The 72,089-nt window shown below is 37.9% G+C and overlaps 2 long non-coding RNA genes across 2 annotated transcripts; one reads left to right on the forward strand and one right to left on the reverse strand.

The window, feature by feature from the left end:
• Positions 1-1,164: 1,164 nt before the first annotated feature.
• LOC122211068 lies at positions 1,165-10,570 on the forward strand. Its single transcript, XR_006198465.1, has 3 exons — positions 1,165-1,386; positions 1,513-1,857; positions 10,365-10,570. It is a non-coding gene; the product is annotated as an uncharacterized LOC122211068 (long non-coding RNA).
• Positions 3,853-60,073, reverse strand: LOC122211067. The gene is made up of 3 exons (XR_006198464.1): positions 59,987-60,073; positions 7,321-7,421; positions 3,853-4,046 (listed from the first exon to the last, which is right to left on the reverse strand). It is a non-coding gene; the product is annotated as an uncharacterized LOC122211067 (long non-coding RNA).
• Between the last annotated feature and the right edge of the window lie 12,016 nt (positions 60,074-72,089).

Here is a 72,089-nt window from a genome sequence, read left to right on the forward strand (position 1 = left end):
CCATGGTGTGTGTGTGTGTGTGTGTGTGTGTGTGTGTGTATTACACCCCACATCTTCTTTATCCATTCATCAGTCAATGGGCATTTGGGCTCTTTCCATACTTTGGCGATCATCAATAGTGCTGCTATAAACACTGGGGTGTATGTGTCCCTTTGAATCAGCACTCCTGCATCCTTTGGATAAATACCTAGTAGTGCAATTGCTGGGTCATAGGGTAGTTCTATTTTTAATTTTTTTGAGGAACTTCCATACTACTTTCCAGAGTGATTGTACCAGTTTGCATTCCCACCAGCATTGAAAAAGGGTTCCTCTTTCTCCACATTCTCTCCAATAACTGTTGTTGCCTGAAGTTGTTAATTTTAGACATTCTGACAGGTGTGAAGTGGTATCTCATTGTGGTTTTCATTTGTATTTCCCTGATAATGAGTGACATTGAGCATCTTTTCATGTGTCTGTTAGCCATCCAGATGTCTTCTTTGGAAAAGTGTTCAGTCATGTCATTTGCCCATTTAGTCACTGGATTTGGTTTTTGGGTGTTGGGTTTGATAAGTTCTTTACAGATTTTGGATACTAACCCTTTATCTGAAATCACACACATTTTTAATAACAATGTTTGGGTGATCAATATTTTTAACTGAAAGTAACATTGGCTTAAGTTGGACAACCTTGGTTCAAATACTATTTTTTTCCAATTATTTTCTCTATGGCCTTGAGCAGGCCATTTACCACTCTAAGTCTTAGTGTTTCAGTGTTAAAGTAGGATTAGGCATCCTTGCCTTATAGACTTGTTCTGAGGATTATGGCAAATATTATCTCATCCATAAATTCCCTGCAAGGTGACCAGTATATACCAGGTACTCAGTTGTCAATGTCATTTGGCAATCTTGTATTACAAGCCTACTGTATGTCAAGTGCCATGCCAGGCTCTGGAGAGGAAAATTCCATGAGGTGTAAATTTAAAAAAAGAAAAGAAAAAGGCTAATGAGGATGAAGGGAGGTGATTGAGAGTGGGAGGAGCCAGACAGTTACAAATGAGCTTCAAAATGTTAATGCAATAAAAGTACATGTGATGATAATAGGGTCACAACACTTCTATTATGAGCTAAGTGATAATAGAGGGTAAAGTGGGCTCAGGACTCAGGACACAGTTTATAAAGGAAGTAATGCTTTAACTGAGTCTTAAAAGATGCATTGCATTTGGTAAGCAGAAAAATGATGAAGCTACTGCTTGGCAGATAAGCAGTGAGCAGGTGAATAGGAACCGGCCTTCGGGAAATGGCGAGCAGTTTAGCATGGCTGAACACGATATCCAAGAGATTCAGCAGAGCCCAGATTTGGATGGAGGGCTTTTAATGCTACGTGAAAGAGCTTGATTTTTTCTTATAAGTAAGTTTATTGGGTTGAATGGCCCTTAAAAGATTATATCCATGTCTTAATTCTCAGAACATACAATTGTTTGGAAAAAAAGGTCTTTGCAGATGTAATTAAAGATGTGTTCTTTGCTCTGTTTAGGTGTATGCACCATACAGCACATGACCAACCCCACGCCAATATCTGTTCCCAGGGGTCCTTTGGCTGCAGCATAAGAATGGTTCATGCAGACTATCTCTGCTTCAGCTGCAGGGTGAGATCTGACGAAGCCATTGCGTTCTGGAGGGTCCTTGGAACCTGGGAGGGCTCCCCAAGCACCATTTCCTGATCTTATTAACTACTCTGTAAAGTTACATGCTGACCAACATAAGATTCAGATGAAGAACCAAATAGCTGTGGTTGCAACCACTCAGACCTCTCCTTTCTCCATGTTGAGTGTGGGTAGGAAGATATTTCAACCAGAAAATTTCTGATTCTACCACTAAGGTCAGTAAAAGCAACAACGACAAAAAGCATTATTATCTTTAGGAACCATGGCTGAGGAGTTGAACTACTACTTATTGATTCAAATACTATATGTATGAATTTTTTATATGTATGTACATATGTATGCATTCAAGTTAGTCTAATAAAAGCCTGTGAACTCAGTAACACGATCTGCATTATATAAAAGAGGAAACCGAGACTCAAAGAGTTTGAGTCAACATGCAAAGCTAACCACATTGTTAGGAATAGAACAAGATTCGGTCCAACAACATTCATATTCTCAAGCCTGCGTTTTTCTTTTTTTTTTAATTTTTTTAATGTTTATTTTATTTTTGACAGAGAGAGACAGAGCATGAGCAGGGGAGGGTCAGAGAGAGAGGGGGACACAGAATCTGAAGCAGGCTCCAGGCTCTGAGCTGTCAGCACAGAGCCCGACGCGGGGCTCGAACTCACAGACCGTGAGATATGACCTGAGCCGAAGTTGGACACTCAACCGACTGAGCCACCCAGGTGCCCCAAGCCTGCGTTTTTCGCATACAAAGGCCTTAGGGAACTCAACTATAATCAATCAAAGATCGTTCATATCAAAATGGCTGTGCACCATACTTCCCTTGAGCCTATCCGTATTTGAATTGTGCCAGTGACGTTTGCAGACACCTTGGCCTATAACAGACTGTGGTGATGACGTAATTTCAAGGCAGTTAAGATAACTGGGGTATGAACAAAGGCTGTGCACTGACCCTTGTAGAGCAGTGGTTTCTGTTTGTTTGTTTGTTCTGTTGTGTTTTGTTTTATTATGGACACTGAGTTATGGGCACTATAAGGAATATGACATGTTTCTGGCACAGCTTCTCTGTCCCTTTTCATACGCGGCTCTTAGACTCTAAGTCACACTGAGTAGCAGCACCAAGCAGCACTACTGTAACCCTAAAACAACTCATTCATAATAAATGAAGTTGCTCAACATCTTCCAAGTATAAAAGTAAACGAGAAAAATCTTGGACATACCTACATTAGGCACATTTATGCATTATTGACAAATAAAATTCATTTGGGAGCAACATGAATTCACTGATGAACATTATGTTTTCCACCAAGCATTTTTTTTAGTTTTAGGTGCTCCGAAAGAGGCCATTTTCCCGGAGTGTTAATGTTGAAAGCTAGGGCAATGACACCACAATAATGCCCATCATTGTGATGTATAATATAGATGTTATTGCACATAATAGAAAGCATTCTTTGGGAGTAATGCATTTTTGTTGCCTACATGCTGACACTGAGCAGATATAAATGTGCTTTAATGTGTTTCCTTTTAAAGGGCTAGTGTAGACGCACCCTCGAGTGTGTGTTTTGTATAAGGTTTGGTGAGCAGCTCGCTTTTAGTAGCTGCTTTCTATATTCACTTTCGTACTCTTGATAGCTCTAATTATAAACTGCACAGTTTTCTATTCCTTCCTTGCTGTTCTTTGTCATTGCACTGCTCATAGACATTTAAACAGTGGAAGCTGTTTATAGTTCATTAAACACTTTAAGCTGTTGTTCTAAAGTTTTATACTTTTTTTTTTGTATTTTCCAAGTCATTTCCCTCTGCTGTCATATGAAACCATGCAACACAATTCAGTAGAAGACATCAGTTATGCACATTTTGTGGATAACCAGCAGGGTTAACAGCCATAACTGAATCAGAGAGTTTGGCGATCTATTTTATATTGCATTTCGTACGGCATTTGGCAATGGAATGTTTAGGTCTTTTTTTGAAAAAAAAAATCATTATACTCTCTAATTCTTCTTAAAGTAGTAATTTTCCTTCTTAAATAAAAACACTATCCAAAAGAGAGTATTAGCTCATATTTTGATAGGACACAGCATAGAAAATGTGATTATTGGAAACTAAGTATTTTCCTATAATATCATAGTAGGAGGAGATGGGATAATTACTCCAATAAATGACCCACTAGGATGGTAATACAATTGGAAGAAAGAGATTTATTGGCATTAAGATTACCATGGAATGTGCAGGAGACCATAGTGGTATCAGGAGAAGGGTCTCTCTGATTTCTCTTGGACTGGTCACTCTGTGACTGTCACTTGACATTCTTCTAGAACAAGTCATGCATCAACCACTGTGTTGAAAGCCTACATAGACCAGGCTAATTTAGATTCCTTCCTCCAAGCATTATAAAATCTTTCTGCGAAAAATGAAAGTGAGAGGTTAGGGATTTATTCTTTGTGTTCAAATCAGATGAAACATTGTTCTCCATAATGTTAATTTATCGAGCAAAGCCTCGTTTACATCATCACACTGAGCAAGCTGAAGACACATGATTCTGTGTTAGAGACAAAAACAACTTACCAAGAACCAGGTTGAAAATATTAGAGCAAAATAGGAGGAATGGTGTGGAGAAAAGGAGGTAGTAGGTTAACACTGAATGATTGATTTGAGATTCTGGCAGGTGCTTCTTCTCTAGGAGGAAGCTAGCTGACTTTGTGTGAGGAGGGGCGGGTTCTAAAATCTATGAGGTGCTTGGGTGGCTCAGTTGGTCAAGTGCCCGACTCTTGATTTCGGCTCAAGTCATGATCCCAGGGTCATAGGATCAAGCCCTGTGTTGGGCTCCATGCTGAGCATGGAGCCTGCTTGAGATTCTCTCTCTCTTGCCCTCTGCCCTTCCTCTGTGCTTGTCCTCTCTCTGTCTCTCAAAAAAAAAAAAAAAAATTCAATGCAACTATGCAGATGACCTGCAGTAAGCAGGCCCCTTTCAACATCTGCTCTTACAATTGCTTGGAAATCGAGTCTATTTCCTCCCCACTTGCCACTTATGCAATATTCTTCCTTATTGACTTTTTTTCACATTTTCCCTCTTTATTATGAGTTCAAAATTATTACAGACTCAATCAATAAATAGCCTTACAATAGAAAATTTTAGGTACATGTAAGACAAAACAGCAAATCTCATTTAATAAATTGGACTTTTGTGAACCGTAAGATTTTTTGATTGGATATACATAGCAGGTAACAAATAATAAACTCCTTGTGAGTACTGCTTCCCTTGATTTTAATTCATGTTAATATGCATTTAATTACACAATTTACTGGCATTATGTGTATGCTGTAGGCTCATGGCTCAAAGCCAAAAATATCATTATATTAAAAATCAACAGAAACTATAAAATGCTACATAAGTGTATGTTGTTGTGATTCTTAAAACTAGTAAACTTATTTTAACATTTATTAGAAAGTTAATATCAGGGATACCTATGAAAAAATGAATTGAAAAGAGGGGCAGCTGGGAGGCTCAGTCGGTTAAGCCACCAGTTCTTGGTTTCAGCCCAGGCCATGATCTCACAGGGGTAGGATCAAGCACAGGGAAGGGCTTTACGCTGGGCTCGGAGTCTGGTTGGGATTCTCTCTCTCCCTGTTTCTCTGCCCCTCCCCCACTCATACGCACTTGTACTCTCTCCCTCTCTCTCTTAAATAAATAAACTTAAAAAAAAAAGAAAAAAATGAATTGAAAAGGAACAATGATAAGAAACACAGAAGACTTGTTTTAATGGTTAAGCAAGAATCATTGGTGAAATATTTGCCAGAGCCTCTCTAGCTGCTCACTGTGAATCTGAATTGCCCTCCAAGTTAGTCCTGTACCTGCCCTTGCCCGTGGCCCCCAGGTCCGAGTCCTGATCCCAGGTGTGTTCCTGGCATCTGCCTATAACTCACCTTGCTAGGGCAGGGTAGCCTACCCTACCGTTTACTTTCATTTTATGTTTATTCTTTACTTTCTCTCTTCCTCTGCTGGAATGTAATCTCCTTGTAGGCAGGCATTTTGTTTATTTACTTACTGATATATTTAATACAAGACCCTAAAAGTGTGCCCAAAGGATATGAGGTCAGCAAATATATGTTGGGGAAATCAATGAATGCTACAATATTCACCAGGTTTTAAAAGGGTAGACAGTTGTCCATGGAAAAGGCATCCCAGAAGAAGGAGTGTTTAAGAAAAGCTCTGAAGAACAGAAAACAAGATGACTCTGTGGCATACTTTCTCTGAGAGGAAGAGACCAAAAGTAGAGAGACAGTAGCAGAAAGGAGAGACCTCTGGCCTGGAAGTCCAGTCAGCGGTGATCTTGGATGTCCAATGAAAGAGCTCATTCAAGAAGTATTTGTGGGACATATTGTTAAGCCCTAGGCTAGCTAATATCCAGAATAGAAAGATTATTAGATTGTGACACTAGGTTTCTGGAGGCTCACAACTAATCCTCACCAGCCCTTCCAAATGTTACTACCCCATTTCTGATACATCATAAAGTTTTCACCTAAATTATCGCAATGGCCTCCTACTTAGTGGTGGGGTTTCCATTCTTGCCATGCCCATTCCCCACCTCAACCCCCATGTTCTATTTTCAAAACAACAGCCAGCAATGTCAGTGAATTTCACTCCCTGGCTCAGAATCTTCTCATGTCTTCTCATCTCCATTAGAATGAAAACCAAAGGCCTTCCAGGGGTTCACACGCTCATTGTCACCAGACCCCAGTCCCTCCCTGACCTCCTCTCCTGTTTCTTCCTCCCATTTAGTCCCAACCATATTGACTTTTTTTGCACTTCCTGAAATGTACCAGTTCTGCTTGAACCTCAAGGTTTCCCCCCTTGCTTTTCCCTCTGATTAAAATGCCCTTTCTCTAAATAGTCATATAGCTCCTTCCCTCCTTATTTAGTTTTCTGTTCAACTGTCACTTTATCAGGGAAATCTTCCCTATCACTCACCATAAAATAGCATAGACCACTTCACTCTGTCTTTGCTCCACTTTGTCACTTTTGATCACTGCTATGCTAATGCAAATAACATAGCTGCTCAATAAACACTCGTTGAATGAATGAAGGAGCTTGAACGGGGGAGTTCAAGCCAAAGTTGAAAATTACACAGATAGATTAAAAGAAGAATATGGCCTAGGAAGAGACTCAGTTATTTAAGAGAATATTTTGAGTGAGAACGGACAAAGATAAGGATTATTCAACAGATGGTGTTGTGAAAGCTAAAAAGTAGTTTGGAAAAATAATATGGAAATCCTCTTTACACAGTGTATCATTTAAGGTTCTGGGCATCATGTAATGGAAACCATTCTGGATTTTACTGGGAGCATATTGGTGATCATAATCGATAGGAGGCAGTGGTATCAGTGGAGATTGAGAACTGGTCTTTTTAAACGCAGGGGAACACAAAATCTCACTGAGCATGTGACACTTGGTCAAAACTGTTCACTCCAGTCCTTTGTTCCTGACCTTGAATGTTTGATAATAATACGTAAAGTGCAATCTTTTCACAAGGAGAAAATACTATCGATGAATTTACATTAAAATGAGAAATGTGAATATTTGGGGATATTGAGATGTATGGGGAATTTTTATTTAGATTTTTATAATTAGTTTTTAAGTTTTCTACCATAAACATATATTTTATAAAGCATCATACCTTTTATAAAAGGAAATCTCTGCCCCCCCTTGAAACAAATTGCTGTTTATTATTAATATGTTGTAAGATGTGGTTCATTACCATTTTCTCCTTGAGGAGTCCTGGAAGAAAATGCAGTCTGACTTTAGTACCCCACAAAAATTTATAGTTTGTTTGGTCAGTTCTATCTCAAAGATAGTGTCTATATGCCTTTGTGTATGTCAGCTATTGAGTCTTGGGTTCCAATGTAACAGCAAAAATCTGGAAACAACATAGATATTCAAAACTAGAAGACTGATTAAACCAGCCACGTGCCCATGTGATGACGCATGTATGTATGTTTGTGTCTACATAAAAAGGGATCCTGAGACTGTACAACAAGTTGCTGTAAGCATCTCCCCATGGAGCGTATGGGCAGTGATGACAGAGGGAAAGCTTTTATTAGTTGAATATTTTACAGTGAGCCTGCATTTTATTTTAATTACAAATGTTATACATGGAAATAAAATCAGATACCATACGCAAAGATATGAAGAAATGCAAAGATATTCACAGCGTTTTAAATTTAAAAGTTTCAAAACAGCATGTATTGTAAAACATCATTTACAAACATTAAATGAAGCCTACGTGAAAATAGCTCAAATTGGGAACAACAGTTATCTCTGATTCGCATGTTTCTAAAGGAGTTTTATCTTATTTCTTTTACTTCTATGTGTTTAATAAATATATTTCAATGACCATGTCTTTCTGAAGTAATAAAATCATCTTTTCTAAATGAATAGAATTACAATAAAAATGTAATATTGTGTCAAAAAATATAAAAATTAATATGTATATATACCTGGGAAATTTGATTATATAAAGAGCTCATAAAATAGGATAACTACTCAATGATCTCAATAGATAAATACTCAAAGACCACAAAAAGACAATCTCTTTTGAGGACAAGTAGCTAGGGATAACATACGGAAATAAATATTCATTATTAATCAACAAAATGCAAATTAAAATGAAGTAACTCTTTATAGATTAAATTAGCTAAAAATGTAAATTATCACACCCAGTACTTCTGAAGGAAGAGTGAAGCTCATGCCTTTCTAGCTGCACTCATTCATTGAATGGGTATTTGTGCAGAGCCCACGCTCCGGAGACAGAATACTTTGGTGCACATCACATCCCACCGCCCTCTTGTTGTGCACCTTGGGCATATGGTTGAATCTCTCCTCAGCTGTAAAATGGGGATAATAATAGCACTTCCTGATTTGTCCTCATAGGAGGATTTATACCCATAAATCTCTTAGAAGAGTAAACATTTAATAAACTATTCATTATTGACTATATTTATCAACCAGGATTTCAACAGGAAATGGATAACACATACAAATTATCATAACTCAAGGAGGATCTATTTTCAAAAGGACTATTCACAAAAGTGTGTTTGTACATTATAGGGAAAGCCCAAGGAATAGCTGAGGGCCCTGGGGCTAAGAGTAGTGGGATGGTATCACCCGCGGTCCCGAGAGATGGTGCGTGGGAGGAGGAATTGCTGAAATGTACAAAAGGAGTACTGGAGAGAAGTGACCTTCCATCAAGAAACCCCATCGGTCTGAGGCAACCTCTTAAGTAGAGAGCCAAGGGAATACGTGCCCTTCTTTCACTCTCTCTCTCTCCTTCTCTCGCTAAGACTCCCCAGTTACTGGGGAGCCAGTTGATGCAGTTCACTAGGTCCAGCCTCCTGGCACTGAGAGCAGGGTGCAAACGGAAGAAGAAGAGTGGATCTGGTATACGTATGGCGTGGACTATAGCCTAGGTCCTTTTTGAGGGAGAGGCAAAAAAGCAGATTATGCACATAGTGCTCTAATTCCCCGCCAGACCTTTCTACCTTCTCAAAGACTCTTTGGGGAAGCAAGTACATTATTTCCTCCCTTGCAGAATACCCCCACCAGTTTCCTTCAATCCTAGGGGAAAGTGGAGTGCAGGCTTTGGAGATCCAGTCTCTGCGAAGCATCATATATCCAAATAGAGTATCTTCTTAGGTACTAGTCTCATGAATAATGCTACAAGTTAGGCATCATTAGGCTGGGACTGGCACATTTTTTTAGCAAGTAGATGAGGGCAGTCCACAGAGCATCAGAGGAAAAATTTGATGCTATTCTAAACCCCACATAAGATAGAAATGACTATCATAGGGGCTAAGACCTCATTATCAAGGACAAATCAATCCATGGCTCATCCACAGTTATTGACCAATGACCAGTCATGGTTATCAACCAATGGTAACTTCTACCACCTTGAAATATAATCTCGTCAGAAGCATTTTTTAAGATTTCAGTCTTCAAAACTACAAACAAGAAATACAGAAAGTGTTTTTAAAAAGTGGTAAATTAGGGGCACCTGGGTAGCTCAGCTGATTGAGCATCCAACTCGATCTCAGTTCAGGTCCTGATCTCACAGTTTGTGAGTTCAAGCCCTGTGTCAGCTCCGTGCTGACAGCATGGAGCCTGCTTGGGATTCTCGCTTTCCCTGCCTCTCTCTTTGCCTCTCCTCAGCTCTCACTCTCTCTCTCTTTTTCTCAAAACAAATAAATATTTTTTAACGTGGTAAATTAGGTAGATCAGTGAATATTCAATTAAATAATACGTATTTAGGAAAAAGATGAATGCAAATATATAGCTGCCCCATGACGATAATAACTGAACAAATTCACAAAATAACTAGAATTCACCATTTCACGTACAGGGAGCTTTTTTTTTGTTTGCTTTGCTTTGTCTTGTTTTTGTTTATGAATCTTTTTAGTGCTCAGGAATAAAGAGATTTAAAAATCCGATGAGGAACAGGGACATTAAACTAATGATGGATCTTTTCTAAACCATTATGTAAAAGCACACATACCCCCTCCATCTAAGCTCTCAGATTTACAATATAACAGTGATGACAACGAAAATGACGATTCTTCAATGTCTTCATTTTCATCCCAGGATGCTTTGGGTGACCATTCTTCTCACGTCACTTCCTTTCTCCCATCATCTGTTTTGAGCAGCTCCTCTTCCTCCTCTTCTCTCCAGGTTTTCATTCAGATTGGCTTCAGGAAATGAAAGGAGAGGAGTGGGCTTATAGGATGTGTCCCTCACCCCTGCGCCTTGGCATGTTCCTTCTCACTGGGAAACTGTGATACAGAAAAAGCAGAGGACGCTCACCAACATAGTGATGATGGGAATGCTTTGCCCTCTGAGTGCAGTAAAAGGAGAGGAAATATAGATCGCTTGATAATACACATAACAATTTCAAGAATAAAGACATGCCATAATCACCCTGAGTCCCAGTTCTTTTCTCTGGACTTCCCCAGAAATCATTTCTTTTTGTCTTTAATTCCAGATTACCAACAATCTAGAATAACAAAGACAAAAAAATTAACTTTTATCCTACCAATATGCAGGAAAATATGACTGGCCCCAGCTTTATAAATAATGCCTTTATTTAGATTTACTGTTGCAACTTATATTTCTAAATAATCATCATTATGCGGTTATATTTATTGAAGTAGATTATCAAAATGCATAACACAGTTTTTCCATTAACTCTTTCACATTAATGAGTTGCTATTTAGTAAATTACTATTTCCCAGCACTAAAAGGAAGAAAGCCAGTGGCCTGAATGATTTTCCAAAGTGCCTATTAATAAACACCCAAGGCATATATTAAAATACTAGAACATGAAGGTCTTTGGGAAGTACATAAACATGTGAACTGGGATTTTTAGAAATGTACATTAACACTTTCATGACTGGAGCAGAGTGCTCAATAAATTCCTCTTCTAGGTTTGCTTATCACTCTCATTTTCACTGTATTTTAATTTGTGGCAATTTTGCAATGATTTTGATTGAACCAAAGCTTTCTAGTTTCTTTGCTTTGCGAGGAAATAGTAAATAATCATTTGTAATTTTATATCAAGGGGTTTCTGAATCATTTTACTCCAGATTTCATTAGAGTCTATTAGAAGCACTTGAAGACAGAAAAGAAAGGTCTTATAAAATCATAGGTGGTAAGGTTTTATGTTTTAAAATTCTTGAGATATTAATGAACCTACTTGTTGAAAAGCATAATCTATTTAATGCACTAAGTACGATTTCTTCTTTGATGCTGGTAACTCTAAAATTTAATATATTTTTTTTTTTGTTTAAACATTGTATGTAGAGGTAATTGAAGATTTACATGTAACTGTAAGGAACAATACTGAGAGCTCCTCCATAACCATGCCCCTCTTGCTCCCGATAACATTTTGCAATACCATCTCACAACATGACAACCAGAATATTGACATTGACACAATCTAGATACAGAACATTTCCATCACAAGGATCACTCAGATCGCCCTTCTATAGCCACATTCTCTTCCGTCCAGCCCTTGTCCCTTTCTTAGCTCCAACCAACAATGTTTTTCATTCTTAGCATTTTGTCTTTCAAGAATGTTACATAATTCAAATCATACAGTATTTAACCTTTTGGGACTGGATTTTCTTTTTTTTTTTTTTTCTGTTAGGATAATCGTGTAGAGATTCATCCAATTTGATGCATGTATCAGTACCTCAATCCTTTCTATAGCTAAGTAGTACCCCATGGTATAGATGTACCGAACTTTAACCATTAACCTGTTGAAAGATGATCTGGGTTGTTTCCAGTTTGGGGCTATTATGATAAAACCACTCTAACTTTGAGTATGGATTTCTGTGTGTAAGAGTCTTCATTTCTCTGGTATAAAAATCCAAGAGAATAAATCCTGGCTTTGTATTTAGCTACATGTTTAGTTTTTAAAGAACTCGCCAAATGGTTTCTGGAGTAACTGTACCATTTTACATTCCCACCAGTAAAATATGAGTAATCCATTTTCTCTGCATCCTTGCCGGCACTATTTCTGATAGATGTGTAATGGTAGCTATTTGTAGTTTTAATTTGCATTTTCCTAATGGTCAATGATGTGAACACTCTTTCGTGCACTTATCCCTGTCCATATGTTTCTCAGAAAATTATCTTTTTAAATGTTTTATCCATGTTTTAATTGTATTGTTTGGTATTTCCTATTGCAGAAATAGAGAGTTCTTTATATATTCTAGATTCTAGTCCTTTATCAGATATGTGATTTGTAATTATTTTCTCCAACTGTGCAGTTTGTCTCTTAATTCTCTTAACAGGGTATTTTGCATGGCAAATGTTTTTAATGTGGATGAAATCTATTTTATCATTTTTTTTTCTTTTAAGCATCGTGTTCTTGGTGTCAAGTCTAAGAATTCTTTGCCTAGGACCAGATCCCCCAAATTTTCTGTTTCTGTTTTCTAAAACTTTTACTGCTTTGTGTTTTACATGCAAGTCTGCAGTCCATAATGAGAGAATTTTCGCCTAAGATGTGCAAGTTACATTGAGGTTCATTTCTCTACTGCTGCCCAGTCACTCCAGTTTCATACATTAAAAAGGCTATCTTTCCTGCACTGAATGGCCTTTCCTCCAAAATTCATTTGGGCACATTTGTTTGGGTATATTTCTGTGCCTTCTCTTCTGTTCCATTGACTCATGTATCTTTCTCTCCACAAAAACCACACAGTCATGATTAGAAGTCTGGAAATCAGATAGACTGACTCCTCTCACTTTCTTTTTCCATTCCTGTGCATTACTGATATGTTTATTAGGATTTCATTTTGATTTAGCCTTCCTGTTTTTTATTTTATTTCTGTACATGTAGTTTTAGTATTCTCTAGGTAGTAAATTATATTTACACAATTTACAGTCTACTGGTGTTATAATTTTACCAGTTCAAGTAAAACATAGAAACGTTACCTCCCTTTACCCTGTTCTGTTTACAATGTAGTTTCCTTAAATAGTCCCTGTACATATATTTAGAACCATAGTAGACAATATTATAACGGTTATGTCAACTGTCAAACATAATTTTAAAACCTCAAGAGAAGGAAAGCAAATTGAGTTTACTCATAGTTTTGTCATGCTCTTTCTTCCTTCTTGTTTTCTCGAAGTTCACTTTTCTCCCCTTTCTTTTTTTTATCATTTCTCTTCTGTTTAGAGAACTTCCTTCAAGCATTCTTTAGAAGACATCTGCTGGCCACAAATTCTCTTGGTTTTCCTTCATTTCAGAATGGCTTCATTTCCCTTTAATTGCTAAAAGATATCTTCACTGGGTATATGGTTTTAGTTTGACAGTTCTTCTCTTTTCAGCACTTGAAATATACTGTGCCATTTTCTTATGGTCTCCATGGTTTCTGATGAATGATACTGTTATTCAAAACTGATATGTAAGGTGTCCTCTTCTATAGTTGCTTTTAATTTTTTTCCTTGTTCTTAATTCTCAGAAGTATAAAACTGATGTGTCCTATCATGAATATTGTGGGGTTAATCCTCTTTAGGATTTTTTGGGCTTCTTAAATATGTAGATTTATGTCACTTGCCAATTTCACAAATTTGTGAAATAATTTCAGCTACCATTCCTTTGAGTATTTTTTCTGCCCCACCCTAACTCTTCTTCCCTTATGAGACTCTGATGATATGAATGGCATACCTATTGTAATCCACAAGTTTCTGGAGCTCTGATTATTTTTACTTTTTAGTCTATATTCTCATTGTTGCTTAGATTGGGTAATACGTATTGTTTCATTTTCCATTGCATGGATTTTTTCCTCTGTCCCCTACATACATTCTGCTTTTGGCCCATCTATTGCACTTTTTATCTTGGTTATTATATTTTTCAGTTCTGAAATATCTACTTGGCTTTTCTTTATATCTTCGATTATTTGCTAAAATTTTCTGTGTCTTTGCTGAGGTTTTGTAGTTTTTTATTTGTTTCAAGCTTGTTTTTAATTCCTCACTGAAACATTTTTATCACAGCTGCTTTAAAATCTTGATGACATCATTCTAAGATGTCTGGTGTCTCAGTGTTGGCATCTATTCATTATCTTTTTGCATGTATTTTTAGATCTTTCTAGTTCTTAGTTTGGCAAGTAAGTCTCTATTGAAAACTGGACATTGTTATATTATAATATGAGACTTTCGATCTTATTTTGATTGTCTGTTTTAGCTGGACTTCTATGACTCTTCTCTTGCAGGAAGGGGGTGCCACCCCTTTACTGCCCCTTGGCTTATGTTGACACCCAAGGTAGGGGGGTTCATTACTTTTGGGCAATGGTGGGATCCATTGAAGTGCCAAAAGGTTAAATACTGTATGATTTGAATTATGTAACATTCTTGAAAGACAAAATGCTAGGAATGAAAAACATTGTTGGTTGGAGCTAAGAAAGGGACAAGGGCTGGATGGAAGAGAATGTGGCTATAGAAGGGCGATCTGAGTGATCCTTGTGATGGAAATGTTCTGTATCTAGATTGTGTCAATGTCAATATTCTGGTTGTCATATTGTGAGATGGTATTGCAAAATGTTATCAGGAGCAAGAGGGTCATGGTTATGGAGGAGCTCTCAGTATTGCTCCTTACAGTTACATGTAAATCTTCAATTACCTCTACATACAATGTTTAAACAAAAAAAATATATATTAAATTTTAGAGTTACCAGCATCAAAGAAGAAATTGTACTTAGTGCATGGTTTCCACTGGTACCTCAGTGGGATGGTCTCATGACTGCTTAGTGATGGTGAAGGTGAGCTTTCACCGGGCTTCCTCTGAAACCCTGTCACTGGTAGGGGGTTTGGGTATTTCTTATTAATGTTGGATGAGGGTGGAAGTTCAGGATTCCTATTTTGTCCCCAATGACACTGGAGGTGATAAAGGAGGTGCTACGACCAGATAAATCAAAGTCCTGGCTCCCTACTTAAGCCTTTTCTGATAATGTTCTGGCACAGGTTTGGAGCACCTCATTATAACCTCATGAGCATGGAAGTCTAGAATCCCCACTTAGCCTTTGCTGGCATAGATGGGGGTGGGGGTCACTTTTTGTTTTTCCTGTAATGTTTGGCTGGAGTAGACTAGTTACTGTTTAAAAAAGTTTTTATCTTGGCCAGCTGCCCCTTTCTTTTGGCTAGAGAAAGTAAGCTTTACTTGGGACTTTTTTGTGTTTGTACCTGTTGGCATTTCTGGGTTGCCAGATTCTTCAGTTCCTCCTCTGAGGCAAAAAGAAAACCCAGAAAACTTACTGCCATGTCATTCCTCAGGTCCTGAGGTCCCTGGCTGGTCTGCCATCTCATTTGCCACCTTTCACAGTCCTCTTTGGTTTGTTTTATATATTCCCATAGTTTTTAGTTGTAATTAGCAAAAGGAATAGAGAAAATTAGGTTTACTTCATCTTCCCAGAAGAAGATTTCATTGTTTAAAGATGTCTCTTCTGGTAATGTCAAGTTTTTTTTTTCAAAATTTTTCCCCCCAAAGGAAATCTTATACAAAAAAACGAGCTTAGAATGAAGATAAAACTGGAATTATTTCAAGAAAAGATGCTTTGAGCTCCATAAATTAGGAGAATCACTTGAATTATTTAAAGAGAATGTGCTTTGAGATCCATAGTTGGACTCCTTAAGAGTATTACTCTCACAATGAAACAAGAGTAAAAGGTGCTAGATTTAGGCATAGTGTGGTCTTGAGTCTTGGTGTTGTGTTTTTGTTTTGTTTCACTTTTTTATAGCTACTACAAGGACAAGAATAAGAACTCTAACAAGTTTCTCTCATCCTCCAAAAATGGGACACTACTATTACTCTCTACTCTTTGTGTGTAACAGAATAAATTCTCCTTGAAGGTGAACTCTAAAGTGACCTCTCACTACCTGATAAGTGAAATTGTCAAGACTGAAAGTGACACTCTCTTAAATGAAGATTGCATTCAACATCCATTGAAGAAATATATTGGGTGCTTGCTCTGTGCCTGACACATTAGGCACTAGGCAGGGCTGGTTACATAATTTGTGGGTGCCAGTGAAAACTGAAAATGTGGAGCTTCCTATTCAAAAAGCAGGAACAATGTCAACTCTTTTATTTTCTTTTACTCTGTTTTTTGACCTCTCCTGGTATATTTTATTTGCTATTTAATGTTGTAATCCCTTAGGCAAGAGATAATCCACTTCCTGGGCACCTTTTCTTCCCGCAGGGTCGTGTCAGAGCCCACAATCCACGGGGGTTACAGTTTCTGTATCAGGGCACTCTTGGTATGTCTTCAGCTATGGATAAGGGCTTTGGTAGTCACCCATGAATGTACCAAGGGGCTCCCAGCCGTGGACAGGGACAGCTGCCACCAGGCCCTGTGTTAAGACACAGGAGGCCATATACCTAATCCCCACAGGAGGGGCCCACCAGGTGTGGAAGGCAGCAAATATCATTGAGCAGGGGCATCAAGGGACAGGTTAAATAGCACCCAGGGTGCCAGGGATGGGAGTCCTGGCAGCTGAGCACCCACGATAGGGAGGCAGGGACGAGGCAGTTCCACACCTGTGGTGCACATTCCATCATCCTAGAGGACTTTACTTACAAAACACAAATAAATTCAAAGATAAAGTTGTCAGGCATTTTAATATGGCAACAGCAAAGCATTCAACTTCAAGGATAAGACTGGTTTAGCACAGCACCCTGTGTGATTGCCCTGGTCCTGGGCTGTGAAGCTGTCCCTGGCACTAGGGACACAGTGGTGCAATGCTTTAAAATTCTTTTTAAGACTTCAAAGAAACTGGTTTAAAACTTAAAACTTTAGTTCTTTAAACATATATTTCATGTGTTTTGTTAACACACACTCAAGGAATTTGACTCTTTTTTAACTAAATTGTCGTGTTGTTTTGACATTTGGAAGACATTAACACTTTCAAGTGGCTTTGATGAGATGGGCCTGTTGAATTTCTTTACTTCATCATATCTTGGTATTATACTAAAGACACTTATTCTACATCTCATAAATTTCTTAGTGATCCCATTATTATTCTGTAATTATTCCTTCAAGACAGAAACTAAGTTCCATTACTCAATAGGGACTATTTTATTTCATCTAGAACAAAGAAGCTGCAACATATTTACTGTCAGTGGTGAACTGAAAATCCTCAAATGGCTCTTATCAACATCCTTATTCTTTTTTCCATTTTTTTTAACTAGGGTTTTTTTTTATTTCTTTTTTTTTTCGCTGTTCATGATACTCAGCATTAATTCCGTGTGCTGAATAGTATGCCCATCTACATGGATGTTTAACAGAATTAGATAAATTGTATTGGCTTCAAATTTTTCTGATTTTCTTGTAGAAGTTTTTTTTTTTTAATGCTCAGATAACTAAAAATCAAAATGTAGATTTTATAGATGACTTTGAGATTTGGGCATGAATTCTAATAATGGTGAAGATAATGTCAATGGTAATATAATAACTCTTAATTAAATGCTGTTTCTGTGGCAGAATATATGTTACCAGATTTATGTGTCCTTGCCACACTTAACGATTTCATTTAAAAGTCTTTCAATTTTGCAAAATAGGTATTATTGTTTCCATTTTCAAGACGAAAAATTGAGGCACAGCGGAATGAAATAACTTACCCTAAGAAAGTAAAAAATGTGTAGTACTCAACATTCAAGGTTTTTTCACCCTGCTATGTAGTCTTCAAAAAAATGTCTTCTCTTGCAAAGAAAAAAAATATTCTTATTGCTATAAATTGTTAAAAAAATGTTGTTTGAAAGATGGGTGAGTCTCATGGGTGAGTGGGTAATCTAATGTTCATTATTTGTGTTGTTTGGTGTTTTCATTTATATATTTAACCACTTCAATATATAGAGTATATATATTCATATACAATATATAATATGTACACACATACAGTACATATACAATATGTGACATATATAATACATGCACATATACTATATATATGTATATACACATGCTATATATAGTGTATACACACACACACTATATATACATGTATATATATTAAAAGTATGTGTATATATCTAAGTATATATACACATACTTTTAATATGTGTATATATCTAAGTATATATACTTAGATATATACACATACTTTTAATCAAGAATAATGTTAATTTAAAGAAATATCTGGAAGAACTGGTTAAAGATATTCACCCATTTGTGTGATATTTGTTTTAGAAATAATGCAATTTGATCATAACTGTTGAGTTATTACTCTCAGACATACTTGTCCATCTTGGAACTCATGCATAGAGACTTAGGTACTGAGGACAAAGGGTTCTGTGATAACTAGATTCTCTAAAGATGTCCTTTGACATCTGGAAGACAGCATAGCACTAAAGCCACAGGGTAGGTTATCCTTAACATTTACCTCACAAGTTGGTTTGGGACTTGCTTATCATTCTCTGTCTTTGTTCCAGTGTTTCTAGCAACTCTTACCAATTCCACAACTTTTACATAGAAACCACCTGAAATGTTAGTGTGAATCTCTAGAAATAATAGACTTGGGATTACCACATAGCATCATTCTAAGTGATTAAAATGTATTTACTTATCCGTTTATTTGATATCATCTAACCTCATAGTTCTTCAATATTTGAAAAATTTGAACCAAATATGATATGCTTAAAGCAGTTTGCTTATGTTGTTCCCTTGTCCTACAAAGATGGGATTTATACAGTTTGAAAAAGAGGAAAAAAAATAATAAAATCTGATAATTTTCAATATTACCTACTTATATTTTCTACATCAAGAAGCGACTTGACCTATTGTTAAGAGTGCAGATATTGAAATCAGCTTGCTGCATTTTGAATCCCAAGTCTATCCTACTAGCTCTGAAACCTTGAGAAAGTCCTTAAATTCTCTAGGTCTCAGTTTCCTAGGGTTGCCACATGCAAAGAGTTAACAATCGTGCCTGGTAAACTTCATTCAGCATTAACTATTAATATTGTTTGATTTCATATCATTGTTAAAGCTGAGAACAACTTTCTAGAGCCTCTAGTCCTACAGTTAACTCTCAATAGAGACAGGAAAACTAAGGTTCCAGGGGTTTTCATGACCTAAATCAGAGCCCATCAATAGATACTTTAGGACTAAAATATAATCCCCCAATTCTTAGGCAAGATCTTTTTCTTTCACTCAACATCTGTGGATATTTCCATTTACCTGAGTACAAGGTTCTTAATAATTTTGGGGCCCTTTTTGAGTTACCTATACTTGCATGTGTATTTAAATCCTTCTGCATGAAGCATTCCTACTCTCAAGATTGTTCTGGCTGCTTCATACTCATCCTCCAGGATTCAGCTTAATTTATGACTCCTTATTTGAAAAAAACCTTTTCTTGAGCACACTCTCAACTCACAGCTGTTCTAAGATTGGTTTATACCCCCTCTTAATTGCTTCCTCAGAACCCTGTATTTAACTAAATCATCCCACTGGATGTATTTGCTGAACCTCTTACATTTCTCCATAAATAGGTTAGTAGCTCCTTGGGGGAGGATCTGGATCTTCTACAGTTGAGCACCGGTCATTTACAAGAGATACTACACTGAACAGGCTAGGAGTAGAGGACTGGAATAGTCCATAGGAGCACTCTTTTAAACTTCCCTCCCTCTAGTTTTCCTCCTCAGTCTTTACCTTCTCTTTTCACTCACAAAGACTGATAAAGTCACTGCGCATTTGGCAAAAAAAAAATTTTTTTTCTTAATTTTCCTATATTTGAGCCAGAATCTTGATTACAGCAGAGTAAACTCCAGGATCATACATTGGCATACAATTTATCTGTTGTTCTTTTGCTGATGAGCAGAGTGTTTCCACACTAAAACTCCCAAAGTATTTTTCAAGAAAGATTATGAGGCATTGTGTGAAACAAAAATAATACCAAAGAACACTGACAGGTCTATGAAAAAAAAATCCCATGTTTCAATATGGTCAGGAAATGCACTGTCCCTTCTTAGATATGCTGATGTGCTATGGCATATTAGGAAAGACTGATGATGACCTATATTTAACAACAAACACACAAAATTTGTTTACATTACATTGTAGATTTAATCTAGATTTGTCTCAAATGATTTGAGCAACAATTCTTAGTTGCAGTGTCTCATGGCTTTTGTGGTCTTTGGTTCACGCTTGGAAAAATCACGTTCTGCGCTAAAGCCACTAATCGCTAGCAACTGCTAGTCTCTACACAGAAGACAAGCTATGCGGATCCTCTAATGAGCAGGGTTTTTAATTTTTCTTTTTAGATTCTCTTTTTTTAATTCTTCATTCAATGACTGGAGACACATTCTGATTGATTTTTAATATTATCTTAAAAATACTTTTTATGCAAGTGACACTAAAGAAATGTATGATACTATAAAGAATAGCAATTACTAAGAATATCTTAAGAACATCGCTGCTCATTTTTCTGAGTCTTGGCATACCTTCATATGAGCTTATTTATTTACTGTTTTAAATTAACTAGTTAATTACTTTTCATTTGGATATTGTGGAATCTATAGTCAATTTTGGTTATTTATTATTATGTATTTAATCATTCTTAGTACGTTTTTTACATACAACCAGAATAACTGGGGATATGTACTCCAGCTCATGTAGCCCTTGCACATTTGACTTTGGTAGTCAAGGAACAGTGTACCTGTCACTCAATATGTTTGCAGTGCACGGTACTTTAAGTTTAATGTATTTGTAATTTTTCCTTTGTATTTTTATTAACTCCTCTACTCATTTTCCCATTTTTCCCTGACAGACAGATGGGTTTATTTCTCCTGTACATGTTTCCTTTGCTAATGTATATAATTCAATAGTCAGAGAAACTAGAAATTAGTTTGTACCACATTTTCAAAGGAAAATGTTTTCTTCAAGCTGTTTTCTTATTTCTGAGTTAAAAGAAAACATAATACTTTCTAGGTGACTTATTTACAAGGGGAAACATAAGAACCCAAGTTCCAAAGGTAATAACATTGGTGGTATTTTCCTGATAATCGTAGAAGCCTAGATCAACACAAGGTCACTCCAAGATCCCTCTCTTTGACTGCACCCATTTATTCTATCATTCAAACATAGGTCAATTCACTCAAACAAAGAGTTTGTCCAATTGTATTTCTTCCCTCAGCTTGTTGTTGATTTGACAGATGCTTATGTTTTATGAAGACATAACAGAAGGCATAAAAGAACATTTTGCAATTACAATTTGAAAGAATTAAGAAATAAAATGTAATATTAATATCTTCAGGGAAAAGTAGCTTTCTATGCAATTCCCAGTCCAACAGTCCTCCCAATCCAGATAGGCTACCTTGAATCACGGACCTATCCTTCCCTGAACACTGTTGGTTAATCTCACCAAGTCAGAGCTTCATCCTTCTCTAATAGATGTGTTCTCTGTATGTGAGTTTACTAAAGCTCCAGAAGTTGTTGCTGGCTGCTACTTTTCAGGTTAGAATGAACTCTTTCCTCGTCGACTAGGCTTGAACTTGATTGAATGCCTCAGGTCTGGGGGTTCACCCAGAGATTTCTGTGTTTTCTCATCTTTTTAAAAAATATTTTTCACGTTTATTTATTTTAGAGAGAGAGAGACAGAGCATGAGTGGGGGAGGGACAGAGAGAGAGGGAGACACAGAATCTGAAGCAGGCTATAGGCTCCGAGCTTTCAGCACAAAGCCCAATGCAGGACTCAAACCCATGAACCATGAGATCACGACCTGAGCCAAAGTTGGACGCTGAACCCACTGAGACACCCAGACGCCCCTTCTCACCTTTATTCTTAGGGAGACACAGTATTCCATTCATACCTGAGGAAGGAAGTCAGATGAATCAAAGTTCTCTACACCTACAGGTCTCAGCAGGGAGTCACCAGGCAGTTAAAAGCCTCATTTAATCTACACAACAGCTACTGACCTAAGAGCAGAACATTCTATTGGCTTATCCTAAATGCTGGGCCAGAGATGTAAAACTCAGTCTCATGAATGAACCCTCTTCATTGCTTGTTCTTCTACTCCTCACCACCAGTCACATAAAGAAAATATGCTTGGATATTCAAAATACAGTTTTCTTGTTTCTGCTTGTGCATTTGAACACTCCTTTTTTTCTCACCAGATATGATTTCTTTTCTTATGATTCTTGTTTTTCCTCTTCTTCAATTGCTATCCCAAATTTCCTTCTCCCTAAAAATCTTCTTAGTTAGTGTTCCAATATCTGATTGTTGGTTTCCTCCTTAGGTAAATTTTTATACACTGATTAACTTACGCTACGATGTCATTGCAAACTTTACATTTTCATGTCTCCGTCCTACCTCTCCCTCCTAACCACTCCCTTCCATCAGATTGCAAAATTTCTTCCATTTTTCTGGAAATTCTTTAAGGTGCTTAGTGGGGCAGAGCCTCTGCCTTTCTTCTCTTTCTTTGTTACAACTTAAAGGATGGAATGCAAATATTTTCCCACCAGGGAGGCTTTGGGAAGGAGAATGAGTTTTTCAGTGGCTAATGATTTGTACTCTGGGTTTAATGGTCCCTTGAAGTCTATTAAGTAATAAAGGGAAGAAAAGAGGGTTCTAAAGAAAGGTAAAAGGGGATCAACTAGAATAAGGAAAGGATTTCCCTGGGACTACAGGGAAGTCCAAGGCAGTGGGCCAGGGAAAGAGAAAGTTTACAGAAAAGAAGCCTGGGAGGATTAGGGGCAGGTAGGAGGGAGGATGGCCAACAAGAGAAAGCTCAGGCACAGCTGAGAGGCTGGACCGAGTAAAGGGCCCCAGAGAGGTCTTGTACTAGGGCCCAGAAGTCTCCAGAACTGAATCAGAGCTCACAGGCCGCTTCACATACCAGCCTTCACTGGAGTGGTGGCACTCTTCTTTCCTTTGCTTGGGGACTTGGATGTGGCACGTCTGGTGCCTACAGTTTACCTTGCGATATTCAGCACCTCAGCAACCCTCCTATTGTCTGTGCTTGCCACTCGGTTTGGCTACTGCCATCCAAATGCGTAAGACAGGGTTCTCGCATATAGTATCTATGTGTCATCTCTGAAATTCTTTCAGGTCTATTTATTTTGAGAGAGCGAGAGCATGAGCGAGGGAGGGGAAGAGGGAGAGGGAAAGAGAGAATCTCAAGCACTAACAGTGCAGAGCCACGCATGGGGCTCGATCTCGTGAACCAGTAAGATCACAACCTGAGCCAAAATCAAGAGTCAGATGCTTAACGGACTGAACCACCCAGGCGCTCCTCTGAACTTTTTATCTTCAGCACAGAGTTCTCTTCTGATTTCAACTTCCTGTTTGCGTATCAAGTATCATGGACATCAGAAACTTAATACATCCCAAAGCCAACCTCTGGTCTTCTTCATTTTAGGAAATGGTACCTGTGTCTATCTAGTTACTTAAGCAATAAATTGGAAGTCATGCTAGCCATACTCGAATTACTCAATTTAAAGAGGGTTTGATAAAGAACTGTTTTCAAAGGTAAGGATGGAGTCTAAAGAAACCACCAAGTAACATTGCAGTATCTCTGAAATAATGACATTGACAACCTGGAAGCCATTCCTAGGTCTGAAGGGGCAACAGAAAAGAGTGGTTACTGAAACCTAAGGCAGGGAGGGCTGTGAAAAGGCCCTAATAGGATCTTTTGTCTTTCAGTCAATGGATACAGGCAGCCCTTAGCTCAGTGTGGGGGTGTAGGTTGGAAACAATACCTCAGTGTTACTCTGCTCTGCACCTTAGAACCCCACCACTGTTCCTGAAGCCATAAGTCAAGAAAACAAAACCAAACATAACTGTCCATGTCATCCTAGAGCATGAGCTTCTCAGGACACAGGGCATAGTGGTGAATGGTGAGGAGTGAATCAGGATAGACAGAAGAAGTAGAACATAATCACTAGCATTTTCTGGACTCTTATCTGATTATTTCATGTCAATAACATACTGAAAGTGCTCCAGCGTGCCCTTAAAGTAAAAACAAACCAATAAACAGAGCTGGAGGGTGAGCACTAGACAAAGTGGAACTTGGGGAAGAGACTCCTGGGCTTGTCCAATGTCTGTACACGGGGTGGAGGTGAGGGGTGAGTGGGCGGCAGTAAGTGTTTGTTGACTGCCTCCAACTCTTAACCACTCAGAGCTGACATTCTTTCTGGCTTGTTCAGTTCAGTGAGAGCACGAAGCACCTCTTGAAGATTGGTTCTGTTGTGCTCACTCACACACTGACATATAATCAAATGTTTTACTTTGGTTCCATTATCTTTTCATCAAAATGCTTTGAAAAAAAATATGATTGACACCCCCCAAGTCGATTCAGTTGAGGACAAACAATCTTCAAAGCACAGTTGTCTCTCCCTGATCTGGCTCAGTAGCTTCCAATATTAAATTCATAAATTGAATTACTTCTGCCTCAGACTGACTTTTCTTGAAAGCAAATGTTACTCTCTTTCTTTTTACATAATCAGTCATGGATTAAAGTAGGTAACACAGGTCGTTTGCTACAAATCAATTTCTCTACAAAACCACCAACGAGAAGGTCAGAAAGAAGAGTGTGAAGACTAGATTGCCAAAATAAAAGCCTTGAAAAGGAAATCTTAAACCATGTCTTCCTTGGATTCCCAGAGAGCTGCATTCTCCTCTTTTTCTCAGCTATTGTGTGGGTTGTAAACCTTATCTTCACTTCTTTGACATTCATCTCTTCAACAGATGAAATCTAAACCCCCACTCTTTATATATGGGCTGGACCTAGTGACTCACTCCTAACATTAGAGCGAGGCAGATGTGAGACTGCCAATGTGACTGCCAAGTCCAGTCATATAAGGCTGACTTTCTTAGGACACATACCTTTGGAGCCTGAGCTGCCATGAGAGAAGTCTGGCTGAGCTAAAGTTGCTATGTTGGAAAGACCTTCTAGACATAGAGACAAGCCAGGGCAGCCTCAGCTATTACAATCACCAGCTTTGTTGTCTCCATGACAACAGAGATCAAGTCTCATTTGTTCACCAACAAACACCCAGAATTTAGTAGTTTTCAGAGCATAGTAGGTGCTCATTACATCTTTTGTTAAATAAATAACATTTATCCTTTGGGTTACCCTTTCTAAGATACTTGACACTTTCGAGAAAACTACTCTACCTGGTGAGTATGTGATCGTGTAGACAGACATCTGAGAGAGAGAAATCTCCCCTAGAAGATATAAGACTTCAAGAAATTCATGCAAAAGCAAGCCAAAGTCTCACACCAGCCTCTAGAAAAGTCATAGGACCTTAGATTATTTCCTCTTAAGCAATGTCTAAATTAGTTTCTCCATTTTTCCATTATTTCTACACAACACATCTCTTATGATTTTTAAATTCCCCACTCTACAGAGTCAATTAGAGCAAAGGTCAACCAGAATACTGCCCCCCACCACCAATGGCTTCATCATTAGTGGGGATGTTTTTCCTCAGTTTTACTGAGGAGCAAATAATTATTTTCCAAGAGTAGAAATTTAAATTTATTCCTGTTATCTCAAATACTTGTACCCCTGGTTTTAAAACAATCAAGAGCAACAAAGTAAAAACAAAATAAAAACAGTTTGTGTAGCTTAGACAGTTTATTGTTACCTTTTGGGATATCTCCTCTGCCAGATGATCAAGAATTCTGAGAGCTTAACAACAAAAATAAATAAATAAACAAAAATTTAAAACAGAACAAACCATGAGAAAATACCTTCAAAGTCTCAGCAGCACAAAGTGACCATTACTTGTCTGTAAAATATAATCACAAGTCTGGGCTTCTGGTTTGCTGCAATCACAACCTTTACAAAAATTCTACAGTGGGATGTGGATAAGAAATCATGTTCTGATTACACACAGTGCAGAATAAAATCCTTTGGTGAATACCTGTCACATGCATGGAGCTCTCTACGACTACTGCTGCATCCATAACAATTCAGAATAAAATAGGTCAGATAAACATCACTCAATCACATTTTCCTTTCCTCCTGGGATCATCAACAACCCAGCTTTCTCCTGCTTCCCTGAGCCTGATATCAGCATCTTTTTTTTTTAACCTGCAAGATTGTGATTAAATATTTTCCCCTCTGTCAATACTTTTAGTAAAGAATGAACTAAATAAATTAAATCAACAGATAAAAGAGCATATGGATGAATTAGGCATTGCTCCCTCTCATCACTGTCCCTTCTGTAAATGACAGATTAGCTGCTCATCTAAAATCTGTCAAGCAAATGCTTTGAAAATCCAGATAAATTAAAAGAATTATTAGACAGTCTTATTAAGCAGAAGTAGATGACAGCATCCTTTCCTATAGCTGCATTCATTGAACTAAAGCCTGAGGGCAACAATCTTGAATTTTTGAGATGAGTGTTTTTCAAAATTATTGGTTTTTTAAAAATATGTATTTATTCATGGTAATAGGCTCCTTATGTCCTGCTCCCTAATAATGCTTTTTCTTTTCAAAATATTTAATGGAAAAATCCATGATTTATATTTGTATTTCCATATAGCTTTTCTGAAAATGCTATTGCAAGATCTAGTAAATTTGTGTGTAAACAACCATATACACACTTCCTGGGGAAACTCTGCTCTAGGAAAATGTCCACGGGAATGAGGCAGCCCAGAAATCGCTGAGACATTCCTGTTTCCTACTCTCAGCTGTAGAGTTTAGACTTATCAAAGACAAGCAGAGTGAGCCATTTGTTAAAGGTGGCAAGACAGATTTTATTTAGACTACTGCAGTAGGAGAGAGACTCTAGTGTAAACTGAGTCCAAGCCTGATCTGTGTGGAGAGGATGTGATGTTTTAAAAGGAGGATGAGGGACTACGAAGGAGGAGTGAACAGGGCTGGAGCAGTCTGGGAAGTGGAATTTACAAAAATCAGGTAGGGGTGCTGGGTTTTTTAAATGTTTATTTATTTTGAGAGAGAGGAGAGATAGCATCAGTGGGGGAGGGGCAGAGAGAGAGGGAAGGAGAGAGAATTCCAAGCAGGCTCCCCACTGTCATCACAGAGTCCAAACCCATGAACCAATCTTGAAATCATAACCTGAGCCGAAATCAAGAGTCAGCTTAACTGACTGAGCCGTCCAGGTGCCCCTAGTAAGTAGCGGGGAGGGTGCTGTATTTTAAGAACTATAATGAGAGGCAGCTAGTAGTAGATCTAGGAATATCTCAACAGTAAATGCTTTTGGCAGTCTTGAGCTTTCCCAGGAAGGAACTTTAAAGGGGGGTGCTGGATACATCCAGGGATGTTGGAAACTATGAGCCCTTAGCAAGTATACTAGTCCCATCTCTTACTGTGTGTGGTAGGCGTTGGGAACACAAGGGTGGTGGTGCAGGGGACAGCATGCGGATGAAATCATTTGTGCTGAGAATTTGCAGTTCTATAGACCAAGATTGACTTCTAGTCAAAAAGAAGGGTCAGAGGAGCCTGACTAAAATTTGGCCAAGGAGAGAGTCTGTCAGACTTGTAAGTTCTTCAGTGTGGAATGAAGCGAGCAGTCTGAACAACAAATTCAGGCCCTGACTCAGTGACATTAGTGACATTCGTGCCTTTGCATTCCAGGACTGTTCTAGGTTGGCTGTGGAATTGCAACTATGGTAGATAAATCAGTAGAGGCAGGAAGAATGGAAAGGTTTCTGATGGTGCTCACCAGAAACCCACATGAGACTGTAGGAACTATTATACTTTTCCTCAGAGCTCAGAACAACAGGACCATGAATCAACCCTTGAAACTTCCAGTTGGTTCTTTTATTCTTTCTTTTTGTAATACAGGCAAGGTAAGGATTTGGCTTTTCATTCACATTGATGTTTTGAAATTTTAGAGAAAACACAAAGAAATGAAAAGAAAAAACATAGTTTGTTAAAGTTCTCTGAAAGATGTTGAGAAACAGGGAGTCCTCTCCTCTCACTCTGTTTGATAGGGGAAAATTATGTTCTAAGATGGCCGACAGGACTGATAGGGGACTTCCAGTCCCTGCCCAAAGACTCTCCTTCTGGGCTCTTCTTCCTACCCCACATGCCATGTGCACCAAATTACTACTAATGCGGAAGTAACAGAGTATAAATTGTCTCCCATCTTGCAATCGGAACTCAGACCTCTGGAGAGTGATCTCTTCTGAGCCCGCTGGCATGATAAACCTCCTGCCTTCCAAGATCTCTGAGTGCTGTTTGGTTCTTCCGTTGGGTGATCCAGACCAGGTTGCATAATATTTGGTTCCCTGACTGAGTGAAACCCAACCGCATTAGGCCATTGTTGCCACCGGTTTGGAAAAATGGCAAGGCGGTGGACAGAAAGAGGAATTGCAATGGAGAAGGTAAGGGGACTTGGTAGGTGAGGATCTGGACCCCATGTCAGATAACAGTAAGGTCTGGGGCCCCTGGACCCAGTCAGACCCACCTGTCAGGGTGGAAGGGGAGCCTGATCACCTCCTGGAGTCCTTTCAGAGGTCTCACAAGTAGGGATTCCTAGGGAGGGAATGTATTAACATCTGGTCTGATTGTGTGAGTGAATTTGCAGCCCAACCTGGTCCTCCAGTTGGGACTGAATCTGTGGCTCCACCGGTGGGCACCCTTAAGGTCTCCAAAAGCCCACGGAATCTGAGTGGGCCTGTCTGCGATTCTGTGGTGAACAGCATACAGTCTATGGCGGCATCAGAATAGTTTTTGATCAGAAGTCACAAAGCTGAGACCACTATGGCTAAGCGTCACCTAAGTTCCTTCAGGACACGGCCAGATGGGGATCTGACTGGTCTTCTCATTAGAGGGGGGCACCCCTATCCCTCTGTCTGTCTCATGGGAACATTACAGGGTCGGGACAGAACAAACCCACAGTTCTTGAAATTATCATCAAGAACTTCAAAAAGAGGTTTTCGGGAGACTATGGAATTAAGATGATCCCCGGCAAGTTAAGGACCCTATGTGAGTTGGCATGGCCCACTTTTAGTGTAGGATGGTTCTTGGAGGGAACTTTAGATGTCCTAATGGTCTGCCGTGTCTGGTTTGTTGTCACCAGAGACCCAGGTCACGCTGATCAGTTCCTGAAAACTTTCCCCCTTGGGTGCAATTTACCTGCAATGAACAGGGACAGGGTAGGGTACAGAAGTCCTGACCTCCACAAATTCTTGCCAGTGATCCAGAGGTAGAACCAATCTTGCCCGTGCCATATGCTCCCCTGAGACTGTCAGTACCTAACCCCCCGGTTTCCGATACTCTGCCACCTTTGGTCTCCCCACCACCTCTGGACTTGGCAAATCTTCTCCCCCGTCCCCCGGCCAGCGGCCAGATTGCACCGTCAGCCAGGCTCAGGCGCTCTCCAGATGCTGGCATGAGAGACATGAGAACCTGACAGACGGGATGAAAATGGAATCCTCCAGCTTGGCCACTCCATGATGTATTACCAGCCCTTCTCCAGACCTAATGGAGACCCTCTTTCAGACCCATCGACCAACTTGGGAAGACTGCCAACAGCTGCTCCACACTTTGTTTAACACTGAAGAGAGATGGAGATCCATGAGAGGAGCTTGGCAATACCTTGAGGAACATGCTGGGTTGTCGGTCCTGGCACCTGGGCTAGGACAGCTGCACCTGAAGAATGTCCTACATGGGACTCCACTACAGAATAAGGACAAGTCCACATCCAAGTACCAAGTACCAAGTAGCAAGAGGCTCTCCTCCAGGGGATCGGGCAGGGCCTAAGAAGCCCATGAATATGACCAAGATATCCTCAATCACCCAGCAGCAAGAGGAATCTCCCCAGAATTATTATGAGAGGGTATGGGAGGCTTACCGCATTTACATCGTTTTATCCCAAGGTACAAGAAAGCCAGAAAATGGTAAACACCTCTTTGGTGGCCCAAGCCTCCACAGATATCAGAAAGAAGCTACAAAAATTGAGGTTTTTTTTTTCTGGAATTAACTTCACCCAGTTGATCGAGTTGCTAACAAGCTCTACATAAACAGGGAGGTCACTGCTGAGAGGGAAGCCCAGAAAAAGATGAGAAAAAAGGTCAGCCTCCTCACCACTGCTCTGAAAGAAAAGGACGACAAAAGGGCAGGGAAGGTCCAGCTGCCAAGAGGTGGGGGAAAGCCCAGAACCTCCTTAGCAAGGTATCAATGTGCCTACTGCAAGGACAAAGGACATGAGAAGAATGGATGTCCCAACCAGGGAAAGTCCCAGAAACCCAGCCGATATGTAGAAGAACCCTGTGGAAAAGACCTCATAGGCCTAGCAGGAATAAATTCAGATCGAGGGGGACCAGGCTTACTTCTTCTTGGCCCACATGAGCCCACGGTCAAAATGAAAGTAGGGGGCCAAACTATTACTTTTATGGTCAACACTGGGGCTGAACATTCTGTGGTCACCTCCTCCATAGTCCCCTTTAGTGAGAAGACCTCAACCATCCTTGAGGCCACAGGGAAATGGGCAATGCAACAGCCCTTCTGCCAAGCCCATCAGTGTGAACTAGAGGGCCACATGGTATGGCATGAGTTCCTCTACCTACCTGAGTGCCTTATCCTTCTCTTCAGCTGGGATATACACTCAAAGCTGGGGCCCAAATAACCTTTGACCCAATGGGATGTACCAGCCTCCGACTGGATCCAAGACAAGAAGAATCAGGCCCCCTTATAATGGCAATCACTACACCAAGAGAGGAAGAATGGAGGCTAATCTATGCCCAGGCCCAACCGAGCTGCATGCCCGAATTCAGGACTGCCTTCCCCACTGTATGGGCCAAAGACAAACCCCCAGACTTGCCTGCAACCAGGCCCCTGTCATTGTAGAGTTAATCTCAGGGGCTCAAATGCAGAGACAGCAGCAATACCCCCTCCCACAAGAGGCAAGGGCAGGCATCCAAGAACATCTGACCAGACTCAAAGAAGCAGCCATTCTGGTTGAATTCCAGTCACCCTGGAACACCCCACTCTTGCCAGTCAAGAAGCCGGGAGGAGGGTACTGACCAGTTCAAGACCTACAAGCTACCAACAAAGTGACTATCTCCTTGTACCCGGTGGTCCCAAACCTGTGCACCCTCCTTAGCCAGATCCCAGGCTCTGCCAGCTGGTTCACCTGCCTAGACTTAAAGGATGCTTTCTTCTGCCTCCGCTTGGCACCCCCCAGAGCCAACCCTTGTTTCCCTTCAAATGGACCAAACCAGACACAGGGCATCAGATGCAAGTGACTTGGACGTGCCTCCAACAGGGGTTTAAAAACTTGCCTGCCCTCTTTGTGAGGCACTGGCAAGAGATCTTGCTGGCTTTCCAAGGGAGGCCACATGCCACACCCTTCTCCAGTATGTGGATGACCTCCTCCTTGCCAGCAATACCTGAGAGACTTTTACAGAGGGCACAAGGGCCTTCCTCTAACTCCTGTTGGACTCAGGGTATCGGGTCTCATGGAGAAAGGCACAGATACGCCAAAAGCAAGTCTGATACTTAGGCTTCCTCCTCACTGCAGTGGGGAAGACCATCAAAAACAAGGAGGAAATACTAAAGCTCCTCAAGGCCATCTGGCTTCCAAAAGAAGTTGAAGTTCTACACTGCAAAGGACACCAGAAGGGAGACGAACCTGCAGCACAAGGGAATCATCTAGCAGACAAAGCAGCCAAGATAGCAGCTAATAAGGAGGTAGACATAGCTCTCTCCCTTACACCCTGACACCCCCAGCAGAAACCCCTCCACCCAGATACACTAAAAAAGAGAACAAATGGGCTGAGGTTGAAGGGTCCACCCAGACCAAGAAAGGATGGTGGAAACTGCCAGATGGACACATCTTCATCCCAGCAATAATGGGAGGGCATCTAGTCAGCGAATACCATCAACTCACCCATCTAGGAAAAACTGCATTAGAGGCCCTCTTCAAAAAACAATATCACATCAGTCTGCTGCCCGTGTTGTGTCAGACAATAAGCAAACGATGTGTCTCTTGTGCCAAGAATAATGCCCAATCCACACTGCGATCCCCACCAGGAGTCCAAAGAATAGGAATTGTCCCCTGGTTCTGCTCACTGGCCACAATCCACAGCGATAACAGGCCTGTGTTCATGGCGGACATTATACAAAGTTTAACCAACTCCCTCAATATCACTTGGAAGCTTCACACTGCTTACTGGCCTCAAAGTTCAGGGAAAGTAAAGCAGATGAATTGCACCCTCAAGGGAACTTGAGCCAAGTTCTATCAGGAAACAGACCTCCCATGGCTGGACCTTTTGCCCCTGGCCCTCCTGCATGTATGTTCCTGCACCGGGAACTCAAGATTTCTCTTCTTTTGAACTAATATATGGGAGGCCCCCTCCATGTCTAGGGAGCCTCCCAGGGAACCTACACCAAATAGGGGATAAGGGAATAAGAGAACAACTTCAAGCTTTAGGGGCCACCCTAAATGAGTTATAATGATATACCATAGAGAGGGCCCCACTCTCTTTAGGATCTCCTGTACACGCCTTCTCACCAGGGGACTCAGTCTGGGTCAAAGATTGGAAAAAAGACCCTGTCAAACCACAGTGGACTGGGCCTCATACCATTATTCTGACCACTCCTGATGCCCTCAAGGTCACAGACATCACTCCATGAGTCCACCACTCCAGAGTCAAAGGGCTTATCCTGAGGAGCCCCAGACTTGGAAGGTTGACCCGAGTCTGATGAACCCACTCAAAGCGACCTTCCAGAGAGTCCTAGATTCTTAAGATCTTCAGCCCTGCTCCAGCCACACCCCGGAAGCTGCCTGGTCTATACACGGCAGAAGATTGAGGAATCACTGGTCCGATAAAATAAATAGTGTCCTTACTCCTTGCCATCTGATTGGCAGAAATTTCCCCAGAAAGCTGGGGAAACCGCAAGAGGTTCCTTTTCGCACTCACCTTCCTCTTATGGGTAGGATGTTTCGTTGGTATTGGTTGCCGCTAATCTGGGCCCCATTTGTAAACCTTCAGCCCTAAGGCCCAGGCTAAACGATCGGTGCTGCCACCTGTCCTCCTAGGGGCAGGAATAGCCATGGGGACAGGAACTGGCATAGGAGGCACAGGCTCTTCTGTGGGACTATAACATAAACTGTCCTGAGAACTCAATGAAGACATGGAATAAGCGGCCAACTCCCTAGTGTCCTTGCAGAGTCAAATAAGTTCTCTGGCAAGAGTTGACCTCCAGAACGGACGGGCACTTGGCCTCCTCACTTCCGAGAAAGGGGGCACCTGCATCTTCCTTGGAGAAGAATGCTGTTACTTTGTAAACCAGTCGGGAATAGTCACAACCAAAGTCAGGGGACTACGGGAAAGGACCAGCCCATAATAAATGAAGCTGATGCCCTCTAATACAGCCCAGATCTGTTTAAAGGGGCATAAGAGGAGGCAATTATAGGGAAAAATTATGTTATAAGGTGGCTGACAGGAATGCTAGGGGAATTCCAGTCCCCGCCCAAAGACTCCCTTTCCGGGCCCTTCTTCCTACAGCACTTGCGGCATGCGCCAAATTACTACTAATGCCTAAGGAACAGACTATAAATTGTCCCCCATGCTTGCAATCGGAACTCAGACCTCTGGAGAATGATCTCCTCTGAGCCCACCGGTATGAAATAAACCTCCTGCCTTCCAAGATCTCTGAGTGCCGCTTGGTTCTTCCGCCGGGTGATCCAGACCAGGTTACATAACATGTTCACTGGCTGTAGAGAATGATTTCCCTTTCATCTACAGCTATTTATATCTCTCATGTATAAGACATTATTCTAGAAACTGGGGGATGTAGATGCAGATAAGTGAGAGGAATGGAAGAGGTAGGTTTCCTCTAAGGAGCTTCCAGTCAAGGAGAGGAGAGAGAGCCTTTACAGAATTGACTATAGTACAGGAAATTTTAAATGTCTTAAGAAAAGAAAATGTACTGACAATTGCCAGGCTTCAATATTTGCCTATGATAGGAAGAATTTATAACTCCTTTTACTTTGTGATCAAAGACAGTAGAATTTGAACTGATAAGAAGGAGAGGGATATCCCAGAGACTGGTAAGGATGTGTAAGGAACAAAGGAAGCAGAGCAGAAGTAAATTACTTTGTGGCACTGAAGGACTAAGTGCGTGAAAGGGGTAACAGCCAAGATCGCTGCGACTAGATACCACGGAATGCCACGAGAGACCTAACATTTAATGTGTACCTAAAGTCTGCAGGCCCTTTGCATATGCTAGTTCATTTAATCTTCAGAACAACTCTATAGGGAGAATTTTCAGGAGGTTATCAGAGGTGATCGGGAAGAGATGTAAATAATGCTGGGAAGAAGTATGGGCAGTTTGATATAGGGTGATGAGGGCAGCCTCAAAACACAGGAGATATTTGAGTCAAAACCTGAAGGAGGTGAGTGAGCAAGCCCTGGGGATATCTGTGTGAATTGCACTCCAGACAAAGGAGAAGGCCAGTGCAAAGGCCCTGAGGAAGGGGTAGGTAGAGTCTGCCTTTTAGAAGCTGACAGTGAGCAAGGGAGAAGAGTGGTTTGTAAGCCAGGAAGCTAACAGCCAGGGGCTGGGCAGGTTATCACAAGGACTTTGACTTCCTGTTTGTTAGTGAGAAGCTCAGAGTGAAGGAGAGACTTAGTCTGATTTATGAACTATGTTCCAGAGGCAAAGAAAGGGCAAAAGCAGTGAAGAGCCTGTTGGAATAAACCAGGCTAGAGCTGCAGATGGCTGGACCAGGGTAGTAGATCAGCCAGGACCTTGGCTTCACTGACACCGGGCTCTGAGTTACTTCCCTGAGATGCAACCAATAAAGAAGGCCAGGTGCAAAGTAAACAGGAGTCAAAATAGCACACGTCATTATTCATAAACAAGGAGCAAGTTCACGGTAGAGTCTGCTGCGTGTGGTGGGGAATGTGTAAATGGAAATTCAAAGACAGAAGGCTAGGTTGATCATTGTCTTCTGTCCACTTTTTATAAGAATTAACTTTATCTACAACTCTTAGTTATCAAATGATAGAAGGAGGAAGAGAGAGCAATGTAGTGTGGAGGGTGTCAGGGCTGAGTTCAAGTGGGAAGGGGAATATGAGAAGGCAGAGGGGACATGACTACTTAATTGCTTCGACTGAGCTTACAGAGGAGGTGAAGAATTTGAGGGACCCAAAAAATATACATTGTTACCAGGGAGAGAGCCAACAAAGAGTGTCAATGATGAGGTGAGGACCCTGTAGGGATATGTATGTGAAATTCAATGTAATTCAAATAAATCAGATGCTGTTGATGGATCCCTTTTCTCTGCAAGAGACTGGGCTAGAAGTGTGATGAGAGAGCATAAAGCAAGCTGACAGGCCGCAACTCCCCCCACCTTCCCCACCCCCAGGATATGTGTGATATTCCTCTGGCACTCCTGGCTGCCCAAGAACAAAGAAAAGGGGAAAAACAAATGGTTAGCTAGAGATCATAGTCCTAGAACCTTAGTCCCATAGGACCTAAGTCTCCATCACCCCTCCATAGTGATGTGGGAAACAAAGGCAGAAAGAAATGACAGATAGAACTAAATTTCCTTATAACCTGCAGCCCATTGACAATTACTTGAGGCTGGCAGAGTAAAACGTTTCTCTAGGAACTCCCTCCTGTCTTAATGCTAAATGCTCTGTTAGAGGGAAAAACCACCTTAGCTTGACAATAGCTAGGCCTCCACTATCCTGGGAGTCTTCTTCAGCATATGAAAGTCTGACTGGAAACTTCCCCAACCCCATAGTATATAACCAGCCTCTCCACCGGGTCCAGGGCAGCACCCACGGGTCCTGTCTCTGTGCCTTAATAAAACCACCTTTTTGCACCAAAGACGTCTTCAAGAATTCTTTCTTGGTCGTCGGCTCCGGACCCCACGAACCCCACCAGCACCCCCAAAAAACCTCATCAAGGCGTACAAAATTGAACCAGCAACTTTGTTTCCCACCTTCATAGGGATTCCAGCCTAATGGAAAAGGGAGACCTTTAAATGTGCATTTTACAACCATATGCCAAGTGCTTTCAGTGGAGAAAGCTACGTGCAAAGGATATCTGAGCAAGGAGCGTAAATGAGTACAGTTGGTCTGGAGGAAAATCATCCTGAGACCTAAATCACACTAGTGTAAGAAACTGGCTCAACACTCCTAGCTACTCACCTAATAATCTCTTTGAACTTGACTCATTTACAAAAGAAGAGGGTGGGACTCCATGACCTCAAGGCTCCTTGGCAATTCTAAGTGCCTAAGCTATTTGTCCTGTTTGTCTGCAGAGGCAAGGTTTAAGGTATTCAGGCAGCCAAGAGAATTTGCAGCTGATCAGCTTCTTCAACATTGTTTTGGTTCCCATTTATTTTATTATGAAATTTACATTAAAACAATTGTAGCAATTGTTCAAAACAAAGGACATTACTCAGGAAGCAACCTGTAAGCATGTTGCCATGAAAAGACTTTGAAAAGCTCAGAAAGTAGAGTTTTCGGGCCGTGTTGTTTTTCCTCTTTTCTACAAAAACCTTTTATGCAGGTTCAACTGCAAGATTAGATACTAATTTGATTCCCTACATTATGGAACAGTCTTTAACACAGCATTGAGATATGGGCTTATCTAGAGGGACAGTTTTTGAGAGAAATGCTGATTTGTTTTTCTAACTTATCCAGAACAGAAATAACGGGCTGATTTGCTGATATGCAGATAAATATCGGGTAATATTTAGCCAGCACCAACCTGCCTGAATATCTTTCTGCCATTCTGGGAATTCTGAAGCTAAAAAAAAAAAATTGAGGAATTTTGTTTCCTAAAGAATAAATATCAGATATTAGATGGCACCCTTAGGAAATAAGAAAATTAGATAAGCTCCCTTTTCTTCCACAAAAGGAAATTCACCCTCTTCAAACACTGATACAAAGTGTTCTCTGGGAGGACATGTCAGGATTTGAATGTGGAGGCACTGAAAAAGAAAGAACAAAGGCTGAATGAACTATTCAAATTTAAATGAAAGTTCCAGTCAGATGTATTTGGCTTGGTTTTGGAATATTCTTTCCTCTGACAAAAGTTGGGTGTCCCAATGTCAAGGCCAGCGTGTTCACTGTCCTCAGTTTCCCAAACTGTCAGTCCTACTGCTTGTTCTTGTTTGGCGACTGGTGCTGCCCTTGCTGGGCCACTCCTCATTCATTCTTCCTTACACTTCCATCTACCTCATTTATGTTATTGCCGGCCGGAAAGTGAGGCCTCCCTCTTTACAATTCTGTTCCCAAAGGGATAATTATTATCTTTCCCTCATGGTGATCCATGTAGCTGATACTGGCTAAGGAAACATTCTCTTTTGAATATTTCATGTTAAAGAGTGTAAAACCCTGTCCGTATCAGCCCTGATAGGAAGGGCAAGGCATCTTGAGAGGTTGCCGATCAAAGAGAACATTTTAGCTTTTCACTGCCTCCCTACCCTGTTTGCCCTACTTTCTTCCATGTAAAGAACTAGCCTTTCTGGCCTGTGACAAGGGCAGTCACTTCTTTTGCCCATCAGCGTATCCCTGCTGTGTGTTTCTGTTGGCATTGCCAAGCTCTAGGCACCAAGTGGAAGTGGCCTGTGGCATCTGCCAGAGAGCCGGCTACAAGAGCCGGACTTGGCAATCTGTCTGGCTGTAGCTCCGGCACCCACAAGTCCTTATGGCATGGAAAGATACACCCCAGAAGCGCTAGACGCATTTCGTACCAACCCAACCCACACCAACGCCCTTCTCACATCCCCCTATCACACTGAGAAACAGAACAGAAGCACAGAATGAGAATAGTTTCAATTATGGGGCTTTGCTGGAGGGAGAATTCCAGGTGGTGAGGGGAGATTTGAGCACCAAATAGACACGGGGTTAACCTTGCAGGTGGTCAGAGCAGGTGCACACCATGTGGTAGACCTTAGGAGTCCCAGAAACATCCACAAACCTAAAAGCACTCTACATGAAATGTTTGAAACGTCACCTATCGAGATCCAAACTGTTGCAGGTCTTCTGCTACCTGATAAAATACAATTACGTCCAGGAAGGGATATATTTTAAAATGTGTTCATTTTAGATGAATGCATGCAAAAGGATGTATAACTCCCTTTGTGAAATTCAGCGTGTTTTAATTCGTGGTAGGTCAAAAAGATATTTTTTCACCCAACAAAAGAGGAGAAAGAATTGATAAGAGAATGTAGATAAAGAAGAGGAAGGCCATTGAAGAGAACTTTGATGGACAATCTAGCATAAGGATAGTTCAATGCAAGGAATGATCCTATTAGTGATGTGTTCTTCAAGTTCTGGAATCTTAGTCCTGTTCTTACTCTACTTCGGTTGCATTCAGGACAGCCATAAAGAATTTTCCAGAAGATACTAGGTCATTGTAAATCCTAATAAAATACCCACAGTATAGGAAATTCAGTCCCATATAGAAAGACTAAATTTTCATTTTTATTTGAGGTTTTAATTTCTTAAAGGTCTTTAATTTCTTTGAGGTCTTATTTCTTAAGACTGCATAATTATGTCTCAGAGCTCTCTATGTTGCTAGTTATGCAGAGTAATACGATTTATTTTTGAAAAATGCAAACTCTAAGCACATGTCTTCAACAATTAGTATTTACATAAGTTATGTTTTTAAATTATAATCAGAAATAAATGACTCAAACATATAGAGCATACAGCACAGAATGGGGAAAAGAGAAAGAAAAAATAGTAGAATCAAAGAAAGATAACATTCCTTTACATAGTTTTTTCTTCTGACCTTAGTCTACTTCTCTAGATTATGAGAATGTCTCATCCTCAATGGTTTTTGTTTTGTTTTGTTTTGTTTTATAATCAGATTCCTGATGTTTAACATTGCAAAAGCAAAAGCTGGTTATTTTTAGAATCATAAAACAACAATCTCACTGAATTTAGCAATCTAATTATTTCTTGTTTTTCAGAATGACCAGATTCTATCAGAGCTAGAAAGTCTTCTAAGGCCATCTTTGCTCTCAGATTCTTCTGTATCAACCCTTGTGGTATGGTTTCTTGCTATATTTTCTCTGTCTAGGTGTATTTATAAGTTATCATACTTTCTTTTTTAAAAAATAATCTTTATATGACTTTAAGAGACAAAACAGATGAACGTAAGGGAAGGGAAACAAAAATAATATAAAAACAGAGAGGGGGACAAAACAAGAGACTCATAAACATGGAGAACAAACTGAGGGTGGCTGGAGGGGTTGTGGGAGGGGGGATGGGCTAAATGGGTAAGGGGCATTAAGGAATCTACTCCTGAAATCATTGTTGCACTATATGCTAACTAATTTGGATGTAAATTTTAAAAAATAAAAAATAAAATTATTAAAAAAACAATCTTTATTATCACAATCCTTTTTTAAAGTTTATTTATGTTTGAGAAAGAAAGAGAGCAGAGGAGGGGAAGAAAGAGAGTGAGAGAGAGAATCCCAAGCAGGTTCTGTGTTGTCAGCGCAGAGCCCAATGTGGGGCTCCAACCCATGAACTGTGAGATCGTGACCTGAGCCAAAATCAAGAGTTGGACACGCAACTGACGGACACACCCAGGCACCCATGTTACCGTACTTTCTGCCATAGATTAACCCTCCATGAGCAGCCTACGAGTGAACAAGTAGCAAATCAAGTAGCAATTGAAAAAAAAATTTTTTTAATCTAGACTGTATTATAAACAACTAACTTAAAATATAGTGAGGCCAGGCGTCTGATTTAAGCTATATGACCTATGGAAAGCACTTTGGTATATGTAGTCGCCTGTTTTTTCTGGTAGGATATAAAGAGATTGCAATGGGAAAACTGTAGGTCATTTTCAGGTCAAAAATTCTAGACTAAAATTAGGCAATTAATTCCAGGTACAATATACCAGATAGGGAGTCTGAAACACCCTGCTATTTAACAGCAAGCTACAAAATGAGAAGATGAAAGTAGGACAAAAGTTAATTTTATGGCACAAAAAAGTTAATTTATTACTTTTCTTATAAACAATGGATTAAATTTTTTTGAAATAAGACAATGAGGCTGGAGGTCCTCGGTGTCTCAGTCGGTTAAGCGTCCGACTTTGGCTCACGCCACGATCTCTCGGTTTGAGTTCCAGCCCTACGTCGGGCTCTGTGCTAATAGCTCAGAGCCTGGAGCCTCCTTCAGATTCTGTGTCTTCTCCTCGCTCTGCCCCTCCCGTGCTCATGCTCTCTGTCTCTCAATAATAAATAAACGTTAAAAAAATTTTAAAAAGAGAAAATGAGGCCATCTCTTCTGAAGAAATTCATCTATCTATCTATATACATACACATATATATATATATATCTTACATCTTCTACTATAAAATATCTACACTAAATATACAATAAAACCCTTATTTCATATTTGAAATGACAGGTATTTTCTGTTACCATGTGATCCTAGGCACTTTATTTATGTACTTTTAGTTCATAAAAAACTTCATTAACTTCATCAAAGTATAATTAACAAGTAAAAAGTCACTAATCTTAAGTCCACAATTTGATGATTTTTTAACTGAGATAAAATTCATGTAACATAAAATTGATCAATTTAATCATTTTAATGTGTGAAAATCAGTGGTTTTTTTGAATTAGATTCACAATGTTATACAACCATCACTTCTATCTAATTCCAGAACATTTTCATCACTCAAAAAGAACTTATACTGATTAAGCAGTTGGTCCCCATTCACCTCTCCTTCAGTCCCTGGCAACTACTACTCTACTTCCTGCCTCTGTAAGTTTGCCTATTCTGGGCATTTCACACAAATGGAATCATACAACATGTGACCTTTTGTGCCTGGTTTTTTTCAAGGATCAGTCATGTTATAGCATGCATTAGTACTTCATTCTTTTTCATGGATGAATAATAGAGCACTGGTGAATATAAAAACATGTAACCGTTCTTCAGGTGATGGGTATTTGTATTATTACTACATTTTGGGTGTCATGAATAGTGCTGCTATGAACATTTGTGTACAAGTTTTTGTGTGGACAGTTGTTTTCATTTCTCTTGGTTATATTAGGAGGTAGAGTAGAATTGCTAGATCATATGGTAATTCTATACTTAACTTTTTAAGAAACCACTAAACTTTTCCACAGCTATTGCACCATTTTAGATTATCACTGGCAACATACAAGGGGTCTAATTTCTTCACATCCTTCCCAACACTTGCTATTTCCATTTGGTTGAGAATTGCATCCTAGGGGTGTAAAGTGATATCTCATTGTAGTTTTGATTTACATTTCTCCTGTGTGTAATGGCCCTTTCTATCTATCACCTATCATCTATCTATCTATCTATCTATCTATCTATCTATCTATCTATCTATCTTTCTATCATCTATTTATCTATCATCCATATTCTATTATCTATCTATCGATCTATCTACCTATCTATCATCTATCTATCAATTTTTTTTTTCTTTTTGGTTAAATGTCTATTCAAATCCCTTGCCCATTTTTCAATTGGATTGTTTGCATTTTTGTTGTCAAGTTTAAAGATACTTTCTGTATTCTGGATAAAAGACCTTATCAGATATATGACTTGCCAATGTTTTCTCCCAGTCCCATTCTGTGGATTGTCTTTATGTTCTTGATAGTATTTTTTGATGCATGAAAGTTTTTAATTTGATGAAATACATTTTACTTTTCCTTTTGTTGTTTTTAAGAAACTATTTATATTTATATTTTATTTACATGACATTTAAAAGACTATTTCCTAACCCCAAATCATGAGGATTTTCATCTACGTTTCCTTCTAAGAGTTTTACAATTTTAGCTCTTACATTAAAGTCTTTGATAAAATTTCAGTTAACTTTTATATATGGCATGAGGTAGGTGTCCAAAATTTTTTTTTGAATGCGATACACAATTATCTCAACACCGTTTGTTAAAAAGATTAAGTTTTTCCCTCATAGAATAGACTTCGCACCTTTGTCAAAAATCAGCTGACCAAAGACATATGGATTTATTTGTGGACTCTCAATTCACTTGCACTAACCTATGTATCCTTCCCTACAGTAATACCACACTGCTTTGACTATGGTAACTTTGCAGTAAGTTTTGAAGTCAGTAAGTATGAGTTCTGTTTTTTTCTAATTTTTTATTTAAAAACATTATTATTTAGGATGCCTTGCAATTCAGTATGAATTTTAGAATTAGCTTGTTCATTTTTGAAAAATGGCAGTTGGAATTTTGATAGAGATTGCATTGAATTCATAGATCAATTTTGAGACTGTTGCCATCTTAACAATATTAAGCCTCTCATTTGTGAACACAGGATGTCTTTCCACTTACTTAGGTCTTCTTTCATTTCTCTCCAAAATATTTTGTAGTTTTCTTTTTTTAATTTTTTTTAATGTTTATTTATTTTTGAGACAGAGAGAGACAGAGCATGAACGGGGGAGGGGCAGAGAGAGAGGAAGACACAGAATCCGAAACAGGCTCCAGGCTCTGAGCTATCAGCACCGAGGCTTGAACCCATGGACCATGAGATGCGGGGCTTGAACCCATGGACCATGAGATCATGACCTGAACTGAAGTCAGATGCTCAACCGACTGAGCCACGCAGGTGCCCCTATTTTGTAGTTTTCAATGCACATGTCTTGCACTTCTTTGATTAAATATATTCCTAAGTATTTTTGTTTTAAAGCACTCTAAATGGAATTATTTTCTTACTTTCACTTTCAGATAGATATTAGTATAAACTCATGCAGTAAATTCCTGGGATAAATTCTACTTAGTCATGATGCATAATCCTTTTAATGTGCTGTTGGCTTTAGTTTGTTAATATTTTATTAAGGAGTTTTGCTTCTATACCATAAGAGATAGTGTTCTGCAGTTTTCTTGTAATATCTTTCTTTTCTTTTTGTTTTGTTTTGTTTTGTTTTTGAGACAGACAGCACCCATGTGCAACCAGGGGAGGGGCAGAGAGAGAGGGTGAGAGAGAATCCCAAGTGGGTTGATGTGGGGCTTGATCCTATAAACCTTGAGATCATGACCTGAGCCGAAATTAAGAGTTGGACACTTAACCAACTGAGCCACCCAGGCACCCCAATTTTTTATCTTTTCTTTATTTTTGATAAGAGTTTGAAAAAGATTGGTTTTAATATTTTTTAATGTTTGGCAGAATTCACCAGTGAAGCCATCTCGTCCTAGATTTTTTGTTGTTGTTGGAGATTTTTTCTATATTGCTTAGACGTATTTACTTTTTATAGGTCTATTCGGATTTTCTCTTTTTTTTATTGGTAAGTCTCACTAAATGTCAATTTTGTTGATCCTTTCAAAGAACCAACCTTTTGTTTCATCGATTTGTTTCAATTGTTTTTCTATTTCAAATTTAATTTACCTCTGCTGTAATCTTTATTGCTTCTTTCTGTTGGTTCGCTTTGGTTTTAGCTTGCCTTTCTTCCATGTCTTTAAGATGGAAGTTTAAGTTGTTGATTTGCTATCTCTCTCTTTTCAAATGTATACATTTACCCTAATAAGTTTCCCTCTGAGCACTGCTCTTATTATATTCCATAAGTTTGGGTATATATATATATACACACATATATATAATATATAATATATATATATAATAATATATATACATATATAATATATAATATATATATAATAATATATATATAATATATTATATATAAAAATATATATATGGTATTTATGAGCCATATATATGTATTATATTTATATATATTATATTTATATATAATACATATATATATTTGTTGTTGTTCATCTTAAAGTATTTTCTAATATCTCTTATAATTTCTTCTTTGACTAATTGGGTATTTAAACAATCTTAAACTGTTTAATTTCTACATATTTGTGAATTTTCCAGATTTACTTTTGTGATTGATTTCTAACTGCATTCTACTGTAGTCAGAAAAGTTACTTTGTATGACTTGAATCTTTTTTTTAGTTGATTAAGATTTGTTTTGTGGCCTAACAATTCTGATATCCTGGAGAATACTGCATATACACTTCAGAAGAATGTGTATTGTCCTTTTGGTAAAATCTTTGCTAACCTATAGCTCTGTACACACCCCATTTGTTGTCTTCACAAATTATATCTTTATATATCAAATGATTATCAACATTAATTTATAGTTTTATGCAATTATCTTCTAAATCACGTAGGAAAAAATAAAAGTTATACATCAAAAATACATTAATACTGACTCATATTTACCTTCGTAGTAATTTTTACCAATGTTCTTTCTTATTTCTGTAGATTAGAACCAATGTCTGTGCCCTTCCACTTACACCTGAAGTAACATTTATGGGTGTTTTTTGCTGGGCAGGTCTACTAGTAATGAACTCCCTCATTTTTTGTTTAAGAATGTCTTAATTTCTCCCTCACTTATGAAAGATAGTTTGGCCAGATGCAATATTCTTAGTTGATAGCTTTTTCTTTTGGTGATTTAAGTATATCATCCCACTGCCTTCTGACCTGTATGGTTTGTTAAGAGAAATAAGCCATTAATTTTACTGAGGATCATTCATTTATAGTTAATGAGTGGCTTCTTCCTTGCTTTCAAGATTCTCACTTTGCCTTTCAACAGATTACAATTTGTCTCAGTGTGGATTGCTTCTACTTTACCCTACTTAGAGTGTGTTGAGTTTCTGAATATGTAGCTTAATATTTTTTTATACATTTGGGAGTTTTTTGTCCATTATTTTTTTTTAACGTTTATTTATTTTTGAGACAGAGGGAGACAGAGCATGAATGGGAGAGGGTCACAGAGAGAGGGAGACACAGAATCTGAAACAGGCTCCAGGCTCTGAGCTGTCAGCACAGAGCCCGACTCGGGGCTCGAACCGACGGACCATGAGATCATGACCCGAGCCGAAGTCGGGCGCTTAACCGACCGACCCACCCAGGTGCCCCTGTCCATTATTTTTTTTAAGAGAGAGCATAAGTTGGGGAGAGGGACAGAGGGAGAGAGAGAGAATCTCAAGAAGACTCCACGCTCAGTGAAGAGCCTGATGTGGGGCTTGATCCCATGACCCTGGGATCATGACCTGAGCTGAAATCAAGAGTCCAACACTCAAATGACTGAGTCACCTAGGTGCCCCCATTATTTCTTCAAATACTCTTTCTGCCCTTCCTGTCTCTCTCTCCTGTGAATACCATTAAGCATATCATGGTACATTTAATGTTATTCCCCAGATGATTTTTTGTCATCAGTTTTCTTTGACTTCTCAAGGTAGATAATTTTAATAGAACTGTCTTTGAGTGGGCTTCTTCTTTTTTCTTCCTTCTCAGATCTGCTGTTGAGCCCCTCCAGTGAATTTTTCATTATAGTTATTATACTTTTCAACCATATAATTTCAACTTTATTTTTTAAATAATTTCTCTTTGTTGATATTATCTATTTGGTGAGGTTCTTCTGGTTTCCCTTAGCTCTTGATTCATGGATTAACTGAGCTCTTTGAGTATATTTAAGACAGTTGAATTAATATCTTTGTCTATTAAGTCCAATCTCTGGGCTTCCTCAGGACAGTTTCTGTTAATTTTTTTATTTTTTGTGAATTGGTCATTCTTATTTCTTTGCATGCCTCATAGTTTTGGTGTTGTTGAAAATCGAAAATTGTACACTTTGAATGTTCCAATGTGGCAAGTCTGAAAGTCAGATTTTCCCCTTGTAAGGGTTTCTTATTTTTGTTTGTTATAGTTGTTGTACATTTAAGGATCATTCTGGTCTAATTTTGCAAAGTCTATATTCTTTGTTCTCTGTGGCTGCTGAAGTCTATATTTTATTAGCTTAATGGTCAGCTAGTAATTGGACAGGGATTTTAACATCTGTATAAAAAAACAAAAGGAAAATGATTCCTTCAGTCTTTGCAGATGACCTCTGTGAATGTGATGGGACTTCACCTTCACCACTCAACTAGGCAGTTCACCACTGTGCTATAGTCTTACTTTCTGCATTCACTGATCTTGAAAGGCAGTTGGATGTGAAAGTTAGAGCCTTCTCAGATCTTTTCTAAGCATGCACATGGCCTTCTAGATTTCCAGGAATATGTCAAAGCTTTTTGCATCCATTTTCTCTAAGCTTCTCATTATCCAACCTTTCTTCCTAGGCATCTGGCTACTCCATTGTTCATGTCTGTCCAAGGCAGCAGAAACGAATACATTTTCTTTAAATGTTTTCAGCAAATGCTCCACTGCAGCACTGGGAGACTTCACAGTTAGGTGAGATAAAGCAAACCCTTGGAGCCAGTCCTCCAGAGAAACACCAGAGGTCAAAACAAATTACCACAATTCTTTGAGAATTAAGCTCATTCTGCTATCACAGGCACTTGTGCTGGCTATGGGCTGTTTTTCAAAACCTCTGCCAAGCAGTAGGACAAGGGATGAGACCAGGGTAAGTTAAAATGCCTGAAAGCTGTCTTACCATGATTCAACTTCTTTGTCTTCCTAATAAAGTGTTTCCCTGGTTCCTTCAAGCATTTGGTTAATTTCCAGAGTTCTAAAAAAGTCTATTCTGATAGTTTTTTTACTACTGTATTCACTGCTTTTGTGGAGGGATAGCCTTTATTTAATTCTCTCTTCTGTATTTTTGCTGACATCACTCAATGATGATTTTTGACAAGTGTGTACATTTGTGTACCCATCACCGGAAGAAAAATGTGATGAAAAAGAATTAGAGTCAGTGTCTCATTCCAACTCATCCCATAATAATCCTAACATGCTCATAAAATGTGAGTAGGAAGAAGTGCATAAATGATAAGTATTAAAGAGAGAAAAAAAGAGCAAACATCATAGTTTGGAAAATAGTGCCCGGGAGAATTATGTAAAGGTCATAGAATATGAATAAATATTAATGCACTTATCATGCAAAATTGGAAAAAACGTGCTGTTACAACTGAAATATTATTCAAAGACAAGCATTGTAATTGAGAGTTTCCTTTTCCCACGGCAGTGGTAGAAAAATGCAGGTTTATTCTTAGCCTTTATCCAGTTCATAATCATTTTAAAAATTCAAATGTAATTCTTATTCCAATAATGCTTAAAGACTGAATGAATAGCTAGTTAATTTCTTGGAAGCATAGCATTTGATTTGCTAAACATTCGTATTTCTGCCTAGCATGTTCAGGAATGCTCTAGTACCAATTAACCCTCAGAAACTCAGAGCCAACTGAAAACATTGTCAGTTCATCTCCTCTTAGGAGATTACACATTTTGGGATGATCTATAGATGACCAGCATCTAAATTTGAGTTAAAATGTTCTTCTTTCTCCCCTTCAGCCCTCCATTGCATTATCCTAATTCATGAGAATGATTTTGGGGGGAGTATTTTCCACTCTGAGACCTGGGTACAGTGTGGACCCAACATAGCGACTCTATTCACTAACCTTTCCTCCAAGCTACTACAATATGTAAATGTTGATCAGCATTTAGAGAGGCAATTTGGTTCTGATCCACATGATCAGACAGGTGATTGTCTCAGGTTTAGTGTCCCAAAGAGCTTCTTAAAATAAGATAGGATCCAGAAATCAGAAAGATCCTAACTCTAACATGTGTTTTCTCTAGTTTGCATTTTAACTCTTGCTTGTAGCAAAAGTACATATTAAGGGAAATTTATTTGGGTTATAAGGAAAAACATAGGAAAATGAATCTCTAATTTTAAACCAAACAGCAAAAAATTTTAAGGATGATGTAGTTAAACTTGATTTTCCTTAATGACTGAAAAAGTTAAGAATAAATGGGAGAAATTAAGAAAGATCATTAGCTGATTGGGTTAAAGTTAAAGAATTGCTTTGATTTCTACAGATAAATAAGCAGAATAAACATTAAAATAATGCACATGAAGCGTTTTCCAATTTTGCAAGTTGGTTAAGCAAAATGCCAAAGCAAATTAGGTCATGGATAAAAGAGCATTAAGAAATGCACATTAATATTTATATCAAAAATACCTTGCTGTGTAGAAAGTGAACCATAAGAGATATAAATATACAAGGAGTATTTATATGAATTATTTCTTTGCCAATAAAAATGATATGATAAACAGTATGAGCAGATGAACTGACAACCGGAGAGTTTCCTTTGCCTTAGACTTACTCTGAGTAAAAACATTTTAACCTTTTAAGGATACAAAGTCTTACTCTCCACAATACCCTCCACACATTTTTACTTTCTTGGTCAAATAATGGCTTTCAGTAAAGATTGAGATAAACTAAATCCAGATTAAAGTCATATAACTATTATTATTATTATTATTATTATTACTATCATTATTATTTTGGTCAGTAGGGAAGGGGACAAGGTAGCATTAAGAAATCTCTATGCAGTGAAGATCTTAAAATTTAAACCAGAAAAGATAAGGTTTTAGAGATGCTAATATGTCATACTATTTCTAAGGCAAACATCTGGGATTTTCAAATAGGTATAGCTGCAGACATAACACTGTTTACCACTCTATACAATGTTTCTTGCTTCTGTGCCTTTCCTCATAGACTTATTTTGACAGGAAACCGTTTCCCTCAATTTTTTGCCTGGTTAACTGGTATTTCCTATTCGAGACTTAGTTCAATGTTCACCCCTCCTCTAGAAGGTCTTGCCTTTTTGTTCAGGCTGCATTAAGTGGTCCTCTTCTGTACTCTTGAATGAGCTTTTGTCTCTCTTTCCAATAACTTGTAAGTGCTTCAAGAAAACTAATATTTTTTTTTTCTTGTGTCTCTTCCAGTCTTTGGAACATAGACATCTTATTATTGTTGTTGAATGAATTGAATTATGCTTGAAAAGAAATCACAATTCTATTTTGGAAATAGTTATTCCCTTATTTAAGCCTGATGATATATTTAGTAATAAAGATAATATTGCTTCTTAGACAAAATGTTATTATTTATCCATCAATAGAAAATGAGTTATTGTTTTGAGTTTTGTGTTACTTCACCAAATGTCCTAAACCTCCAATCAAAAAAAAAGGTGTTGGGTGGGGCAGTGTAAATTTAACATTTACCTCTCCTCAGCGAAAATATTCTAAAGTTACAAAGAAACCATGAGATAGAAATGCAAGTTCGATCTTCAATAAAACTGGGAGACAGCTAAAATGTGAACCGTAAGATCAGAACAAGGACCCCCAGAACAGTGAAAATTACATAAACGCTGAAGAGCATACAGAGAGAAGATCCTCACTGCAGCAGATCAGAGAAAAGCTAGCACAGCATACTTCTCCAGGATGATGCTCAAAACCAGAAATCTCATTATGACAAGAGAAATGGCCTGCATGAGCTGGTTAGCGTATCTGAATTTGGTTGAGCCCTGAGGAGAAGCTAAGTATTGCCAGACAGGTCATATCCGCAAAAATCTATCAGGCAAAGGCTCTGGGCTGCAGAATCTCCACGTTGTGGCCAGCCTAATAATGCCAAATTGGAGGCTACCAAAGAGTGAAGACGGTAAGAAAAATTACTTACACCATCATTCTGTGTCCTAAGAAGAATCTCTGGTAGGTTGAGAGATGATACTGCTCTTCTCAGACACAAATCTAAAAATAGCTTGTCGGGAAGAAATGTATCCCTCAATAATTAGCAGTATTGTAAAAAGTAATAGAAAATATAGAAAGACACACACATTTACAGAGAGGCAAGGAAGAAAACACAAAAGGCAAACTGAGAAAGTTTAACAGAAAAGAATCTTGCCATTTTTGGCATATGAAACATTTTTTTCAGGAATTAAAAAAACTTATTCATGAGTAGAGTTCAAGAAAGAAGTAAAAGAAAAATTAATACAGAAATCAATAACCTTCATACACAAAAGCAGCCACTCTGAAGATATGATGGAAGAAAACTCCACAATTTCAGTGGTAACAACATGTATGAAATATTTGGAACAAATGTAAAAAAAAAAAAAAATTCATGATCTGTAAAAAAAAAAAAACCCATAAAATGTTACTGTAAGACCCAAAAGATGACTTAAATATAAAATCATATTTTTTGAAATATACTCACTATCATATCTCATACTTTCATTGGCTTATAGATGTGAATACGTCTATTAGTTAATACATAAAGTTAACATGACTCCCTTCCAAAAAATTTAATGAGACAATCTAATTCTTAAATTCATACAGAAAACATAAACTAGCAATAATAACCAAAATTCTCCAGAGTCCTGAGAAGTGACTTGCTCTACCATATGTCAAGGTGCATTATAAAGTAATAACAATTAAAATAGTTTTGCACTGGCAAATGAATATATAAATCAACAAAACAGAAAAAAAATACACCAGAGCATACAAATATATATACATAAATAATAAATAAATAAATAAATAAATAAATAAATAAATAAAATGAATACTATCAGTATTTCAATATTTTCAAGAAAGCAATATTATTTTTAAAATACCTATAAGGCAACAGAACAGGATAGTTGTTTGGGAAAACAAACAAAAATACTGGCCTTAAAACTCTACTTTTGGGGCCCCTGGGTGGCTCAGCCGGTTGGGCATCCGACTTCAGCTCAGGTCCTGATCTCACGGTTTATGGGTTTGAGCCCCGCGTCGGGCTCTGTGCTGACAGCTCAGAGCCTGGAGCCTGCTTCAGATTCAGTGTCTCCCTCTCTCTCTGCCTCTCCCCCACTTGTGCTCTGTCTCTCTCTCTCTCTCAAAAACAAAATGTAAAACAAAATTTTAAAAGAAGATTAAAAAAACTCTACTTTTTATTCAGAATGAATTCCAGATAAGTCAAAGATATGAGTGTAAAAATAAAAATGCAATCATAAATTATTAGAAAAACTGTTCTTTTTTTTCACCCCAGGAAAGCTATGTCTTTTCTAAGTCTGAAATAAATATTTGAAGTCATTAAAAGAAATAATTGATTAAATCAACTGCATAAAAATCCTTCATGATTCAAAATAAATAATATCAGAAGATAAATGCTAATCAGAAAGAATAATTACAATTTATAGACTATTGTAGACTTTAACATGAAAAAGTTTCCTACAAATCCCCAAGTACAAATCTGACACTACAGTAGAAAAAAGTGCAAAAGAGATGAAAAACACTTCATGGAAAAGGAAAACAAATAAAAATTCAAACTGAAACCACAATGGAATACTGTTTTCACCTCTTAGATTGGCAAAGACCCAAATGCACATTGGCAAATTCTGATGATGTACTGTGTTGGCCAGGGTATGGGGGAAACAGACATTCTCACACATTGCTGGTGGGAATGTATATTAATGCAACCCTCTGTAATGGGCAATCTGACAATAATAATTAAAATTAAAGATATTTTTAAATTCAGGTATTCCATTTCTAAAAATCTGTCCAATTGAAAACTCACAGATTTGTAGCCTGATGTGTAAGATGTTATGCATGGCAAATGACTTACCATCACTTAACTGTATAACTTAAAGAAGATGGGTCAAATAAACTTGCTACATTAGTATATTAGAAAAATATTCGACCATTTAGAAAGAATGAAGCAGGTTTATAAACTGATATTTAAAATGCTGCAACGGTTAGTGGAAAAAACCTCTAGATGTTAAATGATATATTTAGTAAGCTGAAATTTGCATTTAAAAAAGGGAAAAGAATGTATACATGCTGTATTTACTCATATTTACACAGAATATTTCTGAAAGAACACTCAACGATACAACAGCAGTGGTTACTTCTGGAGAAACAGGAAGGCTGGGAGGAAGGGTTATGAAAAAGTTTCCTTTCATAGAGTATTTTGTACATTTTGAATTTTAGACCACGAGTTTGTTTGTTGATTTGTTTGTTTGTTTTAAGAAGGTGAAGAATAGTGTTAGAAGCCACACAGCATATTAGAGTTAGCATAAACTGGAAATTAGGAGCCAGAGCACCTAGATCCAATCCAAATTGTCACTTCCTGTGTGGGTGACTTTGGACACTTCAACTCTATGTGGCCTATTTTTCCTCATCTTTAAAATGTGTATAATAATCCTACCTACCTTATGAAGCTGTTGTGAAGACTAAACTAATTAATACATGTATGACAATTAGAGTACTTGACATAGAAAAGTTCTTTATTAGTGTTTTCTCATTAAGATAATAACAGGAAAGCACGCACAGGCATAGACACATCAGGTATTTATACCAAAACAGAACCAAATGGGCTCAGAGTACATTCTAGAAAGAGATCACAGCCAAGTTGGATGGAAGACCAGAATTTAGTGTCTCGGATAGCCACTGAACTTCTGAGAAAGAGAATTCAGATATTTATCAGCTTAGTTTTGCCAGCTTACACTCCCTGTTCCAAAAGGAGCCAGACACACACCCACACCACCCCCACCAACATTACAAGGTCTGAATACAATACAGGGTTTTAGGGAGAAAAATTTATTGCCTGAGAAGCAGAAAATCACACAAGGTCAGGTAGCTCTGGTTACCTTGGAATGAATAAGCCAGGTGGAGCTGAGCAGAATGCACCATGGCAGGATTCCAGAAGAGGGACCCAGCTTCCCCAGTCCCAGAGGGGCAGAGAACACAGTGGGAACATCCTGGTCTAAGAAATAGCCTCAGAAATGGAAGCTTCCTGAGCTCAGCCTCTGGTGTCAGCACTTCTTTACTGAATGAAGTCCCATCCACTGAGCCAGCTCTTGGCTGAGCTACTGAGAAAGGAGAAAATGGGCCCCCAGGGTGATGATTTCATATTCTTTATGTGTCTTCCCTGGAGAAATTACAGAATTAGGTGCTAGTGAAGGTAGGAAGTTCTCTAAGCACAATCTCCTGTCTCTTCCTTAATGTATTTGTCTAAGTGGCGAGCGGCAATGGTGAGGTCATATTGAAAAATTTAGTCAGAATTTAGGATTCATCTTGTTTTTTCTAGATTCTAGATTCTATACAGCAATGGTATATATGCCACTCTTCCCATCCCTTGGAATATTAAATTCAATAGAATCCATTCCTTTCTATTATTATGCAATTCAAATTGAAAGCAGATCTTTATCCTTAGGCGAGAAAGAACAGAAACAAAAACTTCTTAATCTTTCATGCACGTACAGATTCAAGTAAGATCTGATGGGTAACTATTACAGACAATATACTTTACAAAAGTATTTTCTCACCGCATGCTCCCTGACTGAAACAAGAATGCGGACGGTTGAGCATAAATTCAACTCCGTGGTCTTGTCTTGAGTTGAGGCTTAGGCTACCTCCGAAATTCTTCTTTCTAGCTTTCTTTGCTATTCTTCAAAAGGATGCACCCCTAACATTTTATTTCTTTATATTCCACAATTTATAATCCTTGACACATTTTCCATACTGCAGTATAGTTTGTTTATTTGTTTTTTTTTTTGGTTCTGGGACCTATTTCTTAACAGTTTTTACTCCGTTTTTCTGAAATCAAAAAATATATACATTTGCTTAGGTCTCATTTCTATGCTAGCCTCTTTGGTTTCCTTATTCTAAATTAAAGTTGTCGATCACCCATTGTCTCAAATAATATCCTTTTATTAACATAGAGAGAGGGAAAGAGACATTCTTGACAAAGGGAGAAACAGCATTGCTCATAAGAATGAAAAGAGCCACTCAGATGTTCCTAACAGAGTAGTAAGAAAATAAGATTTCATCTCTAACCTTCCAGGCAACTATATGCTCTGCCTCACTCCCCTCCCTTATTTACCATCTAGACTATTCAGCAAATCTGACCTGGAAAATTAAAAATTCTCAGTTTTTAATCAATGTTTTGTTTTTGGTTTTGGTGTTTTGGATTTGTGTGTGTGTGTGTGTGTGAGACAGAGAGAGAGAGAGACAGAGAGAGAGAGAGTGAGGGAGAGAGAGAGATTTTGGAGATCGGTAAAGCATTCTATAGGATTAATATAGAAATTGCTGTTTGAAGCTTTCTCAATCTGGAAAAAAGTGGTTATGAATAAGGATGTACAGGTCACTATCAATTTTCTTCAAGCTGGTCCGTGCCTGTTTAGCCTTTTGTCGAATGTGATCACACATTGCAGTCTATGTGAAAATGTCTCATCCGCCAGTAGGGAAAGCTTAATAATTTATTTGCAGTCCATCTTCCTCTAGACAAGTGCATGCCATGTATTTGCTGAGTTGTGTAACCAGCTCTCAGAGCAGGCACATGGTCGGCTGCAAATTGTTCTTTCTGACATCTGTCCATTTTTCATGGTATTGATATTTAGCCCCTGAATGCCTGTTCTGCATTTTCAAAACAAAACAGAAGTGAGGAATCAATTGTGTGTTGTTGGGAGGAAATGTCACGACCTTGATTATAACTGTCGTTTTTGAAGGGGAAATTATAGACGTGAAATTCTTCAGGGTCACGTTCAACACATAGTACATATAATTCAGAAGGGCATTCTCTGTTCCGTGGGTAAGTTCTTAAGAGTTCTCAGCCTAAATTGAGAGGGAACTCTGAGGTAATTCTTTGTGCTGTGGCCAAAACTCTCTGTTCTTACGCTAGGATCATATACTGGGGGATCCCTGCATTGGATCAGGGGAGGATATATTTGTAAAAAGATCTCAATTAATCTGATCTTGAAGAAAAGTTAAGAAAATTATTGAACTTGCTTAAGTTCCCTCCCTCCCTCCCTTTCTTCCTTCCCTCCTTCCTTTCGTTTTTCCTTCTTTTTTTTCTTACATATTTATTTTTTTACTTTTACTAACTTGACTTCCATGTGCAAATATCTTGGAACTTATTAATGTGATTATCTTTTGCTTTATACTGGAATGTAAAATCATCAAATGAAAACCTACCCATTGGACCTCTGTTTGGAAACCACTCACATAACCTCATATAAAGCCTCTTTAGTCTTAGGGCATAGACTCCAAGAACAATATTGTAGAAAAGCCCTGATGTGCATCTATATTCTATAGTCCTATTCACCTCCCTTGTGTCTTCTTTAATCAATAAATTCCTAAAAGCTAAGAGCATACAACACTTGTCTGTGGGAAATCCAACAGAACCTCTGGAGAATAAAACCAGAAGAAAACCAAAATAAAATTGCCAAAGCATATAAAATTACTCCATGGAGTGTTCTGATTAGTATCACCCTGGTTTTATTCATGGTGATACTAGACTCATGGCTAGTGTTTAGTTCCATGGCTCAGAAAATTATTTGGCAGAATACAATTGCATTCTCTCTCTCACCTATTTTCTGCAGAGATTTCACACATTGACTCAATGTAATATGCCACACTGAGAGGCATGATGTTTGAAACTCCTCTATGATGCCTGTGCAGAATACTAAGAGAATCAGGTGCCGGTGTTTATCTGAGCTGAAACCTATTTCTTGTATTTTTATATTAGCTTTAGAAAAATCTCAAAAATTTATTTTTGCACACAGAGTCCCATGTCAATTACCTTGGGATGCCATGTTAATGTTCGCTAGAGATAGAAATCCTTTATATGTGGGGTGACATGTGGCTCTTCTGGTTAGCTGTGCAACCCCTATGCAGAGATTTTCCATAAGTGACTTTTCTTCTAATATCTGATGCCACATATTTATATTACACACAATATTTCGTTGTTCTTGGTCACTATATTAAAAGGAAATAAATTAGCTCAAGCATTCCGAGAGACACATGGCCCATCTGTGGCAAGGTACTACCTGTTTGAATGGTTATAATCCCACTCAAAGGTAGAGGTTTTTCTTCCTGTCTTTACCACTTGGGTTCTTGATGGGGGCCCTGCAGAGCATGTTCGGAGAGCACAGAGACATCCTACATCTATTCATGAGAGAAAACTATTCTAATCCAATTGAGTTCCTTACAATTGGTGTTGTGAGAGCACAGGCAGGATGCACATTATAAAAGCACATGTTGGTCTAGTGCTGCTGTCAGCAAAGGCCTTAATGAGCTTTGAGAGTAATATGGACGGCACAGAAAATGCAATCAATCAGATGTGGAAACTGCAAAGTAAAGAAGAGAAAGAATGGAAAGGTGGAAGAGAAAAAGAATGGGGACAAATTCAAAATACTAAGAGATCACGTAAGTAAACTGTTTCAGGAGGAGAGTGAAAAATTGTGCCTGCATAAACCATAAAAAAATTCTACAGGGAAGTATCAAGACTCTGAAGGGTCAGAAATTTTATCCTATCTGTACCTAACAAGTTACTCTGCCATTTTCATAAAATCTAGGACTTTTTTATTAATCTTTTCCTGATTTAATTGATATTTTAGCTAATCACTTGGCTGCTTCTTTCTTCTTCTTCTTCTTCTTCTTCTTCTTCTTCTTCTTCTTCTTCTTCTTCGTCTTCTTCTTCTCCTCCTTCTTCTTTTTTCCATTTGGCTTCTTTTAAACTCACTCCGTAACTTCTTGTTCCATGGATGGTGTGGAAATACATGGTAGACTTCTCATTTCAAAGAAATTGTCTCACTATGCATGTATTACGCATCTATATATAAGCATGTTCACAACATATCACTTAGGTTATCATAAAAAATACATTTTCTCCTGGACAATGTGTTAATTTCAAAATCATGGTAGAAAAATGTTTTAAAGCACCCAGTGACACATCTATGTTTGTTTTTCTCATAAGAAAGACAAATGTCATCCTTCTTTTGAATTTTATATTTGAATAATTGTACAATTGAATCAATTCTACGTTTAATGAAATTGAATTACTGAATGGTGGTGACATCTTGAGGTACCCCATAGGGAGTAAACAAAGGGAGTAAGATAGATGAAGCACTATTTCTCACATTTTTATTTTGTAGCACACTTCATTAGCAGCAAGAGGATTATGAACTGGTTTGACAATAAGACCCAGTAGTTGCATCACTAGAAAGTGTTTAATAAATACTCCATGGTGAGCAGTGCTTTCTGAAACCAGATACTGGCGGTGGGAGTTAGAGGTTAGTTTTCTACCTCACATAGATAAATGTACTATGTCAGTTGAACAGAAAAAACAAATCACACAAAAAATAGTTTCTCAGCCTGGGCTTTGAAAGTCACACCATCATGATCATCGCACATGACAAACTAGAGAACCTCCTTCAAAACAAACCTCACTGAAAAACTAAATATAATTGATACATTTCTAGATGAATAAAAAAACTTGATACCTTAGGGCCATTAGGTCTGAAGTTTTCTTCATCATTAACACTGATTCGTTTTGCTTTTACATTTAGTGCTGAAAAAATCTGGGGTTAATTATTAGATTATTCTCATTTACATCAAAGATGTTTCATTGCTCCTAGGGCTTTGGAACTTAAGATATTCATTTGAGAGGAATAGGTAATATGAATTAAAATGAAGAAAATGATGTTTTCAAACATCTTCTTTATGTAGTTCACTAGTTTAAAAATGTACTCTTTGAGTTAAATCAATATGTTGAAATTGAGGAAGAGGAAGGAGATGGATATAAAGTGTAACTACCAAATATTGCAAGAAATGTTAAAGGTTGAAGGGAAATCCGCCCTTCAAAGGTTGACCAATTCCTTTCAATGGCAAGAAACACAACTAGGGCAATTGAAATGTATAATTTGAATGGTTGAAATGTTTTCAGGTTTAGGGTTCTTGTTTGTCATCATTCTCACATAAAACTCTAAATATCGATCGTCCTCACTCTCTTACAACCAATCCAGCAAACTGTTATACGTATACAGGTGTCAAAAATGTGTAGCTTGTGTGCTTTCTTAGCATATAATAAGATGAACTTGACTGTTTTTGTCATTCTAAATAAATTTTGAAAATGTATCATTTCAGAGCACCACAACAGTAGAGCCTATGTTTATTGTCTTCACTTCTGTTTTCTCAGTGGGTGACATGTAATGGAAATAAATTTTGTTAAATGAACTACTGTAGTGGCCATTTTGTGGCAATGGGATTCTTCTGAGAAGCAGGCATATTTTAAAGGTATCTTTTTTTTTTTTTTTGAACATCAGACAATAATTTTTTTTATTTTTTTAAATTTTTTTAAAGGTATCTTTTTTCAAAACTTCATCTCAAACCTTAAATCTGATGATCCAAAGAATCTGAACAGTTCCATATTTCTTTTCTACTGGTCAAAATCACTATGGTCTGAATAGCCTTCTTCTTTGTAGTATATTTCAATGCAAACACTGTGAATAGATTATTATCTCACTAGTAATTTGTCTCCTTTGGGGAAATTCAGAAGATCATCTCATCTACACTTTTTAAAAATGCTAGTGTTACCATTCTCTTCTTCTGATAAATTACTTTGTTTATGCTAGGTAAAAAAGAATCTGGTATATTGCATTGAAACTTAACTTGAAATAATAATTTAATTGATAAAGAGACTATAAGATAACATTTAGTTAAATTTGGCAATGGTTTATTATAATCATAATAAACTTATTTTAGGGTAAGACAAAATTAATTTGATTGAATGCATCTACCATAGATTTACAAATTGCTGTGCAACTAGAGAGTCAATATATTTGAATCTGATAGCCACTGAGATAAGCCAAAGGTCTACCGTAATCCTAGATATTTTATTAGACAGAACAGAGAATTAAGTGCTTTAAACACTATCTGCCTTGTGTGTTCTTGCATTTCTGTATTAATAAGTCCATGAATTCCCCTAGGGCACATCCTTTTCACTTTCTAGGCAGCTTGATGTCAAGCATAAATCATATGTATGAATAACATGGGCCATGTGTTCCAACCTTTCTGAATTGTCTTCGTAAAATTGAAGAAGAGTAGAAGAAAATAGATTTCCTTCATTATTTGAATTACTTGGCAAAACAGAAGATACCTACGCATACTGTTCATGTTTATTTCTTTTATTCATTAAAATTTCTATTATCAGTTGTGTTTAAATATTTCTCAACTTTGACAGTAGGGTTGTTTCTGTAGCCATAAAAATCTTAGATTAAAATAACAACAGGAAGGTAATCCTATGCATATGGAAATTACCCATTAACTAAAATATTTATTTTCAAAGAAATAACAATATACTATTTTCCAGTGTCATTAGATCCTGCTGGAAATGACATATTTTATAAAGATTAGTTACACATCCAGATTCAAGAGGCCAATAGGATCCCAAGCAGGTTGAACCCAAATAGGGTTACATCAAAACACATTATAATTAAATTGTCAAAAATCAGACAAAGAAAGAATTTTAAGAGCAGAGAAAAGAGAGAAGTTACATAAGAGGGACCCTCCCACCCACCATATATACCTGTATAAGACTATCAGCAGATTTCTCAACAGACACTTTTCAGGCCGGAATAGGATGGCATTACATATTCAAATATTGAAAGACTATAACCATCAAGCAAGAATTCTATACCCAAAAGAGGGATACAGCCAAAAGAGGGATAAAACTTTCCCAAACAAAAGCTGAGAGAGTTCATTACCACCAGACCTACTTTAAAAGGAGTGTTAAAGGGGAGTTCTTTCAGTGGAAGTGAATACTAATTAGCATTACGAAAACATAGAAAGGTAACGTAAATCTCATTGGTAATGGTAAATATGTAGTCATAGTTAGGTTCTGCAATATGTTAATAGTGGTGACTACTTCATTTACAATTCACCGAAAAATGAAAAAAAAAAAAAAGACAAAGAAGAACCTAGTTAAAAAAAAACATAGTTAAAAAAACTAGTAAAAAAGTCATAGCTGCAATAATCTGTGATTAGTTACACAATATAAAAAAACATGTGAGTTGTAATAGCAATAACCTAAAATGTAAGGGGGAGGAGAATTAAAAGAATTAAAACAAATTCTATTGAAGCAATCAGTTTAAAATAGGGTGCTATATGTTTTAAGATATTTTATGTAAGCTTCATAGTAACTGCAAGGGAAAATCCTGCAGTAATTGCAAAAAAGAATACAATAAAGAAGTCAAAGCATACTAATACCAAAAGACATCAAAACCACAAAAAGACAGTAGGATAAGAAATAAGAAACAGCAGATCTACAAAACAACCAGAACACAGTTTACAAAATAGCAATAGTTAAGTTCTTACCTTAATAATTACTTCAAACATAAGTGAATTAGGCTCTCAGCTCCTCCTCACTCACATAGACAGCCACACTTATGTGCATTGCCAGCCAGGTCCCTGAGACAAAATGGTAAAGGTCAGAGTAAATGGATTTGGCCATATTGGGCGCCTGGTTGTCAGGGCTACTTATAACTTTGGCAAAGTGGATATTGCTGCCATCAATGACTGCTCCATTGGCCTTGACTACATGGTCTACATGGTCCAGTATGATTTCACCTATGGCAAGTTCAATGGCCTAGTCAAGGGCGAGAATGGGAAACTTGTCATCAGCGGAGAGCCCACCTCCATCTTCCAGGAGTAAGATCCGACCAACATCAAATAGGGCAATGCTGGTGTTGAATACGTTTGTGGATTCCACTGGTGATAAAGCTGGAGCTCACTTGAAGGGTGAAGCTGAAGAGGGTCATCAGCTCTGCCCCTTCTGCTGAGGCCTCCATGTTTGTGATGGGCATAAACCATGAGAAGTATGACAACTCCCTCAAGATTGGATATTCATATGTAAAAGAATGAAATTGGACCCATATCTTACACCACTCAGACAAAAATAACTCGAAATTGATTAAAAACTTAAATGTAAGACCTAAAACCATGAAACACCTAAAATAAAACAGGAACAAAGCTCCTTGACGTGGGTCTTGGTAATAATTTTTTCAATAGGGCATCTGAAGCGCAAGCAATAAAATAATAAATAAACAGGTGGGACTACATCAAACTAAAAAGCTTCTGCACAGCAAAAGAAACCATCAACAAAGTGAAAGGGCAACCTATGGAGTGTGAAAAAATTTGCAACCATATATCTGATATGGGATTAATATCCAAAACATATAAAGAACTTGTACAATACAATAGCAAAAACAAACAAATAACTCAATTTAAAAAATGGGAAAGGGATCTGAATACACATTTCTCCAAAGAAAATACATGAGAGGTCAACAGGTACTCAAATGATGAAAAAAATGCTCAACATCACTAGTCATTAGGGAAATACAAACTAAAACCTCAGTGAGATGTCATCTTATGCCTTTTAGAATGGCCATGATCCAAAAGATAAAAGAAAACAAAGGCTGGCATGGATGTAGAGAAAAAGCAACCCTTGTTAACCGGTGGTGGGAATGGAGATTTCTGCAAAGAAGTTGTGGTGTATTTATACAAAAGAATATTATTCAGCCATAAAAAAAAAAATGAAGAAATCTCACCATTTGCCACAACATGGATGGGACACGAAGGCATTATGCTAAGTGGAATAAGTCAGACAGAGAAGGACAAATACGGTATGATCCTACTTATATGTGGAATCTTCAAAACAAAACGAAACCCAAACTCACAGAAAAGATCAGATTTGTGGTTACCCGAGGTGGAAAGTGGGCAGAGGGGGGATTGGAGAAATGCAGTCAAAGGTACAAACTTCCATTTAGAAGATAAATAAGCACTGGGGATGGAATGTGCCACATGACGAATACAGCTAATGCTGCTGTAGTATATACACAAAAGTTGTTAAGACAGTGAATCCTAACAGTTCTCATCACAAGGAAACTTTATCCCCTTTTTCTTTCTCTTCTTTCTATTTTAGCTATTTGAGAAGATGGATGTTAGCTGAACTTTTTGTAATCATTTCACAATACATGTAAGTCAAATCATCATACTGTTTTCCTTAAACATGTACTGTCATATAGATCAATTATTTCTCAATAAAACTGGAAAAAAGATTGATTATGCAGAATTGCAAATATTTATTCTAAAATACTAGAAGTAAAAGGAAACTGAAATTTCCTTTATTATGATCACAATTATGTGAAAGTGGAGAAAAATGACCGAAAGGATGGACATCAAAATACAGATTATTCAGATCAATGAAATAGTAATTTCTGTCTTTTTTACTATTATTTCTTACCAACATTTTCTACAGTTGGCAGTATTATTTTATAGATATATAAAATTTTTATTTAAAAGATCTAGGTTTAATTCTTTAGTTGCCTTTTTTGTACTTTAAATTTCTTCTCAATGTAACACTTTTTCCTCTGTTTTGGTTTCTTTTGCTTTTGTGAACAATGTTATTTTCTTTCTTCTTTCCTTCATTCCTTCCTTTCTCCCTTCCTTTCTCTTTCTTTCTTTCTTTCTTTCTTTCTTTCTTTCTTTCTTTTTCATTTGCTTCTCAGAATTTTTTCTGGATCTCCACTCCTATCATTACCTTTGTCTTCACTGCTTGCTTCTTGCTGATTCTTTGTTTCATCTCTGCATTTGATGATGGCTCAGCCAGTTTGCACCCGTAATCAACTTGCTATCTCTTTTTCCTGACCCTTCAGACTTCCCTATTTCTAAAGATGGAATGTTAAATTAATAGGAAACAAATAGCTTGTTAATGGTGTGATTTATCGTCTTCTAATCTGCTCTCTCAAAGATCTTTTGCAACAATAGAAATTCTGTTGACTCTGTAGCCCCTGTAGAATTACCTTCCTTTCATATACCTCAGGGGATACTGGCTAGCTTGTTTTGTCTCTATGGTGTTTTGAAATTAATATACATTATTTTCCCCTTCACCCTGTTCTCCTACTTTCTATTTTGCTTACTCCTTCTCCTTCACTCTCTTGTATAGTGCTGTCAGCCCCATCATCTCACCCTTCTGCTGTCCAAAAGTTTGAAACTTGTGATAAGTAGCTGAGCACAGTGCTAAGGGGACCTCTCGACTGAGAAGCCAAATAATGAACGTTGTGTTTGTAATTGGGGTCTTTAAAGCAGACAAGACTGGGCCTAATTCCCAGCTATGTGACTTTGGTAGACAACCAGACTTCTCTCAACCTTGATCAGTGCTTATTTTCAAATGGCGGTAAGGGTGTTCTCATGAGCTGCTGTGGTCATCAAGTGAAGAACAGTGAGTGGAATTGCTCTGTAAGCCCTAATGTGTTCTCCAGCCTTAGCGTCTGCCATCTGATTCATGCCTCTCCTTCTTCTTTCCTCCACTCTGCCCACTCTCTTTTTTGCCAGGCCCTATGTTCCAGCTGCTGCACTGAAGCATAAAGTGACTACCTGAAAATGCCATGCTCTTTTTTTGATGTTGGGCTTGTCTGGAATATTATCAATCCTCATTCAACCTGGAAAAGTTTTCCTCATCCTCCACATTTCAATGGAAACGTTGGCATGTCTAAAACCCTTCCTCTACTTCTCTCCCAATCTCACCCTTCCCACAACTGGGTTAGAGGTTTCCTCTGTCCTCCCCCCTGCTCTGTGTATTTTCTCTATAATTCTTCTCTTACATGATTCTTTACCTGTTTCATCAGTTCACTGAGCTGTGAGTTCTTTGAAGGCAGAGTCTTTGTGTCTTATCTTGATACCCCAGTGTCTAATTAAGTATCTGATGTGCTGTAAACATTCTTACAAACATTGGGTGAGTGAAAAATGCATGGCTGTCAATAAAATTATTTGCAGCAAAAGATTATTTAATCTTACCTTTGAATTGCATTACATTGAAATACAGAAAGAAAGATAAATAAATAGATAGATGCTCCTCCACATGGGTATTGTACATTTGAAATCAAGTGACCGGTTCCTTGGTCGACATAAAGAACATCATACTGTGCGTAGGCCTTTCCTGTCCTGAAATACTATCCCACTGGTGCCCTGGGAGGAAAGACCTTGGATTTCAGAGATGCCATTAAGTTTGGTGATACGGGAGGCAAAAAAATAAAAATAAAAATAAATTAGACAAATGTTAAATAATTCACATGAAACGTATGTAATTCTGAAATAGACTAATTTGACTAGAAAAGAGTAACCTGCAGAAAGGAAGCCTAAATAATTATTGCTCACTTCCAGACAGTTCCTTGAATTGGATTCATATTGAGCTGAGGCTATCTGAATTAGAGGCAGCTGTATAATCCAAGTGTCGCGCAGCATACAGAATCAGATTGAGTGCTTGAGTGTCTGCACCCTAGGAAATTGATTTGACGACTATGTCAATTACTTCTGGCACCAAGCTTTCTGTGGGTTGCATTACAACTGCTCTTTTGGTCAGCTGTGACTGCTTCCCCATCCACGCCTATTGTTTTAGATTTATTTACTGCACCGGCAATCATAAATCATGGACTTTTTTCTATACCATCTGGAAACTCTGGTGTCATTGTTTGGGTCACTTTTGATTACTCGCTCTTATTCTCAGCTACTGTTAAAGCTGATGTATCTTGAATTATGAAAGACTTCCGCCACAAGCTGACCTATTTGTGAGCACCTTTCAGCATCTACATATGTTTATTTTATCCAACACATAGCCGGGTAGAAGCAAAAGTGTATTCTCTAACCCTCTAGGGAATTATTCCTTTGCCTGTAATACTGAATTTTTAAAGCTTACAATTTGCCTATTTGCTTCTTAATCCGCTGAACGTTTCCATTGTTCTCACAGTCAGATTTAACACATTGACCGTCACTTGCCCTTGGTGCTGGGAATGTGATTTCCTCAATACTCTCACCCAGTCTCAATCCCGACCAGAGCATTCCATTTTGAGCCTAAAATCAGAGTGAAAGTTGTTGGGTTTGTTTTGTTTTGGTGCAAATAATCCTTAAACAGTAGGACAAACATACTTTTTAATCTCTACTCTGGTGTATCCCAATATTCTAAAAACTGGGCTTCACTATTATCATACTTTCTTGACAAGCTCACCAGAAAACATCTTAGCCGTGTTCTTTTTCCAACCAAATGATGCTGATGTCTACCTGTATCGACAGCGTCAGCAGATTACTTTCATTTTACGCAGATGGTTCACTGGCAGTCCAGATCACATCCGAAACTGTGCTATCAAGCAATTTTTATCCAGAGAAGCAATTTAAATATTGGAATTTTGTTGAATTTCCCAGGCCACAGCTGCTTGCATCTGACATCTGCTTCAATTTTTTGAGCAGCCAGTTTTTTTGTTTTGTTTTTTTTTTTAATTTCCTGGCAATCTCAAGGTTGAGTTTTGTAGGGCTGTGTTTCTATCTACTTAGTCCTCATCAAGTATCCCTCTCTAAGTAGTGTAGTAACCCACATCACACCATGTGCTTTAGACTCTTCTTTTCTAGCCCCTTTCTGACATCAAATGCCACTTTAATTGTGATTAGGAGAATCTCCGTTTTCCTACAACTTTTCTCTATACAAGAAACCGCATGAACTACCATTTGCTGGCATCACTATCAAATGAAAAGGGAGACAAATGAAGAAATATTGTTAAAATTTTCTTAAATAAATAAATCATCCCTGAGTCTCCTGTAGACATAGGAATACTACATGATTGTCTCATTATTCAAATATCCCAGAGAGGTTGGAGATATAAGAGTGGTTTGTTTTCTTCCAAGACAAAGCCCCACTGAATGTGGTCTAATTAACTTTACATCTCGATATACCTAAAACTGCCAGTTCACATCTTTGACAGTAGTGTCTACCTGCATAATGTCACGTCACATCACATCTGATCACTTCCTGCTATGTTAGATATGCAATGCGCCAATAAGACATGATATGATCAAGGCAACGTGGTCGATATTTGAACAATTTGTATCCTCTTTGTTGCTTTATCGTCACTCCTTCAAAATGCAGAATGACCCAAACAATATGTCAAGCAGTAGAGTTGAGGTAGGATGTTTCAGCCACTGCTTGCTTCTAAATGATTTTTAATCTACCTATAAGGCCCAAAGATGCAGAGTGTTAGCTGTTAACATACTGTCATATTTCCAGATCATCTAAGTAAAAGACCTTGCAAGAAAGCAAAGACTAGTGTTACAAGAGCACCTATGATTTGTTATCTAAAAGAAGTTATAAAAAGCACACCATTTTCTCTTTGTTGTTGAAAGGGTGAATATTAGCATGTTGTGCTTTTGCTTTTAAAGAAAAATATAATAAAGGATGCTGTTGGCAAGGTGTGATATTACTCTAGACGTGTGCTTGCTGTGTTTCATCCCCTTCTTACTTCCTGACTCTTTATACAGCTAAGGGGAAGGATGATGAAAACTTTAACTGACTGGTGTTGGTTTTGCTCAAGAAGCTCCAGAATGAGGGAATTCCTTGACCTGTTCCTATGCACATTTGTGATTCTTTTCAGAGGGGTTTTCAGGGCAAGGTAATCAGAGCATCTATATTTAAGAATTCCGTATCTAAGAGTCTTTAAAATATATGAAGGTGCAAAGACGAAAATGCAATACAAAATTGGTATTCCGGTAATAAGACCGTATTTTAGATTTTTCACAATCAGAATAAAATGTGGAAACCCAAAAAACATGATGTGGTAGTACAGAATTCTGAATAGTAAAATAAGAGATTGAAGTCAGAGTCTATGCTGCAATTTCTCTAGTCTATTAGGAATACTAGTTGCTGTTGAACAGAAACCAAGGCCAAATGAAAGAAAAATTATTTTTCTGAACTTGAGAAGACTCTAAAAGCAACAACTTTCCTTGTTTGTCCTGTTTTGTGGGAGGCTCACCCAAATAAAGGGAGAACAATTTTGATTATTGATGATCCTCAAAGAGGCAGCAGGGAATGAAAAAGTGAAGTCAGTGAGTCAGAGAGACATCAAAGAAACACATATTATAATGCTGTTTAACCTTTTATTAAGATTGCTATTGTACGGCAATGCATAAAACAGTGGATATTGGGCTCATTACATCAATACTATCTTGGCACTTTCTGAGGTCACACAAGTCATCTTTTATTCATGTTGTCGCCGGGAATGGAAGTGATGCTAATAGAGCTGGGTCAGGCACACCAAGGCAGAAGGAGAGGTTGAACATAAATCCCAGGTGGCAGCTCATCAACAGTCGGGACTGCAGCAGTGAAGCTGCACCGAACAAGGGCAGAAGGGCCCACTTTGAAATCTTTGTCTTCTGTCCCTCAGATGACCAAATGGCAGGCAAATCCCATGTGACCTATTCATTCACCCCCCCCCCATTCATTCATTCATTTACATCCACGAACAAAACAAAAATGGCAGAGTGGAAACAAGCGTTCTCATGTCAACCCTTTCCAAAAATAAGGTATGGCTATGCCATTTATAGAGTTTCACAAGCCTAGTTTGTGCCAGATTTGTGTTCAGAGAAAGGTGAAAACCATGAAACATTACCATATAGTTAAAAAAAAAAACCACACACTTAAACATACTCATCTTAGAATTTGCCATTATTTTGTTCTCTTTCCAGTTCCTCCTTTCAGTTCAGCAATTTCTAACATCTCAGAACACAAAGCTTGCCTTATTTTGTCTCTGAGGTATTTTTCATTATCTTGTATTGTGATAAACGACTGAGCTATCATTCAAAAAGGGGACATTTCAATGGGTTTGCGAGGGTGTTATTTTCTGTTAGGTTACGTGCTATAGTTAAAAGAACATATTGTCTACAATCAGTTAATATTTTTAAAGGATTTTGAAAATAAATCTTTAAATAATTTAAAGAAATAAAACATTTAGTCTCCCCCCCAAAAAGAGCTCACCATAAATGGATAATCTTTAACATTTATACAAACCATGATTTTATTATGTTTCAGTAAAATATAGACAACAACATTTTATCACCATGTGTGATTGTTACACGTGATTATACTTAACTGATAGGGTAAAGCATGCGTCCTTTTTATTAACAGATTTCTACACCTTCAAAAACAACCAAGTCTTTTTTTTTTCTATTTTGCAAAGTAAAGATTTAATAATTTAATTTTAAAAGACACTTGAAACAGAATAACTGGTCTTTTAAAATATTCTGCACACCATTATGTAATAATAATGTGTGACATGAATTAATGTTAGAGTTGGTGATAAACTTCTATGTATATATTATATTGCTCTTATCATTTAGAGTGTCAATGGGTATGGAATGTATATGGGAGCAAAAGCTGATAATGACAAAACCAAGCTTGTCAACAACAGCGTTAAAACCAATGTGCTTAATTAAAAAAGTGAAGTCAATTAAAATTAAAATAACAGTGCAGCATGTACAAATGCTGGAATAATCATTAGGCCTTGCTGAATAATGGAAGAGTATAGAATTTTTTTAATGGAACAGCAGGGGTGATACATTACACAAAGCAACAATCTACAACAATATGACAATCGAATTACTTCAGCCCCATTAGGCAGGTGCAGAGGAATAATTAACATGAATTTTTCCAATGAAAAGGAAAAAAAAAAAACTTATTTTCCTCTAGTAACACTAAAGTTTACACCCCTACTCACCCTGCACTGAAAAGTGATAACCTATGACGGCAAAAACCTATGATTTTTAAAAAGTAAGGCTTAATAAGGTGACTTCTGTTTATTCCTCATATAAGTTGAGTAATATAAGAAAAAATATATCTGTAACTCTTGTGGTATAATGCTAACTTTTTAAATGTACTTTGCCTGCATGCATTGCTTTTGTTTTTTTTGTTTTTGTTTTTGTTTTTTGTTTTTAGGGCTTAAAAACAAAATAATAAAGGATTTGGAATAGTTTCTGACTGTCTAATCTAATTCAGAGATAAAAGGCATCCCATAAAGCCCTAGGCAATATTTGTTATCTTATTTCCAGCTCAAATTCAAAACAAATTGTGACCTCCAGTTTAGAATGAAGAGAGAGTCTGCTCAGTAAAATGCCAGTAGAAATGAAAGCAACTTCACATTTCTTCACGAAGGGCAAGGAGTTTAAGATCTCTTTGCTACTTTCCCTGACAAAAATATCATCCTGTTTTAAAACACTTGTGATAAAAATCTTACGCTTTCATTTACTTCCAATGGGAACCGTTTAATTTATACTGAGATAAATGGCTATGTACTTAAAGGACTTAAACTTTTCATTTCTTTCTTTACCATCAAGAAATTAAAAAATGAAAAACCTTCATCTTCAGATGACCTTTTTAATTTAGATAGATCTGAATCAACCAATAAATGTGGAGGCTTTCACAGGATGGGTAGCTTAGTTTGGAAAGATAATTATTTGCTCTCAAAGAAGATCTTTTATCTTTAGGCTTGAAGGACTTTACTACTGAGATCTCATTAATCCCTACTCAGCTTCTAAGGAAGTTCTACCTTCCTCATTTTGAAAAAGGAGGCACCAAATTTCTCAAGACTCAGTTGGTACGAAGGTTCTCCTGAAGAGCGTCTGTAGAATCAGTGGAAGAAACAGAACAGACCCGCCAATGCTTCTATTGTAAAATTCTGCCACTTGGAGGGTAGACATTCACTTGTGTCAATGGGAGGGTAGATAAGCCTGATAATAAATAGAATCGTTGAAGTAGAAAGGGCAAAACTTTGTGAATTTTAGTTTGCCACACCTTCTCCTCTTTTTTTTTTTCTAAGAGAAACAAAGAATCTCACAGGAAATCTTCAATTCCCAGTTATTATCAATTTCTCAATTATCCAAAATCAGAGGCTTGAATTGGTATAATATCAAGGGATTTTATACATAACAAAGTTTTACCCTTAATGTGAGAAATGCAATCAAGTATTTTCCCATGTGGTCTGGAACTGCAAATATAGGGTATGGAATTTCTAGTTAGGCTTTTGGTCAAAATATTTCTTTCTTCTCCTAGCAACAACTTGGCAAATGTCAGAATCAAAGTTTTCAGGAAGCTTAAAACGATAGTTGACTATCTCAATTCATGAGAGGGCCATCGCATAAGTGAAATAGAATATTGTTTTAAAAAAAATCACCTTAAAAAAAAATCACCTTAATTTATAATAGGTCAAGAAGAATGCAGTGGGTTTGGCATACAAATAACATATTTTAGATGCAAGGTATTAACATCCATAATTAAATTTATTTTATTAATTAAAAAATTTTTAACACTTTTTTATTTATTTTGAGAGAAAAAGAGAGAGAGGGAGAATCCCAAGCAGGTTCTACAGATGCGGGACTCAAACTCACTAACCTTGAGATCATGACCTGAGCCGAAATCAGGAGTTGGACACTTAACCAATTGAGCCACCCAGGCACCCCTAAATTTATTTTTTAAAACAGACGTGTAAAAGCAGATAAAAGCATAAATGAGTGTTTATAAGAACTCAGATAAGCTGAGGGATTCAGAGTAACTCAGGTCTATGTACAACTAGTATGTCCTAGTGGCTTGTGGTTTGACCGGGTAGGGTGAGAAGAGACATAGAATTCAACTACTTGAAGTCATAAAATTGAATGTGTGAGAAGTGTTTGGGAGGACAGGTTAATAAGAAATAGCTACACTGTGGTCTTTGCTATGGATATGTTGATGGATTGAAGAACTGGAAATCTAACCCATGTGTATGTCCTAAAGAAATCTGGCAGTTTCTCTCTTACCAATTATTGATGGTTTTTCAAGAGGGTAATGCTAGTTATAGTATATTATATCATTCAAAAAGCATCAAATAGATATAAACAGAGATGCTACTATGAACAACTAACTTCATTACAATGTTGTACAGTCAAACGTCAACCAGAAACTAATAGACACCTTCCCAGGGATTCAAGTATTGCCCACTTTTTTGGGCAGCCTCAAGTTTCTATTAAAAATCCAATGCTCAGTGTAAACTCTGAAATACGGTACTTACTGCCAAATTGTGTTTGTATATGGTCAAATCAATGTGCATTTGAAATATGAAAATCTCTGATTGGCACTGATTTTTTTCATAGCTTCTAAAATCTTAATGCATTCATTATATGTGAGTAGGTAAAAAGGAAGTATTCATTTGATGAAGAGGAAAGTTTAAGGAAAAAGGAGTCAGAGCATATTAGAGATATTTATGAAAAAGGAATCAACTTGATAGGACATTTATCTATTGAAATTGGTGTACTTTTAATTTTTTTCTCTCAGGGAGAAAAACGTAGATACGACTGTAGCAAGTCCCATCACTAATTTCAGTGGCCATTCTGCCCAAGATTTCCATGCAAACCTGGGACCAGAATGGTAGGAGCTCGTTGACAAGCAGACCCTGTGGTTTTAATTTTTGTCCCGGCATCTTTTCCACACTAAGGCATTTAATCTTTATAACAAATCTGTAGAAGAGGAGATAATATTAGGAACTAATATTATACTCATTTTACAGGTGAGAAATGAAAGCCAAGTAATGTGTTAAAAGTTTATAGAACAAGTATTAAATAAAGCTGGAATTTCTACTCAGTAAATGACAGAGCTGGGATTTCAATCTATCTCTGGAGATTATCTGAGTATAGAACTCCTACTCTTAATTCAGTGTATATAATGCTTCCTACAGATAGAAAAGGCATCTTATTTTCCCAAAGACCCTTGTTTAAACAAAACACTCGATTCTGGCATTTGTTATAATGAGGTCCCATAATGACTTCTCTCCCACAGTGCCTACCATACATCTTGGTAGGCTTCATAATCCATACCATACTCTTTGATGTTGGATTAGTATTTAAAAATATCCCCATATGTACAATGTTTTCATAGAAAATTCTAAGGTTTACAGTAATAATTTCAACTAGGAGGCAGGAGTTTGGTGATTGATTGACAATGATACATAGTGTTGATTTACAAACTCTCTTTTGTGAGAACTGCCTCAATATACATAATGAATCAGGGCTTTCTGCATCCAGAAATACATACATGCATTTTTGGAGGAATGGTAAAGTGATGGTGCCAAGGGATTAATTGAGAGAGAATCTGGGAGAGAACTTGTCTTAATACGATACACAATGGAAAGACTGCAACTATTGCACAAATTGCTAATGCCCTTGCTGTCAGAATAGACATTATTTTTACTATTTAGATTCATTTTATAGGCTAGAATATAAGAATCTGTATTCAAGTACTATGGAATGACATTCTGAAAAACCAATCAACAAACAAACCATAAAGGAATGTCACACATACACACACTTTAGGTACTGGGGATTCCGAGAATTCTTTGTGACCAGTGTTCTGGAGTACGACACAAAGCCGAAAAAGAGAATTCTCTCCTCCCTGAAAGAGCATAGTGAGGAACAGAATATTGAGGGTCCTTGAACGCGATAGATGGCTGACACATCTGGGCTCTCAGCAGGGACAGCCCAACCGCACAGACAATTGTAGCAGCCCTTCTGCAAACACTCCATAAGCAGAATAGTTCTGTGCCTTTACTGGGCTCCCAGGGTATTCTCGGCTGTGGGA

This window comes from Panthera leo, chromosome F2 (genome assembly GCF_018350215.1).
Source record: "Panthera leo isolate Ple1 chromosome F2, P.leo_Ple1_pat1.1, whole genome shotgun sequence".
Classification (NCBI taxonomy): Eukaryota; Metazoa; Chordata; class Mammalia; order Carnivora; family Felidae; genus Panthera; species Panthera leo.